This window comes from Bos indicus, chromosome X (genome assembly GCF_029378745.1).
Source record: "Bos indicus isolate NIAB-ARS_2022 breed Sahiwal x Tharparkar chromosome X, NIAB-ARS_B.indTharparkar_mat_pri_1.0, whole genome shotgun sequence".
In the NCBI taxonomy this organism is placed as follows: Eukaryota; Metazoa; Chordata; class Mammalia; order Artiodactyla; family Bovidae; genus Bos; species Bos indicus.
Window position 1 is genome coordinate 40,581,466 of NC_091789.1, and position 66,855 is coordinate 40,648,320.

Consider the following 66,855-nt stretch of genomic DNA (forward strand, 5'->3'; position numbering starts at 1 on the left):
TCCGCCACAGGTATACATGTGTTCCCCATCCCGAACCCTCCTCCCTCCTCCCTCCCCATACCATCCCTCTGGGCCGTCCCAGTGCACCAGCCCCAAGCATCCAGCATCGTGCATCGAACCTGGACTGGCAACTCGTTTCCTACATGATATTTTACATGTTTCATTGCCATTCTCCCAAATCTTCCCACCCTCTCCCTCTCCCACAGAGTCCATAAGACTGTTCTATACATCAGTGTCTCTTTTGCTGTCTCGTACACCGGGTTATTGTTACCATCTTTCTAAATTCCATATATATGCGTTAGTATACTGTATTTATGTTTTTCCTTCTGGCTTACTTCACTCTGTATAATAGGCTCCAGTTTCATCCACCTCATTAGAACTGATTCAAATGTATTCTTTTTAATGGCTGAGTAATACTCCATTGTGTATATGTACCACAGCTTTCTTATTCATTCATCTGCTGATGGACATCTAGGTTGCTTCCATGTCTTGGCTATTATAAACAGTGCTGCGATGAGCATTGGGGTACACATGTCTCTTTCCCTTCTGGTTTCCTCAGTGTGTATGCCCAGCAGTGGGGTTGCTGGATCATAAGGCAGTTCTATTTCCAGTTTTTTAAGGAATCTCCACACTGTTCTCCATAGTGGCTGTACTAGTTTGCATTCCCACCAACAGTGTAAGAGGGTTCCCTTTTCTCCACACCCTCTCCAGCATTTATTATTTGTAGACTTTTGGATCGCAGCCATTCTGACTGGTGTGAAATGGTACCTCATAGTGGTTTTGATTTGCATTTCTCTGATAAGGAGTGATGTTGAGCATCTTTTCATGTGTTTGTTAGCCATCTGTATGTCTTCTTTGGAGAAATGTCTATTTAGTTCTTTGGCCCATTTTTTGATTGGGTCGTTTATTTTTCTGGAGTTGAGCTGTAGGAGTTGCTTGTATATTTTTGAGATTAGTTGTTTGTCGGTTGCTTCATTTGCTATTATTTTCTCCCATTCTGAAGGCTGTCTTTTCACCTTGGTAATAGTTTCCTTTGATGTGCAGAAGCTTTTAAGGTTAATTAGGTCCCATTTGTTTATTTTTGCTTTTATTTCCAATATTCTGGGAGGTGGGTCATAGAGGATCCTGCTGTGATGTATGTCGGAGAGTGTTTTGCCTATGTTCTCCTCTAGGAGTTTTATAGTTTCTGGTCTTACGTTTAGATCTTTAATCCATTTTGAGTTTATTTTTGTGTATGGTGTTAGAAAGTGTTCCAGTTTCATTCTTTTACAAGTGGTTGACCAGATTTCCCAGCACCACTTGTTAAAGAGATTGTCTTTAATCCATTGTATATTCTTGCCTCCTTTGTCAAAGATAAGGTGTCCATATGTGCGTGGATTTATCTCTGGGCTTTCTATTTTATTCCATTGATCAATATTTCTGTCTTTGTGCCAGTACCACACTGTCTTGATAACTGTGGCTTTGTAGTACAGCCTGAAGTCAGGTAGGTTGATTCCTCCAGTTCCATTCTTCTTTCTCAAGATAGCTTTGGCTATTCGAGGTTTTTTTGTATTTCCATACAAATTGTGAAATTATTTGTTCTAGCTCTGTGAAGAATACTGTTGGTCGCTTGATAGGGATTGTGTTGAATCTATAAATTGCTTTGGGTAGTATACTCATTTTCACTATATTGATTCTTCCAATCCATGAACATGGTATATTTCTCCATCTATTAGTGTCCTCTTTGATTTCTTTCACCAGTGTTTTATAGTTTTCTATATATAGGTCTTTAGTTTCTTTAGGTAGATATATTCCTAAGTATTTTATTCTTTCCGTTGCAATGGTGAATGGAATTGTTTCCTTAATTTCTCCTTCAGTTTTCTCATTATTAGTGTATAGGAATGCAAGGGATTTCTGTGTGTTGATTTTATATCCTGCAACTTTACTATAGTCATTGATTATTTCTAGTAATTTTCTGGTGGAATCTTTAGGGTTCTCTATGTAGAGGATCATGTCATCTGCAAATAGTGAGAGTTTTACTTCTTCTTTTCCAATTTGGATTCCTTTTATTTCTTTTTCTGCTCTGATTGCTGTGGCCAAAACTTCCAAAACTATGTTGAATAGTAATGGTGAAAGTGGGCACCCTTGTCTTGTTCCTGACTTTAGAGGAAATGCTTTCAATTTTTCACCATTGAGGATAATGTTTGCTGTGGGTTTGTCATATATAGCTTTTATTATGTTGAGGTATGTTCCTTCTATTCCTGCTTTCTGGAGAGTTTTTATCATAAATGGATGTTGAATTCTGTCAAAGGCTTTCTCTGCATCTATTGAGATAATCATATGGCTTTTTATTTTTCAATTTGTTAATGTGGTGTATTACATTGATTGATTTGCGGATATTGAAGAATCCTTGCATCCCTGGGATAAAGCCCACTTGATCATGGTGTATGATCTTTTTAATGTGTTGTTGGATTCTGATTGCTAGAATTTTGTTAAGGATTTTTGCATCTATGTTCATCAGTGATATTGGCCTGTAGTTTTCTTTTTTTGTGGGATCTTTGTCAGGTTTTGGTATTAGGGTGATGGTGGCCTCATAGAATGAGTTTGGAAGTTTACCTTCCTCTGCAATTTTCTGGAAGAGTTTGAGCAGGATAGGTGTTAGCTCTTCTCTAAATTTTTGTAGAATTCAGCTGTGAAGCCGTCTGGACCAGGGCTTTTGTTTGCTGGAAGATTTTTGATTACAGTTTCAATTTCCGTGCTTGTGATGGGTCTGTTAAGATTTTCTATTTCTTCCTGGTCCAGTTTTGGAAAGTTGTACTTTTCTAAGAATTTGTCCATTTCTTCCACGTTGTCCATTTTATTGGCATATAATTGTTGATAGTAGTCTCTTCTGATCCTTTGTATTTCTGTGTTGTCTGTTGTGATCTCTCCATTTTCGTTTCTAATTTTGTTGATTTGATTTTTCTCCCTTTGTTTCTTGATGAGTCTGGCTAATGGTTTGTCAATTTTATTTATCCTTTCAAAGAACCAGCGTTTGGTTTTGTTGATTTTTGCTATGGTCTCTTTTGTTTCTTTTGCATTTATTTCTGCTCTAATTTTTAAGATTTCTTTCCTTCTACTAACCCTGGGGTTCTTCATTTCTTCCTTTTCTAGTTGCTTTAGGTGTAGAGTCAGGTTATTTATTTGACTTTTTTCTTGTTTCTTGAGGTGTGCCTGTATTGCTATGAACTTTCCCCTTAGGACTGCTTTTACCGTGTCCCACAGGATTTGGGTTGTTGTGTTTTCATTTTCATTCGTTTCTATGCAAATTTTGATTTTTTTTTTGATTTCTTCTGTGATTTGTTGGTTATTCAGCAGTGTGTTGTTCAGCCTCCATATGTTGGAATTTTTATTAGTTTTTCTCCTGTAATTGAGATCTAATCTTACTGCATTGTGGTCAGAAAAAATGCTTGGAATGATTTCTATTTTTTTGAATTTACCAAGGCTAGCTTTATGGCCCAGGATGTGATCTATCCTGGAGAAGGTTCCATGTGCGCTTGAGAAAAAGTTGAAATTCATTGTTTTGGGATGAAATGTCCTATAGATATCAATTAGGTCTAACTGGTCTATTGTATCATTTAAAGTTTGTGTTTCCTTGTTAATTTTCTGTTTAGTTGATCTATCCATAGGTGTAAGTGGGGTATTAAAGTCTCCCACTATTATTGTGTTATTGTTAATTTCTCCTTTCATACTTGTTAGCATTTGTCTTACGTACTGTGGTGCTCCCGTGTTGGGTGCATATATATTTATAATTGTTATATCTTCTTCTTGGATTGATCCTTTGATCATTATGTAGTAACCTTCTTTGTCTCTTTTCACAGCCTTTGTTTTAAAGTCTATTTTATCTGATATGAATATTGCTACTCCTGCTTTCTTTTGGTCCCTATTTGCATGGAAAATCTTTTTCAAGCCCTTCACTTTCAGTCTGTATGTGTCCCCTGTTTTGAGGTGGGTCTCTTGTAGACAACATATGTAGGGGTTTTTTTTTTGTATCCATTCAGCCAGTCTTTGTCTTTTGGTTGGGGCATTCAACCCATTTACGTTTAAGGTAATTACTGATAAGTATGATCCCGTTGCCATTTACTTTATTGTTTTGGGTTCGAGTTTATACACCGTTTTTGTGTTTCCTGTCTAGAGAAGATCCTTTAGCATTTGTTGGAGAGCTGGTTTGGTGGTGCAGAATTCTCTCAGCTTTTGCTTGTCTGAAAAGCTTTTGATTTCTCCTTCATACTTGAATGAGATCCTTGCTGGGTACAATAATCTGGGCTGTAGGTTATTTTCTTTCATCATTTTAAGTATGTCTTGCCATTCCCTCCTGGCTTGAAGATTTTCTATTGAAAGATCAGCTGTTATCCTTATGGGAATTCCCTTGTGTGTTATTTGTTGTTTTTCCCTTGCTGCTTTTAATATTTGTTCTTTGTGTTTGATCTTTGTTAATTTGATTAATATGTGTCTTGGGGTGTTTCACCTTGGGTTTATCCTGTTTGGGACTCTCTGGGTTTCTTGGACTTGGGTGATTATTTCCTTCCCCATTTTAGGGAAGTTTTCCACTATTATCTCCTCAAGTATTTTCTCATGGTCTTTCTTTTTGTCTTCTTCTTCTGGAACCCCTATGATTCAAATGTGTAGCGTTTAATATTGTCCTGGAGGTCTCTGAGATTGTCCTCATTTCTTTTAATTCGTTTTTCTTTTATCCTCTCTGATTCATTTATTTCTACCATTCTATCTTCTAATTCACTAATCCTGTCTTCTGCCTCTGTTATGCTACTATTTGTTGCCTCCAGAGTGTTTTTAATTTCACTTATTGCATTATTCATTATATATTGACTCTTTTTTATTTCTTCTAGGTCCTTGTTAAACCTTTCTTGCATCTTCTCAATCCTTGTCTCCAGGCTATTTATCTGTGATTCCATTTTAGTTTCAAGATTTTGGATCAATTTCACTATCATTATTCAGAATTCTTTATCAGGTAGATTCCCTATCTCTTCCTCTTTTGTTTGGTTTGGTGGGCATTTATCTTGTTCCTTTATCTGCTGAGTATTCCTCTGTCTCTTCATCTTGTTTAAATTGCTGAGTTTGGGGTGTCCTTTCTGTATTCTGGCAGTTTGTGGAGTTCTCTTTATTGTGGCGTTTCCTCACTGTGTGTGGGTTTGTACAGGTGGCTTGTCAAGGTTTCCTGGTTAGGGAAGCTTGTGTCGGTGTTCTGGTGGGTGGAGCTGTATTTTTTCTCTCTGGAGTGCAATGAAATGTCCAGTAATGAGTTATGAGATGTCTATAGTTTTGGGGTGACTTTGGGCAGCCTGTATCTTGAAGCTCAGGGCTGTGTTCCTTTGTTGCTGGAGAATTTGCTTGGTATGTCTTGCCCTGGAACTTGTTGGCCCTTGTGTGGTGCTTGGTTTCAGTGTCGGTATGGAGGTGTTTGATGAGCTCCTGTCAATTAATGTTCCTTGGAGTCAGGAGTTCCCTGGAGTCAGGGTTTGGACTTAAGTCTCCTGCTTCTGGTTATCGGTCTTATTTTTACAGTAGTTTCAAAACTTCTCCTTCTATACAGCACCATTGATAAAACATCTACATTAAAGATGAAAAGTTTCTCTACAGTGAGGGTCACTCAGAGAGGTTCACAGGGTTACATGGAGAAGAGAAGAGGGAGGAGGGAGTTAGAGGTGACCCAAATGAGATGAGGTGAATCAATAGTGGAGAGAGTGGGCTAGCCAGTAGTCACTTCCTTATGTGCACTCCACAACTGGACCACTCAGAGATGTTCACGGAGTTATACAGAGAAGAGAAGAAGGAGGAAGGTAACAGAGGTGGCCAGAAGGATAAAAGAGGGGAATGAAAAGGAGGGAGACAGATCCAGCCAGTAATCAGTTCCCTAAGTGTTCTCCACCGTCTGGAACACACAGAAATTCACAGAGTTGGGTAGAGTAGAGAGGGGTTAGGGAGGAGACACAGGTGACCTGGTGGAGAAAAAGGAGAGTCCAAAGGGAGAGAGAGCAGTCAAGCCAGTAATCTCACTCCCTAGTGAAAAATGGGTCCTGAAGATTGGGTCCTTAAAGGTACAAAATTGGTAACAAATACATAAAAGCAAAAATTAAAAATCTAGAGTAGAGTTTGGAATTTCAAAAATACGATGTTAAAGAAAAGAAGAAGGAAAAGAAAGAGAGAAAAAACGAACAAACAAAAACAAAAAAGGTCGCGAAAATTGTAAAGAAAGTACAGGTACAAAAGTTGATAACTAATACCAGACAGCAAAAATTAAAAATCTAGAGTAGAGTTTGGAATTTCAAAAATACAATGTTAAAAAAAAAGAAGAAAAATAAAGAGAGAAATCAAACAAATACGAACAATGTCACAAAAATTATAAAGAAAATACAGGTACAAAATTGATATCAAATACCAAAAAGCACAAATTAAAAATCTAGAGTAAAGTTTGAAATTTCAGATATACAATGTTATATAAAAGAAGAAGAGAAAGAAACAGAGAAGAAGAAGAAAAAAAAAGTCACAGAAATTATATAAAAAAAAAACTATAGGTACAAAATTGATAACATATACCAAAAAGCGAAAATTAAAAATCTAGAGTAGAGTTTGGAATTTCACAAATACAATGTTAAAGAAAAGAAGAAAAAAACAAAAACAAAAACAAAACAAAACAAAAAAAACAAGGTCAAAAAATTATAAAATATATATATATGAATTTTTTTTTTTTGCAAAGTAATAGGTTATAAAAGTGAAAATTAAAGGAACAATAGAGGACTTAAAAATTTTTTTTAATTAAAAAAAAAGAAAGAATGATTGTAAAAATAATAAAAATATATCTAGGACTTTTTTGTTTTTTTTTTGTGTGGGTGTTGTGGGTTCAGTTCATTTTTGGCTAGTTCCTTGGTCAGATTTATATTTCTCAAGATCTATAGGCCCCTTCCTATGTAGTCCGTAGTAACCACAGGGTTTTGATCTATTGCCTGTAGCTTCCAAGGCGTTCCCCTCTGTTATATCTTCTTCTGTTTGCTAGTCTCTTCAGTATCTGGTTTCTGCCCTGACACAAAGGGCATGGTGTAGGACACTTTTTTTTTTTTTTTTTTTAGGCTTACTTGTTCAGTCGCGCTGTGGGGAGGGAGGGAGGGATGCTGCAAACAAATAACACTGGCGTGGGCTCGCAGTGCCTCAGCCACCCTGGGTCTGCCCCCGCTCACGGCGCGTGTAGCCTCCCTGTCCACACTGCTCAGACTCTAGGTTGTTCCGCCGGGAACAATCCGAGGCTGGCCCTGGGCTGCATGCAGCTCCCAGGTCCAAGCCGCTCAGGTTCAGGCACTCGGGTAGTCCTCAGAGGCGCAGACTCAGTTGGGCCTGCGTTTTGTGCTCTTCCCAGGTCCGAGCAGCTCAGGTGATGAGGTGTTTGGCGAGCGCCAATGCTGCGACTTATCGCCTCCCCGCCACTCGGTTATCTGGGTGTAAAACCGGCGCACCTTCTCAGGCAGATGTTGACCGTCCAGACCCCCAAGAAGTTTTAGTTAGCAAAGAAGCCTGCTTACAGTTTTATAGATAATGTCTCTGTGGGGCTGCGATTGCCCCCTTCCGGCTCTGGCTGCCTGTCACCAGAGGGGGAAGATCTGCAGCCGGCTATCTCTGTTCAGTCCTTTGTTCCGTGCGCGGGCCTGGCGGTCTTAGGTTAGGGCTAGCTTTTCGCGTGGTAGATATCCCACAGTCTGGTTTGCTAGCCCAAATTATTTCGCTCAGATAGCGCTCAGGGTATTCAGGCCAGATTCTTACTCTCAGCGATGCAGCCCACGCCGCGCCTCCCTGCCCAGCCACGGCTTGCTAATGGCGGATGCAGGCATCTGCGCTGCTTCTCCTCTGGGGGAGTTACCGTAGGGCTCGCAATCTGTGGGTTTTAATTGTTTATTTATTTTTCCTCCCTGTTATGTTGCCCTCTGTGCTTCCAAAGCTCGGCACAGATTCGGCAGTGAGAAGGTTTCCTGGTGTTTGGAAACTTCTCTCTTTTTAAGATTCCCTTCCCGGGACGGAACTCCGTCCCTCCCTCTTTTGTCTCATTTTTTTTGTTTTTAATATTTTTTCCTACCTCCTTTCGAAGAGTTGGGTTGCTTTTCTGGGTGCCTGATGTCCTCTGCCGGCATTCAGAAGTTGTTTTGTGGAATTTACTTGACGTTTAAATGCTCTTTTGATGAATTTGTGCGGGAGAAAGTGTTCTCCCCGTCCTACTCCTCTGCCATCTTGGCTCCTCCCTCCAAGAGGGTGCTTGTTAACTGGCAGTGCAGAAAAGGTCTCCTCTCTTTCATTGTCTGTATAAAGTTACTTCTTTTCTGGGCAGTGGTTAATTTGTTGAAAATCTGAGGAAGAGTCTTCACAGTTGGGGTGGGGAAAAGTGCTAAATGGACCTTATGAACTCTTCTAAGGTTCATTCAAAGACACTTCTAACCTCTGCTGCTGCTGCTGCTGCTGCTAAGTCACTTCAGTCGTGTCCGACTCTGTGCGACCGCATAGACGACAGCCCACCAGGCTCCCCCGTCCCTGGGATTCTCCAGGCAAGAACACTGGAGTGGGTTGCCATTTCCTTCTCCAATGCATGAAAGTGAAAAGTGAAAGTGAAGTCGCTCAGTTGTGTCTGACTCTTAGCGACCCCATGGACTGCAGCCCACTAAGCTCCTCTGTCCATGGGATTTTCCAGGCAAGAGTACTGGAGTGGGGTGCCATTGCCTTCTCCCTTCTACCCTCTAGTTTCATAGAAACCTCAGGCTCCTCTGTTGCTTTATTAGCACAGGTTTTATCCAGAAGGTGGCATCACAGAACCTGAATTTCATTCACCAAAGGTTAAAAGAAAATCCACATTTCTTTGTGATTGAAAACTAAAGTGTGTAGTCTTTAGAGGGCATGTTGACATTTTAAAGATGTTTTGTTTACCCTTGTAATTGGTGAAATTACTTTAAAGCTGTGAAAGATGGGGGTAATGATAGTTTCCTACTCAGTGAAAACATGAAGGCTGAGATACTTAGAAAAACTTGTCCTAATTCCATGTTCCTTCACTAAGTGACATGATGATGATGATGAAAACTGCCTTATTTCCTAGTCAGAACAATTGTGTAACTTAAGAATAAACATGATGTCTTCTTCCCCTTCCATACCCACTTGCTTCCACTGCCCATCAAAGTCATCTTGGCTGACTTCATTGGAGGCAGGGGTCAAGATAACCTAAATGGATGGTTTAATAGATAAATCTACTGTGTATTGGCACTTAAAAATAAGTCACAAGGTTGAGGATTCCAAAAAGGTGACTCTCCAACTGGTGACAGTCTCACAAATCCGGGCTCTCATGGAAAGAGAAGGTAATCCTCCTCTGAATTTGAGATGGACTCTGGCTTGCTGGTTCTTTCCCAGGAATTCATTCTTAGGTGAGCCATGTCAATTAGGCTCGTGAGACAGTACCTCAGTGAATGTCTACTCACTCATGGGAATGTTAATGTTCTATAAATTCTCGGTGTGAGGTATTCCTTTGGATACATACCACAAATGGGATTGCTGGACTAGATGGTGGTTCTGTTTTTAATTTTGAGGGACTCTCATACTGTTTTCCATAGTAGCTGTACCAATTTAATCTTGAACTAAATGAGTTTCATGAGTGGTTCTCAGGCGACTTTTGATTGCCAGTTCTTTTCAGAAGAAATACAGTAGAGGTTAGAGGCCCAAAGTGGGAAGGATTTCCCTGATCAGGAAAGATGGAATGACTAACTGCGTGCAGACCTTCACTGGGGTGCCTAAAGCCTAGAGGTGGGGAAGGGGCTGGGAAGAGCAGCTGGGAAGCTGCTCTCAGAGCACAGGAGAAAACTGGACAGGAGGACATAGGCCATCAATGTGAAAGGTGAATTGGACTTTCTGTGCTCAAAAGTGTCTCCTACCTATTTCTCAATCCCTGGTACTGCCTGTAATCACTGTAGCAAGGGGACTTAAAGGAATAGTGCACATTGCTGAGTGTGACATGAGAGTGGGTTACATTCTGGCAAAGGTAAGGATTTACCCTATGTTACAGCATTCCTCAGAATTTTCATCATGAAGGATTTACCCTATGTTATAGCATTCCTCAGAATTTTGGACTTGACTGTTGGGGATGTTCTTGTGTTCCTGCTTCAGTCTGTGCACTGCCTTAGGCTGTGAAAAGTGGCTCAGGAAAGTAGCCTTCCCCCTCCTATATTGTGCCCTAGAGTAATAATCTGAGGAAGTCTCCTGGGAGGCGCCCACTGATGTTGACTATGTTTGGTTGAGTAGACCACTCAACTCTTCCATGAAGACTACCTGTGGCCATAAAGAGGCACATGAAAGTGAGCTGTTGTTGCTGGTGTGTTCTACTGATATACCAGGCAGACACTTCTTCCTTCAATACACAGACACCTCAGGTGCCTTGCTAAAGTCCTAAAGAAGGTGCATATTGGCAGTGGCAGCATGTGGGGCATGGGAAATGTTGAGTCTGGGGCAGAAGTTGGTGGTAGCCTGATGTCAGAATTCTGTGCCATTGTGCAGAGTGAGGGCATATTGGGAAACCTGAGGAGTCCCAACTCTGTTTGTAGGAATGTGGTTGGAACTTTTCACGTCCACTTTCTGCACTCTTCCACTGAGCACACTCTGCACATTGTTTGGAAGAAAGAGGTCCGATGGGTCTTGTCAATGGACTGTCCATGAATCTGGGGCCATTTGCTTCCTTCAGGGCATATGCCAATGACCCTGGGTGTACAGGAAACTCCAGAATCAGGTGCCCCAGCTGGAGGATGAAACCCTTGGTTTCCTCTTGCTGGAGAGGGATACATGCAAGGCTGTAGCTGTCTCTCGTCTCTGTGTATCTGCTAGAAAGCCTTTCTTCTTGGTGGTGGCTCCTCTTCCATTTGGTTTTTTCTGTTGGTGGGGGTGACATTACCTCAAGGGGACCTTCTCTGCACTCTCAAGGAAGAAGGTGTTGTTGGTACAAGAGTGGAAGGACAGTTATGAATTGTTTGTGGTGTTGTGTAATGAGTGGGGGAGAGGAAAGGGGAGCTCAATCTGGGGGTAGGGGGTAGGTCAAATGGTTGCCCCATTTCAGGCTTTTGCTTTCTTTTGATTAGGGAAATTTGGGCCCAGCAGGGCTTTGAGGAGGAGGCTCTGAGAGTATAAGGAAAGACTGACAGTGGGGAGGACAAGAGTCTTTGTTGTGATGATCGTGGTGGACATTGTGGGTTCAGCACTCTTTCTCCTGTCTCCTTTCTCCATTCTTGTGCCCTTCTTTTGGGTTAGCATAGCTGAGGGACAGAAGATAACAATGGACCCTGATGGATATCCTGTAAGAAAATATGGCTTTTTTTTTTTTTAAATAAACTAGGACATTTATTATGGGAACAGATTTATTTTCAATTTTCCCAAGTGAATTGTGATTTTGTCTGCAAGTGAAGGCTTTGCTGTGTCTTCCTTGTTCTGTTGTCTAGACCTGTGAAACATGGCTGTTGTGGAAAGGGAGCTCTTTGCCTTGCTATACTGTTGCACAGTGTATAATCTAAGGGAATTCTGAGAAGGGACTGCTGTTGCTTACACTATTTTTTTTTCTCCAGAGATATTTCCCACTTTTTCATATAGCTTTATGGGCCCTTTATCACTGCTTTTCCTGCCAGGTCCCTGAAATAACACTCTTGGTTTGTCAAAATAAAAAGAGGCTTATTTAACTTACAGAAAAGATTTGCCTACATTGCAGAGAGTCAGAAATGGAAACCCACTCCTGTACTCTTGCCTGGAGAATCCCAGGGAAAGAGGAGCCTAATGGGCTTCCATCTATGGGGTCACACAGAGTCGGATATGACTGAAGTGACTGAACAGCAGCAGAGTCAGACAAATAACTGACACATATTCCAAAGTTTTTTGGGATAAGTTGAGAAAGAAGGTCTTTTCCCTTTTCAACATGAGCAATTTAATTTTCCGTATTTTAGTTTCCCTTACAATAGGCTCCCATGAGATACCAGGTCCCCTGGGTATCTGCACCCTCCCTCCAAGTGCTGATTCTAAAGTAGTCCTGGCCATAGTCAGACCTGTGCAGAGAACTTCCTCATGAGGAACTTGTGGAAATAGCACCTGAAGGGAAAGTGAAAAATGTGAGTGACTTCTTATCCTCTCTAGCTGCTTTTTAACCCATACATATGTCCTCAGTGGGGATTCTCTGTGATCAATAGGATCCCTTGAGATGAGGATTAAAACTACAAATCTTGTTTAGAGATGGTTTGAATTGCTCTGCTGATGTCAGCAATCTGTTGGCAAGAGGAGCTGAACTTCATCTCTCACCATCCCTTTCTCAAGTGCTCGGAAGGAGCAGAGATTTGATCTCCAGTTGGCAGAGGTACGATTTCTGTGTCTTGTGGTGCACAAGACCTGCTAGAATACTTGGTAGGTGGCAAGGACTCAGATCCTGCAGTTTTAGTTATGGAATTTTAGTGTGCAGCTCTGTCAAAAGAGTGGGCAAAATGAGCACAATATGTGCATTCCCATAAGATTTGAATGGTCTCTTCATCCCTCTGGATTTGAATTTGCCCTCCCAGTCCACTATGCTGACTCCAGCATGCACACAAAATGGGTTACTGAGCATCGCCAGCCAGGCCACCTCACAGTTTAGATTTGGCTTGGCTTTCTGAGCTTCCTTCGCCTCTCCTTATTCATGTGCAAGCCTACTGTACTACTTCTCATCAGCTTTGGAAAAAAAAAAAAGCAGTGAACTCACTTCAGTGAATCCTAAGAATATTCACTGGTGTACTCAGCCTGTCCCCATCAGTCAGACAAAGAACCTTCCAGAATGCTGAAAGGCCTGTTGTAGATTTTCCTCTAGTAAGTTGTCAGAGTACTGAGCTACAGGATATAGGATATAGTTAAAGCCAGGAACCAAGCACCTCTGCATCTCCTCCAGATCCCAGAACTGAAAATGCTAAGAGGGTAGATCTTATTCTGTCATGTTTTACTACCAAATAATAATAATAATAAATTATGAAGGTGAAATGAAACTTCAGAATGGATGAATGTGTTTGTGGTATAGATTATGGAGATGCTTTATGGATGTATACTTATCTCCAGACTCATTAGATTGCATACATTAAATGTGCACATTTTTTTTTATATGTGAGTCAGTCCTCATACCTCAATAAAGGGGTTTAAAAAAATAAAGAAGACCCTTCCATGATCACAAATGAATGCACCCCCTCAAGTGTTTTTAGATTTTAGAACTGAGAGGGAAGACTGTTTCTCCTCGAGGAAATGGGTAATTCCATTTACAGCTTCTGTATTATGGTTTTGCCTTGGTTTTTCTATGTATAGGTAGTATTTTCATTGGTGGTGTATAAGGTTAACCTTTCTTCCATAGGATTTTGAATTTCATAGAATCACAGCAATTCTACAGAAGTCATCAACTTCATGCAGAGGACTTCAGCTCAAGGAGTGACCCTGGGACATCAAGGAGTTGTCATTTGACCAGAAATTGACTTTGTGGTATTGTGCCTTTGGGGAGGGCTTGGATTTGGGGTTGTTTTCATGTTTTATAATATGTGCTTTTTTGCTTACTCAAGAAATCTTTAAAAATTTTGTACCCATGGGGACATGTCAAATTGTGTATGTACTGTATTTATATTTCACAGGGTGAAAGGCACTGTCTCAGGCTCATTGGTCTCTCTAGCAGGCCTATTTTCTCTGAGACCTCCTCACAGCCTTCTATTTGCTGTGTCACTGAGTTTCCTGGCCATAGTTACTTGGTTTAGTATACTTTTCATCTTTTCCTAGTTGAGCCAGTAATACTTTTGTTATAGTTTGGGACTAGACCTGCAAGAATGAGTGAGAGCCTGTAAAGGTTCACTAGTAACCTTTTACTGCAGAGAATATAAAAAGACATACTATTGGGACTTCCCTGGGAGTCCAGTGGTTAAGGCTCCGTGCTTCTGATATAGGGGGGAGGGAGTTCAATCCCTGTTGGGGGAACTAAGATACCACACGCTTCATGGCATGGCCAAAAAAAAAAAAAAGACAAAAAAAGACATTGCTGAGTTTCCCTGAGTTAGCCTCATTTCTGTGTTTGTAAAATCTATTTGTTGCTTAAATTTCTTGTATTTTGTTAAATACTTACGTTCTTCCAATAAAATTCATTTGCTTCAGAAGATTTCACTTGTATGTTTTTTCTTATTCACAATGAACACCAGCATGATCAAAAACTGAGACTCTGTCATGTGCGTTGTCACCTGAACCGGGGCGGAGCTCTAAGCTCTGAAGGCTGATGCATTAAGAACAGGAGCTGGTGGCAAGGGGATGGGGTCTCCAGGCCATGCTAAAAGTTCCCCTCTTTGTTAAGCCTGCTCGTTTGTTTAGGGAAGTATTCCCCTTAATGTTACTCAGTCGTGTCTGATTCTGTCCTACCCCATGGACTGTAACCTGCCAGGATCCTGTGTCCATGTTATTCTCCAGGCAAGAATACTGGAGTGGGTTGCCATTCCCTTCTCCAGGGTATCTTCCCAACCCAGGGATCGAACCCTGGTCTCTTGCATTGTAAGCAGATTCTTTACCATCTGAGCCACTTGGGAAGCCCAATCCCCTAAAGGTAGCAGGTAATTTAATAACCTCCCTATGAGAAGTGATACTTTTAGCCACTTCATGAAGGCCATGAATGCATATTTGGGGATCATGGAGAAATGTGATACTCCCAACGGCAAGGAGAGGTAGAGTGACCAGCATGGTTTTATAGAAGATTAGTTCAGAAGTCAGTAGGACCAAACTAGAAGCAGCAAACACACAATTAATTCCTGCTGAAGCCTGCATTAGATTCTTAGTCCCTTGTGCCTGAGACATCTTTTATTACACCACACCACTAGATCTTATAAAGACTTTGTAATAGCAGAATTAAATTAGCTAAGTGGGTACAATTTTTTGGCATTGTTTATTCTTTAAGAATATCAATACACTTTCCAGTTCTAACTGGAATTAGACATGCAATTAACTAAAATTGCATGTCTTACGTATAGTATACCATGGTTTAAACATTTCAGCATGGACTTACCTGGTGGTCCAGTGGCTGAGACTCCGTGCTTCCAATGCAGGGGGCCAAAGTTCGATCCCTGGTTGGGAAACTGCCGGGAGGCAGCACAGGTGTTCCCACTCATGACAAGGTCATGAGGGAGAGCCCTGATGGGCAAGGTGAATCAGGGCTTGAGGGCCCCCCACCCTGGATCTGCCTGAGCGTCTACCCCAAAACCAGAATCTGTCTACTATTTCACGACTTTCACCAACTCTTCTGACATTAATGGGGGGCTATCCCCGACCACCTTTCTCTGAAGAAAATGAACTTAAAACTCTAGTTAATAAGTCTCCTGGGCATAATAGGAGTGTTTCAATTCAAACCCCTCTGATGACTTTCTAGCTTGCCTGACAGGTTTGTTCGGACTCCTGCAGCTACACATGTGATTGTTCACAGCCTCCCAACCACGAGAGGCAAGGGAAGCTTAAGATATTCTAACAATGAAGGGCTTCTCAGAGAGTTAAAATTGTTAGAATAGAACTAGTAGAGGATTTCTTTGTTGAGCTAATGCTTGCTTCCAAGTTTCCATATCCCTTACCTACTGTGTCCCTGGGAGTGTATTGATTAATATAGTTGGTATATAGAAATGTAAGTAGTAGCTTTAATGTTTGTAACCTTGGACCCTTGAGTTAATTCTTTTCTTGTTATAGCCCACCACACTTTTTCCCTATAGGAAAGCAACTTTATCTAATGCTTTTAGAGGGTGCCTGACTTTAGAATAATCACCTTTAGAGAAAAATAAGTTTTCTGAAGAAAGGGTCATAAAATGTTAACAGGCCTCCTGGCCAGAAGATGATGTAAATCACCTAAAGCTTTTGTATATGATAAGTTTGCAGAGATCAAGGACTGCTGAATTGCATGACTCTACCCCCCCACCCATTATCCTCTATGCACAACTTAAGGTATAAAAACTACTTTGGAAAGTAAAGTGTGGGCCTTGCTCACTGAAGCTTGGTCTCCCCACTTTGCCCCCAAAGCCTCCCAAAGCGTTGCCTAAGCCTGAGGATGATAAAATTTTTTTGAACAAAGGAGCTTTTAAAGCAGATGCATGCACAAAATGCAGAGTGTGCTCCTTGGAGAAAACCCCCTCAGGGGGGCCTCACCCAGGCTAGGACAAAAGCGGAATGGTAAGGGGATTTAACAAAAATATTAACCCCTGATGTGCCGGTTACTCCAATTCCAATGGGAGTGGCTGGCCCCCTACCTAAGGGCATTGTAAGATTTGTGCTGAGGTGTAGCTCGCTTTCTTTTCAAAAAAAAAAAAAAAAATTGGTGGTGCCTGGTGTAGTAGATTCTGATTATATTGAGAAATTAAAGTTTTGATCTCGCCGCCTACCAAAACTGTGCAAATTAATAAAGGTCATAGAGTAACACAGCTTTTGATTTTACCTTATTGTCAGACAGGAAAAAACTTGACTTCTTAAGCTAGGGGCCACAAAACATTTGGATCTAGTGATCTAGCCTTTTGGGTGCAGGAAATTACAGCTCCAAGGCTTTTAAAAGATCTTTTAATTCAAAGGAATAAAATGTCAGGGCTGAGTTACGAGCAGTTATTTAGGCTCTTCAACATTTAAGAGACCACACCTTCAATCTTTTGACTGACTCCTGATATATTGTAGGGTTGTTTCCTCACATAGAGACTGCTAATATTCAAGAAAATAAAACTACTATTTTCTCCTTGTTATCTGATTTACAGAAAGAGATTAAACACAGAGATAAAAATATTTTGTGGGACATATTAAAGCCCATTCCGGCTTGCCCGGCCCTTTACATGAAGGAAATGCTTTGGCAGATGCATTGACTAAAGTAATTGCTTTAAACTTACATAAAAAGATTGATAAGGCCAAAAATTGTCACAAAATTCACCATCAAAATGCAGTTGGTTTAAGGTATAAATATCATATCCCGGCCAGATGTGTTGCTAACTTGTGGGAGAGGGTATATTTGTATTTTTCCTCAGGACAAAGATTCGCCAATTTGGATCCCAGACAGACTAATTCATCATGTCACAGTCCCCAGGCACTCGCTCACTCACCGCCCCCCAGCCAGCTCTCACCTCCACGCCACCAGCCATGCCCCGCACCCTCCTCACTGCACCCCATGACCTAGGGCCAGGAAAGTTTGTGCAGCGAGTGAGGGCCAGAGAGGAAAGCACACCCAAGGAGTGCCGTCCAGACCAGGATGGCCCCGCAGGTGAGAGGGGAACGCCCCGATCCCAGGCGGCAGCTGCTAGCCCGAGTCCCTGAACCCTACCCCTCTGTCCGCCATGGGTGCCTCGGCCCACAGCCTGCCACTTGTGTTCTGCCTCCTGCTGCTGGGGACACTGCTCCCCGGGCCGACACCTGCAGCTGTTCCCCGGTGCACCCACAACAGGCATTTTGCAATGCAGACATAGTGATCAGGGCCAAAGAGGTCAGTAAGAAAGAGGTGGACCTAATATAGTAACTTGTGAACAATGTATGCTTTCATCTTGTTTGACCCCTCAATATAATGTTTGCTCTTTTATGGTGTTGCAATGCCCACCCTATCTTATGGTGCCTGTAACGGTAACCACTCAATGGTATGATAATTATGGTCTTGCTGTATTATAACAACTACAGGATTTAATGCGATCACAATGGTTTGTGGGCTTACTTATCTTGGGAAAAGCAGCTCTAATAACTGCAATTACTTCTGTTACTGTGGCAGCAATATCATTGACTCAACAAGTACATACTGCTCAATATGTTGATACTATGTCCAAAAATGTTTCTTTTACATTGGCACCACAGGAAACTATAGACAGGAAGCTAGAAATGAGGATAGATGCCCTAGAAGAAGCAATAATGCATATTGGAACTGAATTACAGGCTTTAAGAATAAAGTTGGCACTGTCCTGTCATGCTGACTACCGGTGGATATGTGTCACACCCCTGAAAGTAAATGAGGCAAATTATTACTTGAAGAAAATTAAAAATCATATTTCAGGTGTTTGGAACAGTTCCGAGATTAGTTTAGATTTAGGGAAACTTAATAATCAAATAACGACCATGGAACACTCCCGATTAGATTTTACTGCCACAGGAGTAGCAAGTGACCATTTCCATACATTCTCTAACTTTATTTCAGGAAAAAACATGCTTTCTACTATTTTTAGGTATGCTGCTGTAGCTGCTTTAATTCTGCTTCTCATAATTATTCTTCCTTGTATTGTCAGAACCCTTCGACAGAGCACTTAGAAGCTCGCAACTGAATTACATCTGGCTGTCTTAAGAAATAAAAAAGGGGGAGATGCCAGGAGCCAGCACGGGCTATCCCACTCATGACAAAGGTCATGCAGAGAGGACCTGAAGGCAAAGGTGAATCAGGACTCAAGGGACCCCCTGGACCTGCTTGAGCATCTACCCCAAAACCAGAATCTGTCTGTCTTACTATTTTATGACTTGCACCAACTCCTCTGACATTAATGGGGGGCTATCCCCAACCACCTTTCTCTGAAGAAAATGAACTTAAAACTCTAGTTAATAAGTCTCCTGGGCATAATAGGAGTGTTTCAATTCAAACCCCTCTGATGACTTTCTAGCTTGCCTGACAGGTTTGTTTGGACTCCTGCAGCTACGCATGTGATTGTTCACAGCCTCCCAACCGTGAGAGGCACGGGAAGCTTAAGATATTCTAACAATGCAGGGCTTCTCAGAGAGTTAAAATTGTTAGAATAGAACTAGTAGAGGATTTCTTTGTTGAGCTAGTGCTTGCTTCCAAGTTTCCATATCCCTTACCTACTGTGTCCCTGGGAGTGTATTTATTAATATAGTTGGTATATAGAAATGTAAGTAGTAGCTTTAATGTTTGTAACCTTGGACCCTTGAGTTAATTCTTTTCTTGTTATAGCCCACCACACTTTTGCCCTATAAGAAAGCAAGTTTATCTAATGCTTTCAGAGGGTGGTGCCTGACCTTAGAATAATCACCTTTAGAGAAAAATAAGTTTTCTGAAGAAAGGGTCATAAAATGTTAACAGGCCTCCTGGCCAGAAGATGATGTAAATCACCTAAAGCTTTTGTATATGATAAGTTTGCAGAGATCAAGGACTGCTGAATTGCATGACTCTACCCCTCCCCATTATCCTCTATGTACAACTTAAGGTATAAAAACTGCATTGGAAAATAAAGTATGGGCCATGCTCATCAGGCTTGGTCTCCCCGTGTCGTTCTTTCTCTTTCCTTTTCCTTTTCAGGCTGATTCCCTGGAGCACAGGGGCCCTCTGCATTCACTTTCCTGCCTGGGCTTCTAAGACCCACTCGAGAAGGTGCCTAAGGTGGGGCACCTTCAGCTATTCGAGAGGGCGCCTGTGGCCTACATGAACAGAGAAAGTCCTGTGCTGGGTTTTTATTGGCTTTCTGCATAAACCAAGGAATATCAGCCTCTTTTCTCTTCTCTATTTTCTTAACTGCAAAATTCTTTCCTTATCTATTTCTCTATTTCTCTCAGTCACTGACACCGTCCTCCTGAGGGAATCCCTGGATCCAACCAGGGCTGGACCCCGGCAGGAAACTTGATTCCACATGCCACAACTAAGACCCAGTGCAGCCAAATAAAAACATATTAAAAAACAAAAAACATTTCCCCAGAAAATGGCCCTATTGTGGTCAGTAACCCCATCCCTACCCCCACGGGAAAGGAGAGTAAGACTGGCAGTCTGTTCTGCCTGTAGCTCTTCAGGGTGGCTGGGTGCCTATCTCTTCCTGGGATTTCATAAAGATCTTGGGATGAAAGTGGCAGCGATTCTGTTCTTGCCATTAAGTCTAGAGGACCCTAAGCTTTAATGTCTCATTTCCTGCCTGAGAGGTTCATCAGGATGCAGAGCTCAGATCACTTCTTTTTTTGGCCAATTGCAGCTGGAACTTTATATCCCTTTTATTATCCTCTCCTGCTACAGAATGAGTCTCATATAAAATTATAAGCCATCTCTCGTTGGCCCTATTTCAGGTCAGTGGGTATGATTTTACCTGAGGCATTTGCATTTAGACTGCCAAACACCATGAAACCCCACTACCATTCTGATCTTAATTTACACCCCCAAGCCCCAACCAAAGCACTTTCCATGGAGGCAGGCCCAGGGCAGGGGTGCACAGGGCCGTGGGCATTACTGTCACCTGCACAGGCCCTGCCCTTAAGAGCAAATGGTTGCTAGTGCACAGGTGCAATGTGGAAGCAGAGCCAGGACTGGAGGGGCGGGAGAAGAGGGTTGGGGGAGGGGCGGAGCTAATGGCCATAAGGAGGCGGGATCAGAAATGAGGGGCAGGGCCTAGGTTTCCCCAGGCAGGCGGTGGGTGAGGGGCAGGGGCCAGGGCCCAGGGGGCGAGCCCAGAAGTCTGTGTCTTACAAGATGGAGGTGAGGCCCGTTGCACTTGGAGCAGAGGAGTCAGCCAGGTGCCCACCCTCCCTGCCGAGTTTGCCACGCACTCGTCCTTCTGAATTCCTTGGCTTGCATGAGGTTCTGTGAACACATTTTCCTGCTTATTCATGCATCTCTCAGACAGATTATTGGCACCTACGCTGCAGATGTTGCCTGAAACATTAATGGGAAAGCCCCAAATACTAGCCAGCATAATCCAGAGCAGCATGTTCAAAGAGTGCACCGTGACCAGGGAATGTAAGGAAGGTTTAATGCTAAGAAATATCTTAACATTCTACATTAAAAGACTAAAATAAAATAATCATCTGGTCATCTGCATCAGCTGTGAAAAGATAAAAATGAAGAGTTATCTGATGTTACCAGAGGCATTTGCTTTTATTCTATAACCAATACCAGAAAATCAAAAGACCACTCAGATCATTAAGCTACCTTCTCTGACATCATCATCACATATATGCACATAATTCAGTGTTTACTTAGGGAAATGACACTCCAATTTCTTTCACAAATCATGTGTTTTCATGAGACAGTGCTACAAGTCAACCTTTCTAGATAGACCCAACAGCTCAACCCGAAGAGGATGTGACTCTTTCCAGAAGAAAATATGCAATTAACTAACCTGTTTGGAGTTTGGATTTTAGTTGAACTCTTACTTAATATATTGCATATATATCAGAACATTTAAAGGAATCTTAGTTTTACAGATTTTGTAAGTTTAGTTTTTAAAACAAATAGATTTAGTGTTCATGAACGTTTTACTCACTGACTGCTTTTTCCCCCTCCCAAATCTGTTTTTCTTCTGCATTCTTCCCCTTGATAAATGAAAGTTCTTTACTTCCTATTGCTTAGGCCAAGCACCCTGGCATCTTCCTTGACTCCTCTGTTTCTTTCGTGTCCTTCACGAAATCCATCAGCAAATCCTCAACTCCACCTTCAACATATAACAAAAGGGCTGCACATCCAGGGACAGGAGGAATTGCTGTGGCCTTTCTTTCAGTCCATTTACCACAGTCTGTATGTGGAAATAGGAGCCAATACCTAGAAGCAGAGTCCCATAAGCAGTATCAGATCAGATCAGGTCAGTTGCTCACTCGTGTCTGACTCTTCGCAACCCCACGAATCGCAGGACGCCAGGCCTCCCTGTCCATCACCAACTCCCAGAGTTCACTCAGACTCACGTCCATTGAGTCAGTGATGCCATCCAGCCATCTCATCCTCTGTTGTTCCCTTCTCCTCCTGCCCCCAATCCCTCCCAGTGTCAGAGTCTTTTCCAATGAGTCAACTCTTCACATGAGGTGGCCAAAGTACTGGAGTTTCAGCTTTAGCTTCATTTCTTCCAAAGAAATCCCAGGGCTGATCTCCTTCAGAATGGACTGGTTGGATCTCCTTGCAGTCCAAGGGACTCTCAAGAGTCTTCTCCAACACCACAGTTCAAAAGCATCAATTCTTCGGCACTCAGCCTACTTCACAGTCCAACTCTCACATCCATACATGACCACTGGAAAAACCATAGCCTTGACTAGACGGACCTTTGTTGGCAAAGTAATGTCTCTGCTTTTCAATATGCTATCTAGGTTGATCATAACTTTCCTTCCAAGGAGTAAGCGTCTTTTAACTTCATGGCTGCAGTCACCATCTGCAGAGATTTTGGAGCCCAGAAAAATAAAGTCTGACACTGTTTCCTCTGTTTCCCCATCTATTTCCCATGAAGTAGTGGGACCGGATGCCATGACCTTCATTTTCTGAATGTTGAGCTTTAAGCCAACTTTTTCACTCTCCTCTTTCACTTTCATCAAGAGGCTTTTGAGTTTCTCTTCACTTTCTGCCATAAGGGTGGTGTCATCTGCATATCTGAGGTTATTGATATTTCCCCCGGCAATCTTGATTCCAGATTGTGCTTCTTCCAGCCTAGTGTTTCTCATGATGTAGTCTGCATATAAGGTAAATAAGCAGGGTGACAATATACAGCCTTGAGGTACTCCTTTTCCTATTTGGAACCAGTCTGTTGTTCCATATCCAGTTCTAACTGTTGCTTCCTGACCTGCATACAAATTTTTCAAGAGGCAGGTCAGGTGGTCTGGTATTCCCATCTCTTTCAGAATTTTCCTCAGTTTATTGTGATCGACACAGTCAAAGGCTTTGGCATAGTCAATAAAGCAGAAATAGATGTTTTTCTGGAACTCTCTTGCTTTTTCCATGATCTAGCAGACGTTGGCAATTTGATCTCTGGTTCCTCTGCCTTTCCTGAAACCAGCCTGCACATCTGGAAGTTCATGGTTCACGTATAGCTGAAGCCTGGCTTGGAGAATTTTGAGCATTAGTTTACTAGCATGACAGATGAGTGCAATTGTGAGATAGTTTGAGCATTCCTTGGCATTGCCTTCCTTTGGGATTGGAACGAAAACTGACCTTTTCCAGTCCTGTGGCCATTGCTGAGTTTACCAAATTTGCTGGCATATTGAGTGCAGCACTTTCACAGCATCATCTTTAAGGATTTGAAATAACTCAACTGCAACTACATCACCTCCACTAGCTTTGTTTGTAGTGATGCTTTCTAAGGCCCACTAGACTTTACATTTCAGGATGTCTGGCTTGAGGTGAGTGATCACACCATCATGATTATCTGGGTCGTGAAGATCTTTGTTGTACAGTTCTTCTGTGTATTTTTGCTACCTCTTCTTAATATCTTCTTCTTCTGTTAGGTCCATACCATTTCTGTCCTTTTTCGAGCCAATCTTTCCATGAAATGTTCCCTTGGTATCTCTAATTTTCTTATAGAGATCTCTAGTCTTCCCCATTCTGTTGTTTCCTCTATTTCTTTGCATTGATCACTGAGGAAGGCTTTTTTTTTTTTTTATCTCTCCTTGCTCTTCTTTGGAACTCTGCTTTCAAATGGGAATATTTTTCCTTTTCTTCTTTGCTTTTCACTTCTTTTCTTTTGACAGCTATGTGCAAGGCCTCGTCAGACAACCATTTTGCTTTTTTGCATTTCTTTTTTTGTGGGATGACCTTGTCCCCTGTCTCCAGTACAGTGTAATGAACCTCCGTCCATAGTTCATCAGGTACTCTGTCTATCAGATCTAGTCCCTTAAATATATTTCTCACTTCCACTGTATAATCATAAGGGATTTGATTTAGGTCATACCTGAATGGTCTAGTGGTGTTCCTTACTTTCTTCAATTTAAGTCTGAATTTGGCCATAAGAAGTTCATGATCTGAGCCACAGCCAGCTCCTGGTCTTGATTTTGCTGGCTGTATAGAGCTTCCCCATATTTGGCTGCAAAGAATATAATCAGTTTGATTTCGGTGTTGACCATCTGGTGATGTCCATGTGCAGAGTCTTCTCTTGTGTTGTTGGAAATGGGTGCTTGCTAGGACCAGTGTGTTCTCTTGGAAAAACTCTATTAGCCTTTGCCCTGCTTCTGGAAATTACATATTCCAAGCCAAATTTGCCTCTTACTCCAGGTGTTTCTTGACTTCCTCCTTTTGCATTCCAGTCCCCTATAATGAAAAGGAGATTTTTTTTTTTGGGGTGGGGGGTTAGTTCTAAAAGGTCTTATAGGTCTTCATAGAACCATTCAACTTTAGCTTCTTCAGCCTTACTGGTTGCGGCATAGGCTTGGATCACCGTGATACTGAATGGTTTGCCTTGGAAATGAACAGATATCATTCTGTTGTTTTTGAGATTGCATTCAAGTACTGCAGTGCAGACTCTTTTGTTGACCATGATGGCTACTCCATTTCTTCTAAGGGATTTCTGCCCACAGTAGTTGATATAATGGTCATCTGAGTTAAATTCACCTATTCCAGTCCATTTTAGTTCACTGATTCCTAGAATGTGGACGTTCACTCTTGCCATCTCCTGTTTGACCACTTCCAATTTGCCTTGATTCATGGACCTCACATTCCAGGTTCCTATGCAATATTGCTCTTTACAGCATTGGACATTGCTTCTATCACCAGTCACATCCACAGCTGGGTATTGTTTTTGCTTTGGCTCCATCCCTTCATTCTTTCTGGAGTTATTTCTCCACTGATCTCCTGTAGCATATTGGGCACCTACCGACCTGGGGAGTTCCTCTTTCAGTATCCTATCATTTTGCCTTTTCATACTGTTCATGGGGTTCTCAAGGCAAGAATACTGAAGTGGTTTGCCATTCTCTTCTCCAGTGGACCACATTCTGTCAGACCTCTCCACCATGACCCGTCTGTCTTGGTGGCCCCACATGGCACGGCTTACTGTCATTGAGTTAGACAAGACTGTGGTCCGTGTGATCAGATTGGCTAGTTTTGTATGATTATGGTTTCAAAGTGTGTGCTCTCTGATGCCCTCTTGCAACACCTACCATCTTACTTGGGTTTCTCTTACCTTGAACGTGGGGTATTTCTTCACTGCTGCTCCAGCAAAGCACAGCTGCTGCTCCTTACCTTGGACGAGGTCACCCCTCCTGACCTTGAACATGGAGTAGCTCCTTTAGGCCCTCCTACACCCGCACACCCACCCCTCCTTGGATGTGGGGTTGCTCCTCTCGTCCACCACCCCTGACCTCGGACATGGGATAGCTCCTCTTGGCCTCTGCCCTTGAACTCAGAAATGGGGTAGCTACTCTTGGTCACTCCTATGCCATTGCAGCCTGGCGCTCTCAGTTGCCACCCCTGACCTTAGGCGTGGGTTAGCCACTCTCAGACGTGCTTCTGCACAGTCTGTCACAGCCAGCGCACTTCTGCACCACTCAAGGGGTATGAATCCCTTCTAATCCCCTAGTGTGAATACAGAATCAAAAATGGGTGTAAAGGAAACATCTGTGGATTTGCAAGGGGTTAGAATTTCAGCTCAGTGTTCTCTCTCCATATCCTAAGAGGAGCAGAAAATAAAAGGAATCTCCTTTCTACCTCCAGGAGAGTGGAGGACAAAATTAACATATAGCCCACAACTTGAATGTTGTACAAAGTTCAGATGCAGGATTAGAGTTTTAGACCACTGTTTGGGATCAGTGAAACTTTGTGATTGATGGAAGAAATTTTCACAATTGAGATATGGGGAAACAATTCTGGCTTATATGTGATTTAGCTTGAACTTTATGCTAACTAGAACAGCCTGTCTTACGACCTGTTTATCATGCGGTGTACATCTGCTTTAGCCATTAAGAAAATAATTCTTTATCCAGAAGTAAAGCATGTACACTTTGAAGGTGGGGATAAATGCTACCCTATTCTATGATGCTTATGCTAGTATTCCTTTAAATATAAATTTTCCTTCCCAGATACCAAGGTCCTGATGATTCACTCTGTACGAGCTAATCTATTACTTTTGAAATCTTGAAGGAATGTACCCCTGCATGTTTCTGTTTGATGGTTCTTTATTCTGCAAAGATATAAAACTGTGATGAAAACCATGCTTCTCCAGCACAGCTTCTGAGAGTTACTGAGAAGTTGTTCCCTAGGCCGTGGTCCTCAGTTTGGTTCAATAAAATTCTTTTCTATTTTGACTCCTGTTACATATCATTTATTGGTTATTTGTGTTGACATGATGATAAATAAGGCATGGCTTGTCACCATCTGAGTCTTCAGTGATCAATGCAAAGAAATAGAGGCAAGCAACAGAATGGGAAAGACTAGAGATCTCTTCAAGAAAATTAGAGATACCAAGGGAATATTTCATGCAAAGATGGGCTCTATAAAGGACAGAAATTGTATTAAAAGGTCTTGTAGGTCATCATAGAACCGTTCAACTTCAGCTTCTTCAGCATTACTGGTCGGGGCATAGACTTGGATTACTGTGATATTGAATGGTTTGCCTTGGAAACGAACAGAGATCATTCTGTCATTTTTGAGATTGCATCTGAGTACTGCATTTCAGGCTCTTTTGTTGACCATGATGGCCACTCCATTTCTTCTGAGGGATTCCTGCCAGCGGTAGTAGATATAATGGTCATCTGAGTTAAATTCACCCATTCCAGTCCATTTCAGTTCACTGATTCCTAGAATGTCGACATTCACTCTTGCCATCTCTTGTTTGACCACTTCCAATTTGCCTTGATTCATGGACCTGACATTCCAGGTTCCTATGCAATATTGCTCTTTACAGCATCAGACCTTGCTTCTATCACCAGTCACATCCACAGCTGGGTATTGTTTTTGCTTTGGCTCCATCCCTTCATTCTTTCTGGAGTTATTTCTGCACTGGTCTCCAGTAGCATATTGGGCATCTACTGACCTGGGGAGTTCCTCTTTCAGTATCTTATCATTTCGCTTTTTCATACTGTTCATGGGGTTCTCAAGGCAAGCATACTGAAGTGGTTTGCCATTCCCTTCTCCAGTGGACCACATTCAGTCTGATCTCTCCACCATGACCCACCCGTCTTGGGTTGCCCCACCGGCATGCCTTAGTTTCATTGATTTAGACAAGGCTGTGGTATAGACACCACTATATATAAAATAGATAGCCAAAAAGGACCTACTACAAAACCACAGGCAACTCTGCTAGACATTCTGTAACAACATAAATGGAAAAAGAATTTGTAAAGGAATAGATATATGTATGTGTGCCTGTGCAAGCTCAGTTGCTTCAGATGTGCCCTAGTCTTTGTAACCCTATGGACTGTAGATTCCTAGGCTCCTCTGTCCATGAGATTTTCCAGGCAAGAATACTGGAGTGGCTTGTTATGACCCTCTGAGCATATCTTCCCAACGCAGGGATTGAACCCAAATCTCGTTCATTGATTCTTTAACAACTGAGCCAAGTGGGAAGTCCAAGTACATGTATATGTAAAGCTGAATCACTTTGCTGTACACCTAAAACACAACATAGTAAATCAAATATACTCAAATTAAAAAAAAAAAATACATCGACATGTAGAACAATTAGCTCAAAAAACTAATCGGAAAATGCAGAAAGATTCCTAAACCTACTCTCAAAGAAAGATCCACGGGTAATAGGGTAGGAAGGAAAAAGTATCATTCAAGTCCTGACCTGTGCCCATGGGAGAGGACTAAGAATATAAGGGAGATTACACGGTTGGAGATATGCCCTGGGTGTGAGTGGTTCGAGCCATATATTGCACACAAGTCCTGGGGTCTGACATAGGGAAGAGAAACACCCTTAGCTGGTTGCAGAGCCATGTGGACTAACAGGAGGTCTGTGGAAAGCCTGGACTTCCCTCTCCAGGAGCATGTGCTCAGGGGCTTGCTCCCAAGCCACAGTAAAGAGGACAGATTGAGACTGCATTTGTGGATGCCTGTTTTCCCCCCAAGTGCCCACCCCTACACATGCCAAGCTTACTTAGTGTGGCTTATCTGCATTGGAGCAGGGGCTGCCATGACGAAGCAGAGAGTTGGGATGTGGGAAACAGAGGTACATCTGGTCCAGGGCGGCATCTGGGTGGGAGAGACAGGGCCATGCTCATGGAGGGCACTTACATCAGGAGAAGTGCTGATCTCTGGTGGAGGCCAGACTGCCACAGGAGATGATCCAGTATGTGCCCAGAGCCCATGAGGGCCTCATCTGCCCAATGGCACCCGTCTTCAACAGGGTAGGGATAGCAGAGGCTGGGGGAAGTGATCAGCTGTGAGGGACTAAGAGGTCTCAGATCAGAAGCTATGTTTAAGCAGGGCAGGAGACGCTACTGCCGGTGCTGGCACAGATGGCAAGTTGGAGGTAGCCTGGACCTGTGTAAGCAGCCAGCCTATAGATTTGCTCCTTTTTTTTTCCTAACCAGAACATGCTCCTCTTGTCCCTCTGTGGCAAGCGTTGCAGTGCTGGGAGAGGGGAGCGTACATACTTGAGGGAACACAGCCAGATCTGGTCTGACATTCAGGGCTTCTTCTCCAGAAACTTGGGACCCCACCCTGCCCCCAATAGGACAGTGAAAGCCACTGAGAAAAAGGAAGTTTCTGCCTCACATCTGGCTTCAGACCTGGGACCGCCGAACTTCCCAGGTGATAGCTGCTTGCACACCCCAAGGAAAGATGTGACTTGTAGTCCATGAAATTCAGGCCCACCCCCACCTCCACCCCCACCCCCCACTGAATATGGTACAGGCTGTACAGTGATGCTCCCCCACAAGATCACCCCTTCAAGACCATAATAGATAATTGATGCAATTAAATTCAGAGAGGCAGAGAAAAATGGGAAGACAGAAGGACTGATCTCCATTGAAAGACTGAGAAAGTCAGTTCAGTCGGTCAGTCATGTCTGATTCTTTGTGACACCATGAACTGCAGCACGCCAGGCCTCCCTGTCCATCATCAACTCGCGGAGTCCACCCAAACCCATGTCCATTGAGTTGGTGATGCCATCTAACCATCTCACCCTCTGTCATCCCCTTTTCCTCCTGCCCTCAATCTTTCGCAGCATCAGGGTCTTTTCCAATGAGTCAGCTCTTTGCATCAGGTGGCCAAATTATTGGAGTTTCAGTTTCAACATCAGTCTTTCCAATGAACACCCAGGACTGATATCCTTCAGGATGGACTGGTTGGATCTCTTTGCAGTCCAAGGGACTCTCAAGAGTCTTCTCCAACACCACAGTTCAAAAGCATCAATTATTTGGTGCTCAGCTTTCTTTATAGTCCAACTCTCACATCCATACATGACCGCTGGAAAAACCACAGCCTTGACTAGAAGGACCTTGGTTGGCAAAGTAATGTCTCTGCTTTTTATTTTTAATATAAATTTATTTATTTTAATTAGAGGCTAATTACTTTACAATATTGTATTGTTTTTGCCATACATCAACATGAATCTGCCATGGGTGTACACGTGTTCCCTATCCTGAACTCCCCTCCCACCTCCCGCCCCGTACCATCCCTCTGGGTCATCTCAGTGCACCAGCCCCAAGCATCCTGTATCATGCATCGAACCTGGACTGGCAATTCGTTTCATATATGATATTATACATGTTTCAATGCCATTCTCCCAAATCATCCCATCCTCTCCATCTCCCACAGAGTCTCGGCTTTTTAATACGCTATCTATGTTAGTCATAACTCTCCTTCCAAGGAGTAAGCTTCCTTTAATTCCATGGCTGCAATCACCATCTGCAGCGATTTTGGAGCCCAGAAAAATAAAGCCAGCCACTGTTTCCACTGTTTTCCCATCTATTTCCCATGAAGTGATGGGACCAGATGCCATGATCATAGTTTCCTGAATGCTGAGCTTTAAGCCAACTTTATCACTCTCTTCTTTCACTTTCATCAAGAGGCTCTTTAGTTCTTCTTCACTTTCTGCCATAAGGGTGGTGTCATCTGCCTATCTGAGGTTAATGATATTTCTCCTGGCAATCTTGATTCCAGCTTGTGCTTCCTCCAGCCCAGCATTTCTTATGATGTACTCTGCATATAAGTTAAATAAGTAGGGTGACAATATACAGCCTTTATGTACTCCTTTTCCTATTTGGAACCAGTCTTTTGTTCCATGTCCAGTTCTAACTGTTGCTTCCTGACTGCATACATGTTTCTCAAGAGGCAGGTCAGGTGGTCTGGTATTCCCATCTCTTGAAGAATTTTCCTCAGTTTATTGTGATCCACACATGCCGGGAACCAGCATGGGAGATCCCACCCATAACAAAGGTCATGCAGAGAGGACCTGAAGGCAAAGGCAAGTCAGGACTCAAGGGACCCCCTGGACCTGCTCGAGCATCTACCCCAAAACCAGAATCTGTCTGTCTTACTATTTTATGACTTGCACCAACTCCTCTGACATTAATGGGAGGCTATCCCCGACCACCTTTCTCTGAAGGACATCAACTTAGAGCTCTAGTTAATAAGTCTCCTGGGCACAATAGGAGTGTTTCAATTCAAATCCCTCAGATAGCTTTCTAACTTGCCTGACAGGTTTATCCAGACTCCCACAGCTACGCATATGATTGTTTACATCCTCCCAACCGTGAGAGGCACGGGAAGCTTAAGATATTCAAACAATATAGAGCTTCTCAGGGAGTTAAAAATTATTAGAACAGAACTGATGGAGGATTTCATTCTTGAGCTAATGCTTGCTGCCAAGTTTCTATATCCCTTACCCATTGTGTCCTTGTGAGTATATTAATTAATATAGTTGGTATATAGAAATATAAGTAGTAACCTTGATGTTAACCTCCTTCGACCCTTGAGTTAATAAATTCTTTCCTTGTTATCCCCCACTGCACTTTGCCCTATAGGAATGCAACTTTATCTAGTGCTTTCAGAAAGTGTTGCCAAACTTTAAAGAAATCACCTTTGGAGAAAATAAGTTTTTCTGGTTGACTCAGCTTTATCAGAAGAAAAATGTTAACATGCCTCCTGGCCAGAAGATGATGTAAATCACCTAAAGCCTTTGTATATGGTAAGTTTGCAGAAAGAAACCTGGTCTCGATAAGGATCAAGGACTGCTGACCTTTCATGACTCTATACCCCTTATTATCCTCTATGTACAACTTGGGGTATAAAAGGTCCTTTTGAAAATAAAGCTATGGAGCTGGCTTCATCAGAGCTTGGTCTTCCCGTGTCATTCTTTTTCCATTTTCTCTCCTTTTCTCTCTCTGTTCTTCTTTCAGGATGACTACTTGGAGCACAGGGGCTCTCTGAGTCCACTTATCTGCCCGGGTTTCTAAGACTCAATCTGGAAGGTGCCTAGCGTCTTCAGGGGAAGGGCGCCCTGCGTCTTCACCCCACCAAGAGGGCTCCTGTGGCCTCCGTAGACAGAGCAAGTCCAGTGTCACGGACTTTATTGGCTTTCTGTGTAAACCAAGGAAGATCAAGCCTCTTTCTCTCCCCTTTTACTTTCCCTATTCACTGATGCCATCCTCCTGAGGGATTCCCTGGATCCTACCGGAGCTGGACCCCAGTACACACAGTCAAAGGCTTTGGCATAGTCAATAAAACAGAAATAGATGTTTTTCTGAAGCTCTCTTGCTTTTTTGATGATCCAGCAGATATTGGCAATTTGATCTCTGATTCCTCTGCCTTTTATAAAACCAACTTGAACATCTGGAATTTCGTGGTTCACATATTGCTGAAGCCTGGTTTGGAGAATTTTAAGAATTACTTTACTAGCATGTGAGATGAGTGCAATTGTGCTTTATTTTGAACCTATGACCAAACAACTAAATAACAGATAAAGAATTAACTAGGTAAAGTGTCCAAAGAAATAGTAATAATAATGCTAACTCAACTAGAAAAAAATAGGAAAACGCATTGAAAATTCTAACAAGGAACCAGAAAATATAAAAAAGAACCAGACAGAGCTGAGGAATACATTAACAGAAATAAAAAAAAAAAAAAAAAACAAGAAGAATTAACAGCAGAACTGACAATAACACAGGAGTGAATAATAATGGAAATCACCAATCAGAATAGCTAAAAGAAACCTTCCCCCCCCCCAAAGAAAATGAGAACAGTTTAAGAGACCTATGGATAACATTAAGCTTATCAGCATTCATATTATTGGTGTCTCAAAAGAATAAAAGAGAGAAAAGATGGTAAATTGTATTTGATGAAATTATGGCTGAAAACTTCCAAAACCAGAAGGTAGTACAGAAATCACACAGGGTACCAAACAAAATAAACCAAAACAAACCCACACTAAGATACAGTATAATTAAAATGGCAGGAGTTAAAAATAAAGAGAAGATTCTAAAGGCAGCAAGAGAAATCACAGAATCACATAAAAGGGAAGCACCATAAGGCTATCTGCTAAATATTGTATAGAAACCTTGCAGGCCACAGTGAGTGGCATTATATATTTATATTTAAAATGTTGAAAGAGAAATACTTACAACCTGAATATCTACCCAGTAAGATTATCATTCAGACTTGAGAGACAAAGTGCTTCTCAGACAAGCAAAAATTAAGAGTTCATCAATACTAAACTAAACCTGAAATAAATGTTAGAGGATCCTCTCTAAAGAGAAAAGAAGAAAGAATTTGTGGGAGAGGGAGAATCCCACTAGTTAAGACACTAGCCAAGATATGAAAGCAAACCAAATGCTCATCAACAGATAAATGAATAAAGAAGCAGTATTGTATACAGAGCTGCATGCACACACACACACACACACACACACACACACACACACACAGGGATATTACTCAGTCACAAAAAAGAATGAAAATTTGCTATTTGCAACAATATGGATGGACTTGTGAGGAATTTTCCTTAGTAAAATAAGTCAAATTAGGGAAAGAGAAAGACAAATACTCTGTAATATCATCTGTATGTGGAATCTAAAAATGCAACAAACTAGTGAATGTAACAAAGAAGAAGCTGGCTTAAAACTCAACAGTCAAAAAATGAAGATCATGGCATCTTGTCCAATCACTTCATGGCAAATAGACGGGGAAGCAATGGAAACAGTGACAGACTGTATTTTCTTAGGCTCAAAATTACTGAATATGGTGTCTGCAACCATGCTTCTTGGAAGAAAAAAATAGAACAAACTTAGACAGCATATTAAAAAGCAGAGACATTACTTTGCCAACAAAGCTCCATATAGTTAAAGTTATGGTTTTTCCAGTAGTCATGTATGGATGCAAGAGTTGCAGCATAAAGAAAGCTGAGCACCAAAGAATTGATGGTTTTGAGCTGTGGTGTTGAGGAAGACTCTTTAGAGTCCCTTGGACAGCAAGGAGACCCAACCAGTCCATCCTAAGGAAAATCAGTCCTGAATATTCATTGGAAGGACCGAAGCTGAAGCTGAAGCTGTACTACTTTGGCCAACTGACTGAAAGAACTGACTGATTGGAAAAGACCCTGATGCTGAAAAGACTGAAGTCTGAGGAGAAGGGGACAACAGAGGATGAGATGTTTGATTGGCATCACTGATTGATGGACATGAGTTTGAGCAATCTCTGGGAGTTGGTGATGGACAGGAAAGACTGATGTGCTGCAGTCCATGCGGATGCAAAGAGTCCAACACAACTGAGTGACTGAACTGAACTGATAGTGATAGACCAGTTAGACCTAACTGATATCTATAGGACATTTCACCCCAAAACAATGAATTTCACGTTTTTCTCAAGTGCACATGGAACCTTCCCCAGGATCGATCACATCCTGGGCTATAAATCTAGCCTTGGTAAAAAAAAAAAAAAAAAAGGAATCATTCCAAGCATCTTTTCTGACTACAATGCAGTAAGATTAGATCTCAATTACGGGAGAAAAACTATTAAAAATCACAACATATGTAGGCTGAACAACACACTGCTGAATAACCAATAAATCACAGAAGAATTCAAAAAAGAAATCAAAATATGAATAGAAAGAAATGAAAATGAAAACACAACAGCCCAAAACCTGTGGGACACTGTAAAAGCAGTGCTAAGGGGAAAGTTCACAGCAATACAGGCATACCTCAAGAAAAAAGAAAAAAGTCAAGTAAATCACCTAACTCTACACCTAAAGCAACTAGAAAAGGAAGAAATTAAGAACCCCAGGATTAGTAGATGGAGCGAAATCCTAAAAATTAGGGCAGAGATAAATGCAAAAGAAACAAAAGAGACCAGAGCAAAAATCAACAAAGCCAAAAGCTGGTTCTTTGAAAGGATAAATAAAATTGACAAACCATTAGCCAGACTCATCAAGAAACAAAGGGAGAAAAATCAAATCAATAAAATTAGAAATGAAAATGGAGAGATCACAACAGACAGCACAGAAATACAAAGGATCATAAGAGACTACTATCAGCAATTATATGCCAATAAAATGGACAACTTGGAAGAAATGGACAAATTCTTAGAAAAGTACAACTTCCCAAAACTGGACCAGGAAGAAATAGAAAATCTTAACAGACCCATCAGAAGCACGAAAATTGAAAATGTAATCAGATTTCTTCCAGCAAACAAAAGCCCAGGTCCAGACAGCTTCACAGCTGAACTCTACCAAAAATTTAGAGAAGAGCTAACATCTATTCTACTCAAACTCTTCCAGAAAATTTCAGAGGAATGTACACTTCCAAACTCACTCTATGAGGCCACCATCACCCTAATACCAAAGCTTGACAAAGATGTCACACACAAAAATAAAACTACAGGCCAATATCTCTGATGAACATAGATGCAAAAATCTTTAACAAAATTCTAACAATCAGAATCCAACAACACATTGAAAAGATTATACATCTTGACCAAGTGGGCTTTATCCCAGGAATGCAAGGATTCTTCAATATCCACGTATCAGTCAATGTAATACACCACATTAACAAATTGAAAAATAAAAGCCATATAATTATCTCAGTAGATGCAGAGAAAGCCTTTGACAAAATTCAACATCCATTTATGATAAAAACTCTCCAGAAAGCAGGAATAGAAAGAACGTACCTCAACATAATAAAAGCTATATATGAAAAACCCACAGCAAACATTATCCTCAATGGTGAAAAATTTAAAGCATTTCCCTTAAAGTCAGGAACAAGACAAGAGTCCCCAATTACACCACTACTATTCAACATAGGTTTGGAAGTTTTGGCCACAGCAATCAGAGCAGGAAAAGAAATAAAAGGAATCCAAATTGGAAAAGAAGTAAAACTCACTGTTTGCAGGTGACATGATCCTCTACATAGAAAACCCTAAAGACTCCACCAGAAAATTACTAAAACTAATCAATGAATATAGTAAAGTTGCAGGATATAAAATCAACACACAGAAATCCCTTGCATTCCTATACACTAATAATGAGAAAATAGAAAGAGAAATTAAGGAAACAATTCCATTCACCACTGCAACAAAAAGAATGAAATACTTAGGAATATATCTACCTAAAGAAAGAAAATACCTATATACAGAAAACTATAAAGCATTGGTGAAAGAAATCAAAGAGGACACTAATAGATGGAGAAATATACCATGTTCATGGATCAGAAGAATCAATATAGTGAAAATGAGTATACTACCCAAAGCAATCTATAGATTCAATGCAATCCCTATCAAACTACCAACGGTATTTTTCTCAGAGCTAGAACAAATAATTTCACAATTTGTATGGAAATACAAAAAACCTCGAATAGCCAAAGCAATCTTGAGAAAGAAGAATGGAACTGGAGGAATCAACCTGCCTGACTTCAGGCTCTACTACAAAGCCATAGTCATCAAGACAGTATGGTACTGGCACAAAGACAGAAATGTAGATCAATGGAACAAAGTAGAAAGCCCAGAGATAAGTCCATGCACCTATGGACAACTTATCTTTGAAAAAGGAGGCAAGAATATACAATGGAGAAAAGACAATCTCTTTAACAAGTGGTGCTGGGAAAACTGGTCAATCACTTGTAAAAAAATGAAACTAGAACACTTTTTAACACCATACACAAAAATAAACTCAAATGGATTAAAGATCTAAATGTAAGACCAGCAACTATAAAACTCCTAGAGGAGAACATAGGCAAAACACTCTCCGACATAAATCATAGCAGGATCCTCTATGACTCACCTCCCAGAATATTGGAAATAAAAGCAAAAATAAGCAAATGGGACCTAATTAAAATTAAAAGCTTCTGCACAACAAAGGAAACTATAAGCAAGGTGAAAAAACAGCCTTTACAATGGGAGAAAATAATAGCAAGTGAAGTAACAGACAAATAATTAATCTCAAAAATATACAAGCAACTCCTGCAGCTCAATTCCAGAAAATAAACGACCCAATAAAAAAATGGGCCAAAGAACTAAACAAACATTTCTCCAAAGAAGACATACAGATGGCTAACAAACATATGAAAAGATGCTCAACATCACTCATTACCAGAGAAATGCAAATCAAGACCACAATGAGGTACCATTTCACGCCAGTCAGAATGGTTGCTATGCAAAAGTCTACAAGCAGTAAATGCTGGAGAGGGTGTGGAGAACAGGGAACCCTCTTACACTGTTGGTGGGATTGCAAACTAGTACAGCCACTATGGAGAACAGTGTGGAGATTCCTTAAAAAACTGGAAATAGAACTGCCTTATGACCCAGCAGTCCCTCTGCTGGGCATACACACCGAGGAAACCAGAATTGAAAGAGACACGTATACCCCAGTGTTCATCACAGCACTGTTTATAATAGATAGGACATGGAAGCAACCTAGATGCCCATCAGCAGATGAATGGATCAGAAAGCTGTGGTACATATACACAATGGAGTATTACTCAGTCATTAAAAAGAATACATTTCAATCAGTTCTAATGAGGTCGATGAAACTGGAGCCTATTATACAGAGTGAAGTAAGCCAGAAAAAAAAAAAAAAAAAAAACACCACTACAGTATACTAACACATATATATGGAATTTAGAAAGATGGTAATGATAACTCTGTATGCAAGACAGCAAAAGAGACACAAATGTATAGAACAGTCTTTTGGAGTCTGTGGGAGAGGTCTAGGGTGGGATGATTTGGGAGAATGGCACTGAAACATGTGTAATATCATATGTGAAATGAATCGCCAGTCCAGTTCCAATGCCTGATACAGGATGCTTGCGGTTGGTGCACTGGGATGACCCAAAGGAATGGTATGGGGAGGGAGTTATTAGGGGTGTTCAGGATGGGGAACACGTGTACACCATGGCAGACTCATGTTGATGTATCATAAAACCAATACAATATTGTAAAGTAATTAGCCTCCAATTAAAATAAATAAATTTATATTCAAAAATTTTTCAACATCAAAAAAAAAAAAAAAAAAAAAAACCACACTCGACCCCAACTGAAATATCTGGGCATCCCGGTCTGGGCTGTTAGGCTGAGACTCCACACCTGCTCACTTCCTCAGTGAACTCAGGGAGTCATAGGCTTGGTCTGTGGGACACATTCTCTGGTGGGCAGAGGGAGGTGCCCATGTCCTGTGAAGACTCGAGATGAGGGTCTTTTCTAGGGTCCCCAGGGGATGCATGTGCCTCCCTCCTGAGAGCCCTGGGGGACCAGGGAGCATGGCATTCAAATTTAACCTCATTGATCCTGATGGGAGGGGAGAAGTGAGAGCTTGGGTCAGGTTCCCAGGTTAAGGTCAGCAGAGTAAAGGAACCCAGCTGTGTTAGGAGTCAAGGTAGAACCCTCAGAGGGTCTCTGTGACACCAGGATTTCCAAGTCATCAATTGTCTCAGCCCAGGGAGACCCTGGCAGAGTTGTAGGAATTAGCCCCTTACTCTCACTTGCCTCTCAGGAGTCCTGGCTGGGGAGGGCCTGGTTCTAAGGGGAACAAGGTCAGGGACAGAGGGTTGTGCTCAGACCTGCTGAGAGTCAAAGTGAAGAGCAGAAGGAGGGTTGAAGAATGTCCAAGGCATCATCTCAGCTCTGGGAATCCCTGAGCATGGAGCCCTGATGTCGTGTCTGCAGACTCCTCTGGCTGGGGGTCCCACTGAAGTGATGGCCTTGGTGTGAGGGTCCCGTCTCTGGTCAACACAAGGGGCATACCTGGACATGTCAGGGCTCAAGATGAGGACCTTGATGGAGGACACAAGGAATCCCACAGGTCCCAGAACCTGCTGTCATGCCAAGGGTGACTCTGGTGGGGACGTGAGTATCAGGTCTCAGAGACACTGGAGACTTGATATAAGGGGTGAGGCCTCAGAGACTGGAGGGGAGAGTCTTAGGTTCTGAAGCAGTTTAGGTGAGGACCCTGAGGGAGGACTGAGGGGATGCTGGACCCCAATCAGAGGAGACCAAGGGAAGCCGGTCCCTGCTGTCAGTCCTTGGTGGCCCTGGGTTACGATGAGCTCATTAGACATCCTGACATCCTGCCAGACTTCCTGGCATCCAGGTCTCAGACTGGGGACCTTACATATGTGGCAAGGCTTCAGGTGGGCCAATTCCCAGGTCTGGTGGGGTGTCAGGTTGAGGACCCTGAGAAGGAACTAGAGGACCCTGAACCCCAATCAGAGGACACCTCAGAGAAGCTCATCTCTGTTGTCAGTCCAGGGCAATTGTGGGGATAGGATGAGTGCAACAGGCATGGTCTGATTTCCTGACATCTGGGTCTTGGAGAGATGAGACCCTGGTATAAGGGGCTGGGCTTCAGATGGGGAGAGGCGAGAATCCCAGGTCCTGCCCAGAGGTAAGGTGAGGTGCCTGAAAGAGGACAGAGGAGACCCTGAGTGAGGACCAATGGAACCCCGCAGGTCTCCACACCTATAGTCGGCCCTGGGAGAGCTTGGTGTGAGAAGAGCACATTAGGCCTGTCTGAATTCCTGACATGGGGGTCTCAGAGGACTGGGGACCTCGTGAAAGCAGTGAGGTCTCAAAATGGCAGATGGGACAATCCTGGGCCCTGCTGGAGTCCAGGCTCCGTGCAAGGAATGACAGAGGTGGTTAGACCTTAAGACAGGGAGGTATCCTTGCCTTTGATGGGGATCTTGGAGGCCCCATAGCAGGATGAGCGTTTTCCTGACCTATGGCTTAGGGACCTCAGGATCTGAGGTGTTCGGGCAGAGGGGGCAGTGTTCAGGTCTGCAGAGGGTATACTCTACAGATCCGGAGGGATAACTGAGTAGACTCCTGTCCTGTCCCTGTGGTCAGTTTTTGGAGGCCAGGAAGGACATGAGGAGGAGCTGAGGACCGGGTATCTCCCCAACCTAGAACCCACAGGAAGCCCTGGGCAAGTGTGGCCACACATGGGGCCCATCAGCACTTTCTGCTCAGACTAGGGTCTTGTTCTGAGTTTCCCTGCAGGCCCCCAAAGGGGAGGGACCAGGTTGTGCCAGGGGAAAGGTGAGCACTACAAGGAAGCCCTGAGGGGACCTCACCCCACAACTGGGGGGACTTCACAGAGTCCACCCCACCTACCAGCATGGAAGGCCCAGAGATATGTCTCAGTCTACCCCTGAGGTGTCCCCTCCATGTCTCTCACAGGAGCTCCAGGAAACAGGAGGTGAAGCAGAGGTCTGAGGCCCGTGTTGTGAGGTCAGAGATCAGAGGAGATCCAGGCAGTGCCAGGAGTCAAGGTGAGGAGGGTGTCGTGAGTGTGCACCAGGGGCTCCCCTTCCCAGAACAGAGGGAAACCACAAAGCCCATATTCCCACACCCGGTCATCTCAGGAACTTCCAGCTGTTCTGACTGCACCCTGGGGAGACATTGCCCTTCCTCCTTCAGGTAGCCAGGTGTCTGGCCGTCCAGGAAGAGTACCCCTGTGAAGCTCGAGATCACCCCTCAAGAGGAGACCTGTAAGTGGCCTGTGTCAGACTGCCCAGGGTGCGTTTCTCAGGTCAGGCCGCTCACACCCCCTCTGTCCTTCAGGCACATGGTTTGCATCTATCCCTCTGCCTCACTCCTGTCTGTGGTTTGGTCCCAGGCATTGCGCTCAGGATCAAGATGAGTGAGCTGAGCAAACTTGAAGAAGACCTTCAAGACCCAGGGGAGGCCGAGGCCAGGTAGAGGGGCAGTCCCTGTGGTCTGAGGTGGGGGAAGGCTGCAGCCCCCTCAGCCTTCTCTCCCTCAGTCTCCTCCTCAGCCCTGTGGAGGCCTTGCCCCAAGAAGCTCTTAAGGAGATGATGGCTAACCTGTTTAAGTTCATGCTCCTCAAGTATTGTGCCAAGGAGCTGAACTCCAAGACCGAAATACTGAATATGATCCTCATGGATAACCAGGACCACATACCTGTGGTCTTCCATAAAGCCGCCCAGTGCTTGCAGTTGGTCTTTGGCATGGCAGTGAAGGAGGTGTACCCCAGGGAGCACATCTACATCTTGGTCCCCACCCTGGGCCTCACCGAGTGGTGGGCAGAGCCTGCCAAAGGCCGGGCTCCTGCTGCTGGTCCTCAGCCTGATCATCCAAAATGGAGACTTCACCCCTGAGGATGTGGTCTGGGAAACACTCAGCAGGATGGAGGTGTGTCCCAGGAGGGAGCACTCCATCTTTGGGGAGCCCAGGGAGCTGTTGACCCATGTGTGGGTGTGGGAGGGTTACCTGGAGTACCGGCAGGTGCCTGACAGCAACCTTGCTCGCTATGAGTTCCTGTGGCATCCCTGGGCCTATGCAGAGACCAGCAAGTGGTTAGTCACATAGTATCTGCTTAGGGACAATGAAAGGATTTCCAGGGTCTTCCCACCTCTATTTGCAGAGGCTGTGAGGGAAGAGGAAGAGGGTCCCTGGGCCAGAGCAGCAGCCAGGTGATCCTTCTGTCTGTGACTGAAGAGGGAGCAGTCAGCCTTCTCAGTAGTGAGGGCCCGGGTCAGTTGGGGTACCCAGTGTGTAGCACTTTTGGGTTCCTGTTCTCTACGATGACATGGAAATTCATCTCTGTTTTCTTTAGGAATTGTTCAAATTTTTTTTTTTCCAGCTGAAAACTTAATAAATTTCAATATCTAACTTTGTGAACGGCATTGATCACACTTGTATTTGTACGTACCCAGTTTAAGGGCCAGAGTTTTGCTGTTTTGTAAAAGAGATTGGAAACTCTCCCATTATTTTGTGAACCTGAGCAATGTAACATGGATTGGAATTACAATTAGTTTGCACAGGTGAACTTACTTAGCAGTATACTGTTGGTGGAAGAATCAGAAAAAAAAATATTGTAGTGATCTTTCTTCTTATACTTTTAGCCTGTTCTTTTCTACAGCTAAGCCATGTCTGTTTAGTTGGATTTTGCTGGATATTATTTAAGAATGCAGGAGAAAATTGATGAGATTAATAAGCCCCCATGATCCCTGGCTCATTTATTCCACAGACCTTTATGGAGCCTGTGTTCTGTGGAAGGTCTTATGTTAGCAGTGGGGACACTGGGAGAAGCAGGACACCCCCATACCTAGAGTGGGAGTCTAAAGTCACTCTGAGGGCCCAAGGCCATCTCCAGGCAGCTGAGTTCTTGCTAACTCACCTGCCACTCCTCACCCTCTTTGGCTAAAACAGCATCTTTTATACAAAAGTTTACAAAGTCTGGTGACTGAAGAGGGGCCCCCATGTGAAGGTGAGTGGTTCCCTGTGCTCCCCTATGGTCATGGGTGCAGCAGGCCCCATCCAGCATCTGTGCTGGGACTGCAGCCTTCTCTCAAGGGTTAAGGAGGCCCCCTACTGAGTGAGGATGAGAGGGTCCAGGCACGACAGAACAGAGGGTCCCAAAGAATACACTCCACTCCTACTGGGCATCCTGGGGGACCTAGTCTGGGTTGGCAGGCTGAGACCCCACGCCCCCTCACTTTCTCAGTGAACTCAGGGATTCAGAGGCTTGGAATTTGTGGTGCAGTCACAGATGGGCAGACAGAGGGGCCCACATCCTGCGGAGACTCGAGGAGACTGGGGGTCCCCAGGGGATGCATGTACTGCCCTCCTGACAGCCCTGGGGGACTGGGGTAATGGCGTCCAGATGTGACATCACTGATCCCAATGGGAGGGAAGAAGTGAGGGCCTGGGTCATGTGCCCAGGTTCAGGTCAGCAGAGTGAAGGAATCCAGCTGTGCTATGAGTCAAGGTAGAACCCTGAGGTGGGCTCTGGGACCCCAGGACATCCAGGATGTCAGTGCTATCGGACCCTGGGTCCCCAGCAGTGTTGTGGGAATAAGCCCCCTACTCCCGCTTGCCTCTAAGGGGTCCTGGCTGGGGAGGGCCTGGTTCTAAGGGGAACAATGTCAGGGTGAGAAGGTGGTGCCCAGACCTACTGAGAGTCAAAGTGAAGAGCAGGAGGTTTGAGGACGGCCGGGTACATCCTCCCAGCTCTGGGAAACCCTGGGCATGGAACCCTGATGTCATGTCCACAGACTGTCCTTAAGGGTCTCGGTGCAGTGGCGGCCTTGGTGTGAGGGTCCCACCTCTGATCAACACAAGGGGCATTCCTGGAAGTGCTAGGGCTCAAGATGAGGACCTTGAGAGAGGACACAGGGAACCCTGCAGGTCCCAGGACCTGCTGTCAGCCTAGGGCAATTCTGGTGGCTGCATAAGCACAAGGTCTCAGGGACATTGGAGAATTTACATAAGGGGCGGGACCTCATAGACTGGTGATGAGATTCTTGGGTTCTGAAAGAGTTTAGGTGAGGACCCTGAGGGAGAACTTAGGGGACCCCTCAAGAGGAGACTTAAGTTGCCTGTGTCAGACCATCCTGGGTGCGTTTCTCAGCCAAGGCCCATGGTCCCGATCTGTTCCCTGCATCACTCCTGTCTATGGTTTGATCCTAGGAATCAGGCTTGTGGTCGAGATGAGTGACCTGAGTAAGCCAAGCAAGACCAAGGAAGATCTTCAGGACCCAGGAGAGGCTCAGGGCCCTGTGGAGGTGCAGCTCTTGGGGGCTGAGGTGGGGGAGGCTGAATCCCCCTTGGCCTCCTCTGAACCTGGGGAGGGCAGCCACTCTGCCTGCTATGAGTTCCTGTGGGGTCCGCAAGCCTAGGCGGAGACCAGCAAGTGGCAAGTCATGGTGTTTCTGTTCAGAGTCAACCAAAGACAGGGGGCCTTCCCACCCTTGTCTGCAGTGGTGGCAAGGAAGGAGGAAAAGGGGGCCTGAGTCAGAGCAGCAGCCAGGTGATCTTTCCCTCTGTGATTGAAGACGGAGCAGTCAGCCTTCAGAAGTGAGGGCCAGGGCCAGTTGAGGGAACCTCTGTGTAGCATCTTTGGGTTCCTGTTCTCTACGATGACATGGAGATTCATCTCTGTTTTCTTTAGAAAATTTCCAAACTTTGATAGTTTAAGAGAAGGCTGATACCGCTGCTGCTAAGTTGCTTCAGTCATGTCCAACTCTGTGCAACTCCATATATGGCAGCCTACCAGGCTCCCCATCCCTGGGATTCTCCAGGTAAGAATACTGGAATGGGTTGCCATTTCCTTCTCCAATGCATGAAAGTGAAAAGTAAAAGTGAAGTCCTTCAGTCGTGTTCAACTCCTAGCGACCCCATGGACTGCAGCCTACCAGGTTCCTCCATCCGTGGGATTTTCCAGGCAAGAGTACTGGAGTGGGTTGCCATTGCCTTCTCTGGACAGAAGGCTGCTGCTGCTACTGCTAAATCACTTCAGTCGTGTCCAACTCTGTGTGACCCCATAGACGGCAGCCCACTAGGCTCCCCCATCCCTGGGATTCTCTAGGCAAGAACACTGGAGTGGGTTGCCATTTCCTTCTCCAATGCATGAAAGTGAAAAGTGAAAGGGGAAGTCACTCAGTCGTGTCTGACTCTTCGCGACCCCATGGACTGCAGCTCACCAGGCTCCTCCATCCATGGGATTTTCCAGGCAAGAGTACTGGAGTGGGTTGTAAAAGAGATTGGACACTCTTCCATTTTGATTTGTGACCCTGAAAGGGATACATTGGAATTGGAATTAGAACTGTTTTGGAGATGTGAGCTTACTTAACAGCAATATTGATGGGTGAGATTTAGACAATAATAAAGGTGATCATAGTAAATTCATGTTTTTGTCCTTTTGAGGTATCATTTTCAAAAACTAAATTATCTCTTTTTACTTTGATTTGTCTGGGTTATTTAAGGAGGTAACAGGCAATTAATCTGAGCTCCTACCCACTGGCTCATTGATTCCGAAGACCTTTACAGAGCCTCTGCTCCCTGAAAGGCCATGTTAGCAGTGAGGACACTAGGAGAAGCAGGACAACCCCCACTCCTAGAGCAATGGTCTAGGAGCCAGAGTCACAGAAGTAAGTTGAAGAGTCGTCCTCTAGTCCCACAGAACAAGTCAACACGGGGCAGGGCAGTGGGGCTCCAGGAGGAGCAACCCGGGGTTAGTGTCTGAGCCAGGTCACTTTGGGGCTTTGGAAAGCTGGGTTCCTTCTGGGAGGGGTGATTTTGATGAGGCTGGATGGTGGCACCCCTCAGTATTGCATTGTGTCTTAGGGGTGATGGGAAAGTCTGAAAGGGATCATTGCTGTGAGGTGTCCTTTTGCATCTTGGATAAACCCCAGAGACATCTCCTTCTGGGGCAGGAAGGAAGGGGTCCTGGCTCTTGGCACATTGCTATTGACCACAGGGGTAAAGGATGTGTTTTCCACCCATATCTGCAAGGAATCCTGGAGAACTTTGGTCACACTCCCTTTGAAGTGATGCCCAAGCAATCCATGAACTACCCTCTCTTTCCTGGTACCAGGGATCCAGAACGTAAGGTGTTAATGAGCTTTAAATTATCTCATTTTTTAATTGGCCATTAATCAACGACCTGATCTTTGTTGGGGCTGCAATGAAGGAATATAATGGTTTGGATGGAAGACAGGCTGGGACAGAGACAAAGAGTGGTTCTTGCTTTTCCTGGAGCAGCTTTTTCCTGCTGGAACACTCCTCAACAACCAAATTTAACAGGCGCTCTAACTGGAAATGGGGCTTCTGGGGTACCTCAAAGGTTAAAAACCTGCTTGCATTGTGGGAGACCTGGGTTTTAGCCCTGGGTCAGGAAGATCGCCTGGAGAAGGGCATGGCAACCCACTCCAGTATTCCTGCCTGGAGAATCGCAAGGACAGAGGACACTGGTGGTTTACAGTCCATGGAATCTCAAAGAATTGAACACAACTGAGCTAATAACACTATGGTCCACTATGGTCTAACTGGAAAAGTTAACTAGTTTTATATATGAATCATCATGTTTGGCTGATTAGCTGTTCCACATCCTATTGAAGTGCATATTCTCGGACATGGCCTGGACCACAGACCAACCAACCCCTTCCCACAGTGGAGAGTGGAGGAGTGTCTGAAGGCAACAGTGTGAGAGATTCTTGCCCCACCATCACAGTGCCAACAGAGGCCAGGCCCTTCCAGATGCATCGCATCCCTCAGGTGCATCCTGCAGCCCAACACATGGGGCTCCTCACACTAGCCGCAGTGAGGGTGGGGAGTAGCTGGAGGGCCTCTGGGCTGGGGACTCCAATGTGGGAATGCCAAGGGCAGAGGCAGGAGAGTGAGGCTGAGAAAGGCAGGCCTTGGACATCATGAGTGCTTGTGTGTACACAACGCAAGTATCCTGAGCCACAGCTTAAAAAACTTGGTGCCACACAAACACACTGCCAGGGCCCACATGGTGCCTGAAGGAGGGGGACCAGAAAAGGCAGCTCCCTCAGAACACAGGGGGTGAGGAGGGGACCAGAGAGGGGGCAGGCAAGAATGGCCACCTAGCCAGGCTGCCACAAATACCACGGTCTTTGGTCCCCTTCAGAGGAGCCAACAGGGTCCCCCACTGATGATCACAGCCTTCAGGGTCGTGTCCCAGTCAGATGAACCTACCTAAAGGAATGTTTTGTCAACCTGTTTAACAGTGCAAAGGCAAGGGAGCAAACTCAGGTCGTGGCCTGCAAGCTCCATTCTAGCCTCCAGTCCTCAGGCTGAAAGGCCCCTGGGCAAGCCTCTTCCACACCCTCTTAGCTCTCCCCTTTCAGACACCAGGCAGTGGCCCTCACACAGGGCAAATGACTCCACTGAGTGGCAGAACTCCACTTTCTCTAGGGGGACAGTGCCCTAGGGTCCTCACACACTGGCCTCTCCAAGGTGCCAGTCTGTTCCCTACATGGTGATTTAGAAGAACAGTGGCCACAAAGGTCAGAGAAGAAACATCTCTAAACCCACTGCCCTATCACCCATGTGCACTGAAGACAGGTGACTTTCAATGGAGTTTTGTCCACTCCCACACATGGACACTCATCCATTTTCAAATACAGGTAGACGGGGGCTTCCTCTGGTGACATCTAGCTCAACAAGTCTGACATGTCTCTGGGAATGAGCGTCTGTAAAGGAAGCCCCTTGAAAGGTGCCTAACCAGTGAGCCAACAAAATCATTTGATGTATCTGCCATCTAGGTAAGGGAGAACAAGTCCACAGTGGTGGTGGGGACAGGGGCAGGGGCAGAGAAGATCAGAGCTGGCCTCAGAGAGGACCAGTGAAATGTTTGTTTTCAATAGAACAGGCTGTACCTTGAGCCCCCAGTCAAGTCCTTCAAAGGGCAGGTACCCACAGACACCCAAGTTGGACATGGGAGGCCAGGATCAGGGGTAGCAGAAGCCCAATCAACCCATTTATGAAGGAAACAGTAATTTTGAGGCAGCCTCCGGGGAGGCTGAATTCGAGGCTCTGGGCAGGGGACAAGAAAAGCACACATACAGGTGTTCCAAAAGTGAGCACTCTAGGGCCAGGAGAGCAGTCTTTATGGGAAGAAATGGAAACTGAAGACAGCAGCCTATGATCTGCAGTGGGATGTTGTCTGGGGGTGGGCAGAGCTCGGGAGGCTGCAAACTCAGCAAAGCACATGGCTGTGCCCTCCCATGTGGCATCCTGGAGAGTCTTTGTCTCAGGTATTTGGGGAACAGTCAAGTGGAACTTGAGGCTGCTCACACTGTGCTCAAGCACAGCTCTACTCTGGGGAGAGCCCGACCTAGGGAGTGGAGGGGGCAGGACAACAGGACTCTGACTTTGGGGCCATCTGAGTAGGACAGACCCACCAGCAGCACCAGCCAGAAGACAACAAAGCCAGAAGAGGGGCAAGGCCAAGGCCAGAGGGTGGGGAGGTGGGACCACCAACACAGGCTAGGCTAACCAGCCCACTAAGGATCCCATCTTCTGGGAGGGACAGTTGCCAGGGGCCCATCTGACCCCTGGGATCTCTCACAGTGGTAACTAAGCCAGGACTCGCCAGGGCCTGGCCCTTAAGCAAAAGCCAACCACAGGCCTGCCCGTTGGTAGGGAGGGGGTGAGGCCAGGGGCACATTTGTCAACCCATACAGGGCCTAGTCCCCTGAAACAAGGCACCTGGCAGCAGACGGGAGCCTTTGCAGGCAACCTGAAACATACTTTTCTGTACTTTCAGAAAAGAGACCAGCTGGGGATCCATCTCTGTCCCCAGACCCCTCCCCCACACTGAGCCAGGGCTGCCTCTCCACATCACCTCTGTGACATCATGAAACAGTTAAGGAAGCTGACCACTTAATTGGCTGCCTGGCCCATGACCCAGATTCTAGAATCTCCAGAGAGTATTTATGGGGCACCCCGACCCTGGCCTGAGGCCCTTCTGCCCTGAGCATTCACTGCTGGGGTAGAGAATGCTCCTGAGCTAGACTGGCTCTATGGCTAGTCAGAGCTCCCACAAGGCACACACAGCCCCGCTGGCCCCACTAACTTGTGGGGAGCCTGCAGCAGGGGACCCCCATGATTCCTCCCCAGATCTAAATGTTGATTCAGGAGAGACTTTGGAGAAGCAGGGTGACCAACCCAAGAGCCCAGATCCAGGTCTCCATGACAATCTGCCCCCACAGGGCCCGAAGCCAGAAATGGCCAGCAAGGAAGAGAACAACACCTTCCTTGGGCTGTCCTTCCCCAGGAAGCTCTGGAGAATCGTGGAGGATGAGGCCTTCACCTCTGTGCGCTGGAACGATGAGGGAGACATGGTGGTCATTGAGGCAGATCTCTTCCAGACAGAGGTCCTCCAGCGCAGAGGTGCAGACCAGATCTTTGAGACAGACAGCATCAAGAGCTTCATCCGTGAACTGAACCTGTATGGTTTCAGTAAAATCTCCCCTTCGGATCACTCTGCAGGGAAGAAGATGATGGTAATGTAGAAAGTCCTTTTGGGGAGGCTAGACTAGATAAGCTGAGTGCTGGACGGGTTTCATTTCCCAGGGGAACGTTGTTCTCATGAGAGGGTGGTTAAGGAAAGAGGAGAACACAAGGTCTGTCTTGTTTCACCACCCACCTTAGACAGGATCCACAGGGGTGACTCCAGACCCTGAGCGGCCACTGAATGTCAGGGACCGCCAGTAACACCTCAAGTGAGGATGGCCCCAGGGGCACTCTAGGGAGCAACATGCTAGGGCCTCATAACCTTCCACAATGAAGAGATCTTGTCTCTATACATAGGCATGGCTGGGACGGTGGTGGGGAGGAGGGTGGCTAGGAAGGCCTCTTCTCCCCCTTGCTGTCTAAAGTGATTCGTTTTCTTTCAGATCTATCGCAACTCCAATTTTCAGAGAGACAAGCCTCTCCTCCTGCGGAACATCCCAAAGAGAAAGAAGCGAGCGGTGGCGACCAGACACTCTCCTCGACTCCACCACAACCAGTGCACCCAAGAGGTGGGCAAGAAAGTCCACAAGGGAACCCCACCTGCTCGCAGAACCCCCAGCCGGCGATCATTTGTGCTCTCTCACCTTTGGTCTATGGGCAGTGTAGCCAGGCGGGCCGGGGCAAACCATCTCCCCAGGGAGCAGGGTGGCCCCAGTGGAAAGGGCACATCCAGCAATACCACGTCTGCACCCCCAGCTACTTCTGGAAGGGGGAGTACAGGGCAAATGCCCGAGAGCCTCCCAGAGTACCCAGATTATGATTCAGTGATGGCTTTGTACAACACCTGTTACTCCCTCCTGACGGCAGCCCTTTCCTTCACGGCCCCAAACGAGGCCCCTGAGGCAGAGGAGGAGCAGGGAGAGTCCTCAGATCACACATGTGTACTCTGTGAGCAGGTCAAGGACAAACCCAATCCCTGACCTCTCAGGTTATTAGGGACACTCAAAAGTACTCTTGTCATAAAAAATTGATTTTTGGCTCTAATAAAGTGGAGCAAAACTACACAGGAGTAAATAAAGAATTGAATGAAAACTGCGAGTCTGTGTTCTTTGTCTGTCCATGCTATTCACACGGCGCCGGGTGAGCCAGATGAGGCTGGAAGCCCACGCCTCATGCAGGCTTCTGTCTGGTCCCCGTGGTCCCTTTTCACTGGAAGCAGCAGCATTTCACATGCTTGGCCAAGGGTCTGGCTCACTAGCCGAGTGCTGAGGCCAGCCAGGACAGGCTGGTCACTGCTCAGCAGACGGCCCAGCCGGGCTCCTGACCTTGGGGTTGTCACCTTCCCTGAGTCATGCACCCTGAAGCAGAAGGGACTTCTCCTTGGTCCCCCAACAATGCCACAAGTTTCTGCTCAGCAGCTGAGCATCTCCAGCTGTTGATCCAGGGGCCACCCCTCAAGAGGCTGACCAGAAAGCAGGGTCACCCCACCGGCCAAGGGCCTTGCAAACACATGACATCAAACCCAAAGACAAGTACAAGGTTTCCACAAAGTGAACACCAGCCCTTGTCACTCTGCCCTCACAGGTGTATTTAGGAGCCTGTCTTTGGATGTGAGGCAGCCAGGCACCGCATCCAACACACATGCTTTATGAGCCAAGGGACACATTAGAGCAGGGCAAGGGTCACCTGCAAGGACAAACCACGGCCTGTTTCTGGGCCTGTGGGCCTCTCTGCCTGCCAGAGGCCTCACTGGCTGCTCACGCTCAGCCCCGCCCCTAGCCTTCCCCCATCACCCCCGGACACTGTTTGGACATCAGGGAGTTTGAACCAGAACAGAGAGGGGAAAACACTAACCAGTTTCATAACAACACATTTCTCTCAACCACCCAGACCCAGCAGGGCCAAAACGAGTGGCGATGCCATCTTATCATAAAGGTCAAAGTCCTGGAGACTCATGCTGAGTCCTGAGCTGCACCACATGAGGGGTATCCCAGACCCCCAACCCGCACCAAGTTGGCATCACACCCCAGGGTGGGGCTGATTGAGACAGAACCAGATGGGCACGTCCAGGAAGCAGTGGTGACTGGACAGTGTCACCATGTACAGGTGTCTTGGCCACCTTCCTCTCGAGAGCCCATCCTGGACAGGCCTCCTGCCCAAAGGGGATCAGGTGCTCGGGGATGTCCACCTGGAAGATGTCCTTCCCGCCCCTCCCAGGGACGGGCTGCAGCAGCCAGTGGGGCTTGGCGAGCACAGTCAGGTACTTCTGTCGAAGGTCGGGTAGCAGGGCTTGATTCTCCAGCTCCTCTACCTCATCGGCATCTAGGTTTTCTGGGCACAGCAAAGCGTCCCCAGTTTCCAGGAGACCTGTGTGCAAAGACAGGACACAGAAGGAGAACAAGGTGATTTAAAGTCATGCCTGCTAGAGACTAAGAGGAAACCCAAGGTGAAGCGGGTCCCCTGGATGAGCATTTTCAGATGGGCTCACCTTGGCGAAGGGAATTCGGTGCAAGGCCAAGCCAGGGAGGGAGTGAAATGAAAGGCAGAGGCCTGGTGCTCCATGAACCCACCTGGCCATGGCCAGTTCTCAGTCTGACCACTGCAGGCTGTAGGGACAGAGAAAGAGGGCTCTGGCAGGAGCCAGCAGGCATCAGGTCCCCAAGGGATTTACCAGCAGAGAGGTGTTGCTGTGGGGCCTCACCCCTGGGGAATCAGGGTACTTGCTCACGCCTGGCTGCTGGCAGTGTGGGTATTGAACCCAGGCTGGGTGCTTTACTGCCTCTCACGGTCTCTGCCAGGCACACAGACATACGTGAGGACACACACACACACACACACACACACACACACACACACACAAAGTGCATGTGCAGACCTAGACCCACCTCTGCTCAGAGCACAAATGGAGACTGAGGCCAGGGAGGTGGTCAGGCACCTCGTGCCATTGTCTCCCAGCCAAGTTACCCTCGCTGTCCCTCTGAAGAAATCTTAGCCTCCCCACCCCCCACAAACTGGTTCAACAGAAAACAAATGGACACAACCCGGCTGAGATCCAGGGCAGCACCAGGGGCCATGCAGGCAGCATGGGGCAGGGCCTCACTTGCCCATGATCACTGAGGCTGAACTTGTCCCCATCCCGCAGCAAGGCCTGGATCTGGGCGAGGCTCATCCTCAGCCTCTGCCCCAGCAGCTCCCTCCAGGCCACATCCACCCAGTCCCAGTGTGCTATGTGGATGGCCAGGGTACAGTGCCAGTGGTCATGTAACACGGGCCGCCATTGCCTCTCCAGGGGCTTGACACCATTTAAGATGAAACCCACTTAAGGCTGTCAGGACAGACAGCTGAACTTCACCTCCCAGGGTTCCAAGGGCTTCACGTGGCTGTGGATACACAGAACCACAAAGGTCAGGAGCCTGACCCAGCAGCCTCCAAACTCACAGGCCTGGTCCGGACTTCCGCTCTACATGCCCGAGCATCCTCCAAGCCTGCTGACACAGAATGTGTGTGTGTGTGGGGGGTGGTCAGAGAGGTCTGGCTTTTTCCATCTGTCTCCATGGGGTCCACTGATGGGAGGGTTGTGCCCCAGAATACCCGTCCTTCACATGCAGTCTGTGGGGAAGTCAGCAAGGAGGGCAGGACAGCAAGAGAGAGGCACATGGTGAGTTCCAAGACAGAGGGCACCAAAACCCTAGGAGCACTGAGGAGGGAGGCTTCACTGGCTTCACAGTGCAGTGGGCAGGTTTTGGTCCTCTCCAGCATAGATGGGCACTGTCCTGGGCTTAGCTTACACCACCCCCAGCCCCTACCCCACCCCTCAGCTCCTGGGCCCATCCCTGCCCATGCTCTGCAGATCTACCATCTTAGACCAGGGTTGATGAGGGCAGATCTGTGCTAACCAACCTGGCTTCTGTCCTGGGGCTGCCCTGGACCTCAGACAGCCTTGCCAGGTATCTTCCCCATGCCTTTGGGAGCCACCTTCCTTGCAGCCCTTCCCACACCACGGCCTCCACTGTTATCAGATGCCCTGGCCCCTGCCCAGAGCCTAGAGAAAGAACAAAGAGAAGGAACCTCTGGGATGGGTGTGCTCCCTGTACTTGCCAAAGTCTGGGACAGCACCATGCAGGGAAATACAGAATTCAAATAACCCGCTAGGTTACTGTCACCTCGTTTGACACCTGAGGAGGCACTGAAGGATAGAGAGATACCCCATAACTGCAAGGGACCTGACCACATGCACCTCTGTCCTCACTTCTTTCCTTATACCTGGAAGGGGGTCCCTGCTCACTGGAGGGGGTTGGAGGCAGAGGAGCAGAGGCGCTGGCCTGAACCTGAGCAGGGTCTCAGCACCTGGCTGGAAGCCTCTGTTTCCACGTGGCTGTGAGGACGGGGACACGGTCCCGGAAGCACCCAGCCCAGAGCCTCCGGGGCATTTCCTTCCCCGAGCACAGCAGAGATGCAGTTCTCACAGGCCCACAAGGCCCCACATGATCTGGCTCCCACCCTGGTGGCCTGCTCTCCTCGACCCTGGATTTACCCCTGGTTGCCATGAAGGCCGTCCATCCTTGGAACATTCCATTGTGTTCCTTCCTGAGAGCCTTTGTAGGGTGTGAGGAATCATATTGTGTCCCCTCAGAGTCAGGTGCTGGAGTCTCAATCCCAAGTACCTCGGTGTGAGTGTGATGTTACATACAAAGAAAAAGTCTTCACAGAGCTGATGGGGGTCAAGTGAGCTCAATAGGATGGATCCTCCTCTAACAGGATGGCTGTCCCCATACAAAGGACATATTTAGAGACAGACTGGCACACAGGAGAACCGGGGTGAAGAGGAAGGTGGAGATCTTCAAGCCCAGACATGACCACCATGGCCAGCAATGCCCGGAAGTGAGGGGGGAAGAGATGTGACAGACTCTCTCCACAGCCCTCATGAGAGCCAACGTCAGCCAACACCTCAACCTCGGCTGCTGGCCTCCTGAACCAACAAGGTTCATACTTTGAGCCACCAGGTGCCATCCTGATGCGACTGCCGGCAAATGAAGCCAGACGATCAGCCTTGCCCTGACATCTCTCTGCCAGGGAAATTGGGGCATGGGGGGATGTCTTCTCTAGTCCCAGGACCTTAGGTACACTCCTCCTCTTCTGCACAACTTCATGTGCATGTTTTCACCTCACACGGTGTCTGTTTACATCTCCCAGTTTCAGGGATCCAACAAGTTACTGATGCTTCCCCCTGATGGAAGGGAAGGGAAAACTCATTCTGCCAATACAGCCACTCAAGATGACCACACACTCACTGAGGAAACCATGCAGGAGGAGGCCTGGGGCAAAGAACACACACCTGAGGTACTGACACACACCAGCAAATGGCCTTCTGCAAAGGCATCCCCCGTTTCCACTCCAGCAACAACAGGCAAGGGTGTTATGTCCTCACACCCTGGCTGGCCCTGAGCATCATCATTTGGTTGAAACTTTGCCCACCTGCTGAGTGACAAAGGGTCACATTTTTCACTGGGTCTGGCTTGGTTCCCAGGTAGCCTGGCTGGCCCCTGGGGCTTGGTCATAGCTATGTCTTCTACTAGGGTATGTGACTGGATCCCAGGCTTGCCAGTTTCCACCATTCAGTTTTTTAGCCAACTCATCCCCTCCTGGGTGCCTCCAAATCTCATCAGTGTGGGTGGAATCCCTGAGCAAAAACGGGCTCAAGTACTTCTACCACTTGAAGCAGAGGGTGCCTGCTTGTTGGCCAGAGGAGAAAACACACTTCTGCCTGCTTGACTGGGCATCTTCACTTGCATGAGGACCAGAGGAACAGGAAGAAAATCATCAGTGACAATACACCAGTCTTGGACAAGCCACCACGGTCTTCTCCTCAGCAGAGGCCTCAGACCACAAGGACACAGTAGGGCCCAACTGATGAGAAACACATGTGCATGTTCCCTTAGGGTTGGTTCTGCTCATCACAGCAGCTGGCCTGTCCTTACGTGGCTGGGTAGGGACCCCACAATGCCTTAGTCAGCAGCACAGAAACCCATCCCGCAGGAGTGATGGTGATTTATAGTCCAGGAGACCCCCGCAAGGAACCAGAGAAAATGACTCCTCTCCTCACACTGCCACTCTGGAAGGATCCTGGGGTCACCATATTCAGTTGGCCGCCCTCCATGGACTTGTGGTTGGGTCCCACCAGGAGGGGAACCATGAACAAGCAGCTGAGCCCTGCAGGGTCAGGCCTGGGTGGGGGCTGCTCATAGGGGGAAGGTGGGGCTCGCTTGGGGTCACAGTCTGGGGGTGGAGTATGAGGCTGGAAGGAGGTCAAGGATGCCTTCACACGTGTCCCAGGGCATCACCAGGACACACACATGGAAAGAAAGCAGGTGGGGACTGTGGCCATGGAGGGGACCTGAATGTGCTGCTCGGCCGCATGGCAGGTGCTCCTGGTCCCAGAGCCTGGAAAGCCCTGTCTGGAGGTAACCTCCATGCATGAAGCAGGTCCCCCCTTCCTACAAACAGAGTGAGTCACGGGCACTTTGGGATGGCTGGACTGTGGCCGCCAGGCAGGACAGTGGTGCACCACCAGGACCGAGACTGCTGAGAGTGCTGGCTGGCCTCAGTTGCATGGCACCCACAAACACTGACACCTGTCATTTCTGGTGTGTACGGCTGCCTGTACACATGCAGGCACACATTTACATAGACACGCCCATACACAGACACGCACATATGAACAAAGGCGCATTCCTTCACTGGCCCTGTCTGCTAGGAGATGAAACAGAATCCACCACACTCTGAGGCACCTGGAAGGTCAGGCCGGGAGGAACCTGCAGATCAGCGGCCTGGAGAAGGACCCAGAGGAGGACCAGGAAGTGAGCGGCTGGGAAGAAGAGAGAGGCGGAGGCAGGAGGAACAGGGCAAGGAGTCAGAGGCTGAAGTGTGGGAAAGACCTGGGTGAGAAGGAGCTTCTGGAGAAGGAGGCAGGGTGGGGTGAGGCTGGGCCTGGGTGGAGCCATCACAGGCGGGGTGAGGCTGACAGGATTGAAGTCCAGGGAACCCACGGAGAGTGGGTCTGTCTAGCTTCATGGCGGAGGCCAGACTGTGCCCTTTTGAGTCCTTGCCATAGGCGTCCAGTCCGTGAGACTCAGCCAGAGTCAAAGTGACTGCGACCCAGGGTCTTCAGCAACTGCATCTGAGCTTCAGAGTGGACCCCAAGGGCCAGGGAAGCAGGTAGAGGGGCAGCTTCTGGGCAGAGTTTCCCATCTCTGGGCTGAAAGCCCAGGCTGGCTCCCCTCCAAGCCAACCTGGGACTGGTGGCCAATGCTGAGCAACAGTCTATTTTTTTGGAAAAGGCAGAATAAAATCCTCACTGTGTTTCCTGCTGCCCCTGGGACCTGAGATGTCTCAGAGAAAGGCAGCTTCACCTTCAAAACTGTTTCCTGTCCTCTTCCTCTCGTCTGGGGGCTCAGCCCACCCAGGGCAGCCACCTGACTCTGCTCCTGACCGCCACCCTCCCTGCTGTGTCCCTGCCTCCCAAGTGACTGATCACAGTAAATACTCTTTTTCCTGTCCCCACTGCTACTAGCTGAGCTCAGGCCTCATGGCCTGGGGCTGGTGCTGTCAGCCTACAGCCCCCTATCAGTCTGGACCCCTCTTGTCTCTCCTCCTCCAGACAGCATTGCACACACCACTGATTCTGTGTAACACCACAAGCACATCTGTCCTCAACCCTGGAAGGAAAGCACAGTGGAGCCCTCTCCTATTTAAGCCCCAACCCATCTGTGGTACCTTGGGGGGCTTCCAGTAGTCCCAGGTCTCCTTCCTTGTCACCCAGCACTCTGTTAGCTGTGCTGGCCCTGGGCTCTGTGCAGAGCTCATCTGGGCCCCCACACTTTCTCATGCAGTTCTGCCCCTGGACCATTGGCCAATCTTGTCCTGCCCCTGGACCTCTGGCTCCTCTTGTCCTGACCACCTACTGTCTTCCCTCCAGGCACGACTGTAACACCCCTTTCTACATTTGCCCAAGTATCAGGCACTCTCATCTGGGAGTTCTGGGGCATCTTGCATCTTCCTGCTGCCCGCCTTTGTCCCCTACTTTCTCCCAGACTGTGGCAGTTGTGCATGAGTCTGGACCCCCACAGGGTCGCTGAGACCCAGGAAGGCAAGGCCAGGATCTCCTTGGTTCCTGTTAGCTGGGTACCCACACAACTGCTGCTGTGGGAATGTTGAGTCAGCAGGCAGCCTGCTCTCTCCTTGCAGAAGCCTCCTGACCACAAGTTGAAGGGCAGGGGCTGCCTCCTGAATTTGAGGCCTCAGCACTGTGGGGACCCAAGCAATCAACACAAACTCCCTCATGCTGGCGCCCCACTCCTCGCCCCAAGACTGGTTACCAGCTGCCTCCAGACACCCCAGACACATATGAAACCAGTAGTGGTTTCAGATCATGAGGGAGGGTCCTGTGAATAGTGGATGGGCTGCTGCTGTTCTTCCCACATCCTGGTTTTGAACTATACCTCGCCCAGCGAACTGGACACCTATGAAGTGTGGCTGCTGATGGGGGCAGCTGTGAGGCCCTGCTCCATGGCATTGCTCTGCACCTGTCCCTTCCCTGCTGCTGGCCCCAGCTCTCCTCACGTGCCCAGATGTGAGGACTGAGCCATGTGGATTGCTGCCTCCGAACCCCACCTGGATCTCTGAGGCTTGATGAGGGTTCCATTTTGTCCCTGCTGTATGTTTGTGGGCAGCACTGACCTGGGACAGGCTCAACCCAGATTCTCGGTTTCCCTTGTGTCCTCCTTGGCCGATGTGTTTTCCTCTCTGAAATGCCTGTTACCCATCTCTCCGCTGAGCTCTGTGTCCTATCTGTACTGAGTTGTGGGCACTTCTTTCAGGGTGTGGGTGCTCATCCCGCCCTGGTGTTTGTATTGCAGATTCGTCCTCTTCTGTTTGGAGGCTAGCAGTGGACTCAGTATTTACCTAGTGTCTCGGAGCCATAGGTGCCCCACAGGTCAGCCTGTGTCTGTCAGGTCCTCCCACCGGGGGCCACCATCCACCCCCAGGCTTGGCACCTGGAGTGAGCAGTCCCTGAGGAGACGCTGCCTTGGCATCCAGCACTCTGCCCGTGAGAGAGGGCTCCTTCACATCTGTTTCAGTCCCTTGGTACCTGCCTAGCTTTGGTTCTGGGCCTTAGACTCCCACATGCAGGACAAGCCCAGGGGCAGCCATGTAGCTTCAGGAGGTCAGCCAGACCTACTTCCCCTCTGTCCCCAGGGCAGCTCCTGTTGACTGCACCTCTCTCCATATGGCCCAGATGGAGGGGCCAGCCTGAGAACTGGATGCATTTCTGATTTAATCTCAGTTCTGATGCAGTTATTTGAGAAGATGTGGCACACATGGGACCTGTGGACATGGATGGCCACTCTGCTGCTGCTCCTCAGGGTGCTGACTGCCCAGGGGATGGGGCACCACCCAGGGGGGGCTGGGGGGTCTTCTGTGACCCTCTGACGCTGCCCTGCTTGCATTCACATCACAGGCTTTTATATCACGTCTGACCAGAGGATGGGAGATGCTGGTTTCCACATGTCCATCACTCCCAAGCTCTGGGGTCTATGGGGGCTTCACTGTCCTCCATCTGGGCAGGTTGGCCATGACCTGGGTGCCACAACCCTCAGCACTGGAGGGGGCTTCTGGACACCAGGCTGCGGCCCACAGAATGGATCCAGCTTAGTTTGTGAGAACGAGAAGCAGGGAGGGTGGACTGAAGTGTGCGTTGCCATCCCATACTCATGGTGAGAGGACTTCAGTGAGTAGACTCTCCTGCTCTGGGTGGGAGCCCCATCCAGCTACCTTTTGAATGCTGTGTGCCCACCATGGCGACTTGGCCAAGCACAGAGAGGGTGTGAGGAGTCAATAGCAGAGGATGCCCATAAAGTGTCACCTTAAGTGAGAAGGTTATCCAGTTCGTGAGTGGGGCGTGTATCCCCCCTCTTTTTCTATGCGTTTCTCTTTTAATCGATGGAGTTCACACAGGGTTTCCATTCGGCCTTACCATCTTTTCCTCACATCACATGTTCCCCCAGGTTCTGAAGGACTCCTCGACAGATGTCTCACTAAGCCCTGCACCTGGCTGTGGGGGATACTGCATTCCAGGTCCCCCAGCTCAAGACCAACTGACAAATCCTCAGGACTGGGCCCATGTCCCTTGCCCCTTGACCCCCTTGTGCCCAGAAACCCCAGCCCAAGGGGTGGTCCAGAAGGGGTTGCAGAGTCAGAGTTAACAATGTCTCTCATGTTGTGTCACATTGACTGTGTGTCTGGCAACCTCCACCCCTCTGGTGGTCCCACCTCACTGTGTGGGTTCACCATCTCAGAGCCTGAGGTCCCTTTGGGAGGGGATGGGGTCATTCCCGTGTCTGTTTGCTGTGGTATGGCAGCATCCTTCTCCCGGGGTCCTGCCCCATTCCTGTTCCTCAGTTCCAGACCTGAGAACTAGCTCAGTGGCTGAACCTGGGCGAGGGATCTTGACCTGTTTACTGGGATGGCTGCCCTAGGCCTCAGTGTCATTTAGACTATACCTTGGTTGGTTACCCACCTATCTAGCTTCCAGGAGGCCGTGTTGTGTTGACTACTTGCCCTGCTCTGTGGGTCCGGCCTCCTGGGAGGCGGCAGCCTTCGTCATGGTCCCTGGCTCCTGGCAGCTCAGTGCAACCCCATGACCTCTGCTGCAGCCCCTGGGCAGCAGGTATGGGGGAAGGGGGGTGTTGTCCATCTCCTCCATCACCCAGCCCGGAATGCCCAGCCTGTGTTGCACAGTGATTTTGCTCTGCTTGGTGGCTGGGCAGTAGATGATCAGCTCTTCCCGCGCTTCCTTGGTTTTTGTGCTGGTAGTGCCGTGGGTCCTGCTGCAGATCAGGGCAGCCAGCTCCCCTGATTTCTGGGACAGAGGGGCACCTATGGTGGAGGACTCTGGTCCAGTTTGCTCCCTGGTGGGGGAACCAGCTCTTTATGGGGTGGGGAGGTGGGCTGCTCCTGCAGGCTCAGAAGTTCAGAGATGTCTGGGATGTCCCGGTCTTCTAGGGCCTGCCTCCCAGTCTCCCTGGCCTTCATGTCAGGGATGCATGTTTTCCCAAGAGGACATCCAATGCCAGTGGGTCAGGCCTGCCTTGGTGGAACATTCAGTGTCTTTGAGATTCAGCCACTCCTATTGAATCTTGGGCCGATGTTTGTCCACTGCCTGAAGCTTTGTCAGCTTCCAGGGAGACCCTGGCCACCATCCCACCTTGGTTCTCACTGTTCTTCATCCTGGGCTGGTCATCCGCCTGAAGACAGCAAAGATAAGAAGTCACTACCCTCTATTCACCCCACATTCCACATGCCTGGATCTTACTTGCTGGGGAATTCCTCTCCCCTTGCCAGCCCAGAAAAGTTCTAGCAGCTGGACTGTGGTCTTGAGCCCAGGTCTGAGTGCACATAGACTACCCCCAGGATGGGTCCTCATAACCAGTGGGACAGGGATGTCAACCAAGTACCGGGCCCATCTTGCCACTTCTACTTGGACCACTCCAGGGCCAGCCTTCTTGGTATGGGTCCTTTGTGAGGCTGTTCACACGGGTGGGGAGGGTGGGGAGTTGGTGCTGGAGGCTGGCTGGGGACTCACTACCAAGGGGACAGGGAGCAGGCATGGTTGAACAGGGCATCCCTTCACCTGTGATGTTGACCTGACAGTTCCTGCCAGCCCATCGGGAGGTGCATAGCACAGACAGGCATTGGAGGTGTCCACAGTGGGCCCTGGTGTTCAGGACCTCACAGTGCCTGAGGCCTCGTGATTGCTATTGACCGAGCAGGAAAACAGAAACCAGGATTTGGTGCCCAAGCAGTGGCTGTGTGTACACACAGGACACCAAGTGCTTTTGCCCAGGTGGCACCACACTCTGCCCTGCATGCAGCCTGGTGGGAGGGGCTCTTGGCATCTTTTGCATCAGACAACTGCTGGGTTGGGCAAGAGAACTGCTTCCAGTGTGCTGGTCACAAGCTGCCGAGGACCAGCCCCGGCTGATCCAGGGTACTCGAAGGAGAGACGGCGTCGGCGAGGGTCAGGATACGATAGCTTCAATTAGATATTAATTAGAGATATAAAGAGTAATAGAATAAGGATAGCTCAGTAGGAAAATTCAGTGGAGAAAAGAGGCTGAGTAGCTTGGTTTACGCGGGAGACCAATAAAACTTCAAGACAAGAAGCTTGCACCACTTACGTAGGCCGCAGGCGTCCTTCCGTTCTCCCGAAGGAGAGGAGACACTGAGGCCTCCCCGGTCGGATCTTAGAAGCCCAGGCATAATTAGTAAGCATGGTGGGTTCCGCGCTCCAGATGGAGACTCAGCCAGAGGGAGAGAGAGACATGGGGAGACCAGTATTTCGAGAAACTGATCCCAATTCTTTATTTTCCAGAGTCTGTTTTTATACACTAAGATGTTATACAAAAGTCACGTGGGGACAGCAGTCCTGACTTTTATTAAAGTCAGGTGCTTCACACAAATGTATACAGAGGTCTTAGGGGTGTTACATCATCTTCTGGCCAGGGGGGCCTGCTGACAATTTACGACCCTCTCCTTGTGACAGCGGTCAGTCAATCAGGACACTTATTTCTCCAGGGCTGATTATTCTCAAAACAGACGCCACCCAAATAAAGTTACATTCCTACAGGGTGAGGGTGTAGTGGGTTTTAGTTAAGGAAAGAATTTACTTAGCCTAAGGTCTAACGTGATTAATATCAAAGGTTAATTCTATATATTCATTAATGTGTGTAAGGGCAGGGGATGTGGAGACTTAGCAACAAACATTGGCTCAACAAATGAAAAACCCTTCACCAACACAATTTCTAATTAGCCCATTATACTTATACTAATAGTTTTCTAACTTTTCTAAGGAACCTGTTTTTAGAAGGTTTAAAGCATCTTGTGCTTCTCACGGTTGGGAGGCTGTGAGCGATCACATGTGGCCGGACAAGCCTGTCAGGCAGGCCAGAGAACCTTCAGAGGAGTTTGTAGGTTAAAACACTCTTATCACGCCCAGGAATTATTATAAACTGGAGCTCTAAGTTAACTCCTTCTCCAAAAGAGGTGGTGGGGGACAGCCCCCCGTAAAGTCAGAGGTGTAGGTGAGCACAAAGTAGTAAAGTAGGCAGGCTCTGGTTATGGGGGTAGATGCTCGAGGAGTTCCAGGGGGACTCCTGAGGCTCGATCCCGCCTTTGCGTATGTCGAGCCTCCTTCCTCATGACCTTTGTCACGGGCGGAGTACCTCACTCTGGCCCCCAACATCTCCCCCTTTTTTATTTCTTAAAACAGCCAGATGCAGCTCAGTCGCGAGCCTCCGAATGCTCTGCCGGAGAATCCTGACAATACAAGGAAGAATGATTATGAGAAGTAGAATTAGAGACTAGGGATATTAGACAGAATATTTTTTCCAGAGAAAAAGTTAGAGAAGGTGTGAAAAAAGTCATTAGCTGCTCCAGTGGCGGTAAAATCCAGTCGAGAGTGTTCCAAGGTCTGTATTTGATTATGAAGTTTCCCTAAGTCCAGGCCAATATCAGAACTGTTCCAAACACCTGAGATATGATTTTTAATCTTTTCCCATTCATAATCTGTCTCGTTTACTTTCAAAGATGTCACGCATATCCACGTGTAATCAGCGTGGCATGTCAAAGCCATCTTCACCTTCAAAGCCTGTAACTCAGTCCCAATATGCATAATTGCTTCTTCTAAGGCGTCTACTCTCATCTCCAATTTTCTATCTATAGCTTCCTGAGTTGCTAGAGTTAAAGAAACAATTTTAGACATGGTATCAACATATTGGGCGGTATGCACTTGTTGAGTCAATGATATTGCTGCTGCAGTAACAGAACTAATTGCTGCTATTAAAGCTGCTATTCCTAGGATAAGCAAGACCACAAACCGTCGCAATCGCATTAAATCCTGCAGTTGTTGTAACACAGTAAGACCATAGCTATCATATAGGCACCATAAGATAGGGTGGGCGTTGTAACACCACAAAGGAGCAAACATTACATTGAGGGTTTAAATAAGATGAAAGCATACATTGTTCACAAGTCACTACGTTAGGTCCACCTGAATAATTCATGCCTACATTAAGTTTGTTGGAGTCATTAGTAAAAAGGAAAACATAAGGCAAGGGTGGATAAGCTAAAACAGAATAAGTAGAATTATTTTCTGGTTGGAGTTCACGCTGCAGCTGCCCTGTCAGTCTCGCTGGGATCTCGATGTTTATCTTGTCTTCCCTGCCGGCGGGCTCCTCTTTTGTGATCGAAGCAATGGGGGAACTGGGTGTCTGGGGGTCTGCAACATGGAGAATCAACCTGTCCCGGATCTAAATTGGAGAATTTGCTTCCTGTGGAAAAATACAAGCACATCCTCGACCGCTAGTTAATAATGGGTCAGGACCCTTTCATTGTCCTGAGAGGAGGTCCTTCCATTTAACTAATGGTTTTACATTTAATTGCTCCAGGCATCAATGACGAAGCATTGCAGTAGTTCCAGCGGAATCGGCATTTAAAATATTTATTACAAAAAGAGCATGTTGCAAGATTTGATGGGGAGAGCTATACTTAAACTCCCCTTCTTTTAATTTTTGAATTTGAAGCTTTAATGTTTGATGTGCTCTTTCCACAATGGTTTGTCCCCGGGGATTATAAGGGATGCCTGTATTGTGTTTAATTTGAAACTGTAAACAAAATTCCTGAAAAGACTTAGAAATGTAAGCAGGAGCATTGTCAGTTTTCAGAGCTTTTGGTAGGCCCAAATATGAAAAACAAGTAAAGAGATGCCTCTCCGGTACGAGAAGTTGCAATAATGACATGAGAAAAGGTATAACAAAGGACAGTTTTCCAAATGAAGAGACATGAGTTACATCCATCTGCCAGAGTACGTTAGGTTTGAGACCATGAGGATTAACTCCCGTAGGTAGACTATATTATAAACAGTGGGGCAGTGTAAGCAAGAGTGCACAATCTCCCTAGCAGTTTCTCTGGGAATTTGGAATTGATATCTTAAGGCAGTAGCATATTGATGATGAAGTGAGTGAGAGGCTCTGGCTTCCTCAATCACCGTAGCCACTGCATTTCTGGTTAACAAGTCAGCCAAGTCATTAAAGGCATTTAAAGGGCCGGGCAATCCGGAATAAGCCTGAATGTGTCCAGTGAAAAATATTTTATTTCTTTTCCAAATTTGTTGCTGTAATTTAGTTAACAAATGAAATATGGTAGTTTTATTTTCAGACAAAAACCGCAGTTTCAATGTGTGGAAACAACCTGACAATATACTGAGAATCAGAATAAAGGTTAAATTCTTCATCTGCAAACATAGCAAAAGCCTCTATGACTGCTGTTATTTCAGCTTTTTGAGCTGAAGTTTCCCGTGTTTCTAAAACCTTTTGGTGATTTTTAGTGACTATGGAGGCTTTACCATTTGCTGACCCATCAGTAAAAACTATTTGAGCATTTGGAATAGGAGATTGTTTACATCTGACAGGAAAAATAACTGGATGTCTGGATATAAAATTTAGCAAAACATGTGAAGGTAAATGATGCAAAAATTTTGACCAAAATAATTTCCTACGGCAATCTGCCAGTCCTCATCAAACATTAGAAGAGCATCAAGTTGTTCCTTATTATATGGAATTACAATTTCTGATGGCTCTTTACCAAATAATTCAATGCTCCTCTTTCTCCCTTTTAATATCAACGTAGCTATCAGTCCTGGATAAGAAGCCACTACTTTTTTAGCTTGGGCGGGGAGATGGACCCATTCTAGGGGGCCGTTTTGCCATAAAACCAATTTTTTGTCTGGCTACCCCAATTACACCTACGGGGGTTTTATGGTAAAAGAATTGTCAAGCAGTTGTCAATTTAATTTTTAAAATTTACATTTTAAATTTTGGGATATGTTAATTTAGGTCTAATGTTTAGTTTAGGTCTGTGTATAAATTTAAATAATAAATGTATAACCTCCTTATCTCATTTTGGTATACAGATATATCTAAATGCAAAATGTATTTATATATGTATTTATACATGGCAACAAGTATAAACTTATTGACATAATCAATATACTTGAATTAATCTTTATAATTAATGTTAATTAATATATATTACAGCAATACAACACGTACACAGCTAATACCAGCCAACACAAACCAATGTACTGCAATAGTACATGTCACACATATATAATTATACAGTATATAGAACATATATCATCACAGCACATCAAACCATACCAATTAATATCAACCACACACATTATATTACTGCAATATATATTTGATTATATGGTATATATATAATATGCATATACAGTATACATACCAATTTATATACAGATTAATTAAGTATAGATCCATAAATAGAATTAGGTATACCTCTATTATATTTTATTTATACCCATACCTAATTAGGCGAACTGCAATTAGGCAAATATATTTATATTATGTATTTATAATAATATATATAGTATTATTAATTGTACCGCCTGTTGATCACTAAGAAATTGAGAAAACCCTTCTCTGAGTACCTCCTATTTGAGACAGCATGTCCCTCCCCCATAGGGTAAAGGGGAGCGTAGGAACTACGTAGGGTTGGAAAGTTCCACAGGTATCTTCAAACTGCCAATCTAACATTTTTGAACTTTTAACTACTGTGGGGGCTTGAGGGCAAATGAAACAAAATTTGACCCCTGAAATTTATCAGGGCAACTTGCCAATCATCACTACTTTGTAAAAGACTTGTAGTTGATCCTTATTGGGAATTACTATATTTGCTACTTCTTTTCTAAAAAGTTCCACACTTCCTTTTTCCTCCTTTTATAATTAATTGTGCCACCAAGCTGGGATAAGATAAAACTATTTTTCTTGGGGTCACTGGTAGATGGAACCAATGGGCCTTTTTGTCACAAGCATCCTGTAGGTGTATGTTTTAGGGCAAGAATAATTTAATCTCATCTTTTGGTAATATTAACCCTAATTAACTGACCATTTAAAGTCTCATACACTTCAACAAGAGCTAACTCTGTCTCATTAGTCAACTTTCTCTTAGAACTGGAATTAGGATCAATTTTTAAGCAATCAAATAAAGGCTTTAAATCTGCAGTAGTCAGCTTTAAATGAGGGCATATCCAATTAATGTCCCCTAATAATTTTTGGAAATCATTTAAAGTTAGTAAACAATCTCTCCACAGCTTCAAAGGGGCATTATCAGTTTTTAAAACTTTTGGCACATCTAAATATGAGAAGCAAGTAAAGAGGTGTTGCACAACATCTTTATAAGCTTCTCCAGTTTTTGTTTTGTAACCTAAATCTGGTCTATAGCTTTTTAGATGACAAGCAACCATCTAATCTTTGCTTGAATACTTCCAGCAACAGGAAACTCACTACTCTTCAAGGTTTTAAACTCTCCCTCACCTTTTTTTTTTTTTTTTTTTCTACAGCATTCTCACCCCACATATCACTTTCTCTAATCCCACCAACTCATTTTTAGTAGTATGTGTGGGCCAGGAACTGGGCCAGTCTTTTCCAGCAATGCTAAGAGACGTCTGTTCTTGTGTCTAATAGCCCTGACATTTTATTTTCTTGAATTAAAAGATCTTTTAAAGGCCTTGGAGCTGTAATTCCCTGCACCCAAAAGGCTAGATCACTAAATCCAAATGTTCTGTGGCTCCTAGCCTGAGAAGTCAAGGTTTTTCCTTGTCTGATAATAAGGTAAAAAGCAAAAGCTGTGTTACTCTTTGACCTTTATTAATTTGCACAGTTTTAGTAGGCGGTGAGAACAAAACTTTAATTTCTCAATATAATCAGAATCTACTACACCATGCACCACCGAAATTTTCTTTTTCTTTATTTATTTATTCTTTTTCTTTCTTTCTTTCTTTCTTTTTTTTTTTTTTTTTTTTTAGAAAGCGAGCTACGCCCTAGCACAAGTCCTACAATGCCCTCAGGTAGGGGGCCAGCCACTCCCGTTGGAATTGGAGTAACCTCGTCAAGGGTTAATATTGTTGCTAAATCCCCTTACCGTTTGGCTTTTCTCTTAGCCTGGGTGAGACCCCCCTGAGGGGGTTTTCTCCAAGGAGCATATTGTATACGCAGTCTGTTTTAAAAGCTCCACTGTTTAAAAAACTTTTTATCTTTTTCAGGCTTAGGCAACACTTTGAGAGGCTTTGGGGGCAAAGTGGGGAACTCTTGGGCCCTGGAAGGCGCAAACGGAGGCGGCGGCTATCGCCCCAAATCAGAAAGTGGTGGATAAGTTTTGTTTTTTTTTAAAAGTTTGCGCAGAGGGGGAGGTAGCTCGCCAGGGCGTCTGGCCACAGTGTCCTGTAAGTCCTCTCCTCTCCTCTGCTGATTTTTTCTTACTTCTTCTCTTTAAATCTTTCTCAAGTTTTCTTTCCCTCACTCTCTTTTTTCCTTCCTTTTCTCTTTTCTTTTACTTTCTATCATTTCCTTTTTGTTTCCCTCTTTCATTCTCCCTTCTTCCTTCTTACTACCTTCTCTTTCTTTAGTTTCGTTTCCTTTACCCTCTTTCTCTCTAACTTTTTCTTTCCTCCTCCCTCTCTTTCTCTCTGTATCTCTTTTTCTAACTTCCTTTTTTTTTTCTTTTTCTATCTTGCTGCATTCCCTGATTCCTTCCTCCTCCGATCCTCTCTCCTTTTCACTCTTTAGTTCTTTTTCTATCTTTAGATCTTTCTCTATATTCTTTCCTTTTTTCTTTTTCACTTTTTTCTTTTTTCTTTTTATTTTTCTCTCTTTCTCTCTTTTTTTTTTTTTTTTGCTTGGGTGAAGCCCCCCTGAGGGGGTTTTTCTGCAAGGAGCAGGCTCTGTATATTGTGTATTTTTTAAAAGCTGCTTTGTTTAAAAATAAAACTTTTTTTATCTTTTTCAACCTTAGGCAATGCTCTGGGAGGCTTTGGATGTAAACTGGGGAATTTTTAGGCCCTGGGAGGTGCAAGCGGAGGTGGAGTAGTCGCCTTAAATCAGAAATTGTTGGATAAATTT

General features: G+C 45.8%; 1 protein-coding gene and 1 long non-coding RNA gene across 2 annotated transcripts; both read left to right on the forward strand.

The window, feature by feature from the left end:
- Positions 1–30,619: 30,619 nt before the first annotated feature.
- Positions 30,620–31,751, forward strand: LOC139181300 (uncharacterized). The gene is made up of 2 exons (XR_011565302.1): positions 30,620–30,800; positions 31,012–31,751. It is a non-coding gene; the product is annotated as an uncharacterized lncRNA (long non-coding RNA).
- A 15,555-nt stretch (positions 31,752–47,306) lies between these two features.
- On the forward strand, positions 47,307–48,905 carry LOC139181010 (heat shock transcription factor, X-linked member 3-like). Its single transcript, XM_070783684.1, has 2 exons — positions 47,307–47,868; positions 48,262–48,905. Exons 1-2 carry the CDS (start codon positions 47,386–47,388, stop codon positions 48,796–48,798), a joined length of 1,020 nt encoding a protein of 339 aa, XP_070639785.1. The 5' UTR covers positions 47,307–47,385; the 3' UTR covers positions 48,799–48,905.
- Positions 48,906–66,855: the final 17,950 nt, after the last annotated feature.

Coding starts and splice junctions, on each gene's coding strand:
- LOC139181010 (XM_070783684.1), top strand. CDS start 47,386: ATGGCTAGTCAGAGCTCCCACAAGGCACACACAGCCCCGCTGGCCCCA. Junction 47,869..48,261: donor CTGCAGGGAAGAAGATGATG/GTAATGTAGAAA, acceptor GTTTTCTTTCAG/ATCTATCGCAACTCCAATTT.